We start from the raw sequence: 72,089 nt of genomic DNA, 5'->3' as shown, positions 1-72,089 counted from the left end.
AGTTGGCCCAAAAAGATCTAAATGGATCAATTGTAAAACTCTACTAGTTGATACATCATTAATGGATTTAAAAGAAACTCGCTTTTGTTTTCCTTTAGCACAAGCATCACATATTTTATCATTATCAAATTTAAGCTTAGGCAACCCTCTTACTAGGTCTCATTGAATTAACCGTTGCAAAACACTCATACTAGCATGTCCTAGTCTCCTATGCCATAACCAACTATCATGCTCATCCTTAGCAACTAGGCATAAATTAGTCATATCAAAAGAATCTAAATGCACCATGTATATGTTTCCTATTCTATGACCAACAAGCATAATCCGATTAGATGCAATGTCAATGACTTTACAACCATTAATTTCAAATAAGACATTGAATCCTTTATCGAATAATTGACTAATACTCAATAGATTATGCTTTCATCCATTCACATATAAAACATTTTTAATTTGTATGGAAGAGGTATTACCTATTGTACCAATACCTTCAATGTGACCTTTTGAATTGTCTCCAAATGTCACTTCTCCTCCATTTTTGGCGTTAAGCTCGATGAACCGGCTTTTGTCTCCGGTCATGTGTCTTGAGCATCCACAATCAAGGTACCATGAATTTGAATTTGTTTCCCGTGCCTTGTAGCAATGCTCCTTTCCCTACAAACATAGATTAATTTTTGATTTTTGGTACCCAAATTCTTTTGGGTCCATATTCATTAGTTTCCAAAATCCTAGTCCCCTTAGGTATCCATTTGTGTAGGATATCCTTATCTTTAGTAGTAATGAGCTCCTTAGGAACCCATATACTTCTAACGATTTTTCCATTAGAGGTTCTTTGGGGACCTCTATGATTGTAGTTTTTAAAACTTTTTCTAACAAAGTTGGATTTTGAATTTTCTCCACTTTCAAAACGTTTTGTTCCAACTTTATCAAAAGAAGCTTTAAGATCATCAATTTTCTTTTGATGATCATCATTGACCTTTGAAAGTAAATTTTGCAAATCTAAATTTTTCTTTTCAAACTCTTCGAGTTTGATTTGCAAATCTTTGATTTTACTTTCAAGATCGTTGTTGGTTTTGGATATGAGTTTATTTTCATTTTTCAATTTTGAAACATCATTTTTATATTTTAAAAACAATTTCTCATAATCCGAAGCTAACCCATTATATTCCTCTAATAGCTCATTATAGGATAAATCATCAAAATCAGATGATTTAGAGGTTACCTTAGAATCTTCCCCGAATGCCATCAAGCACAAGTTTGCTACTTCTTGTTCCTCTTCATCGGACCCTTCTTCATCGCTCCATGTAGCCACATGAGCCTTGTGCTTATTCTTTGATTGACCCTTCCTTTTAAATTGTGGGCAATCATATTTGACATGCCCTGACTTTTTGCATTTATAGCAAATAATCGGGTCCTTTTCTTTTGGTTCATTTTTGAGGCCTTCATTTCGTTTGAATTTTCTTCCTCGGTAAGGTCTCATCATTTTTCTGAACTGTTTGGCAAACAATGCCATTTCCTCGTCATCGTCATCTTCATCCAAATCACTCTCATTTTTTGTGGATTTGAGAGAAACTCCAATGTTTTTCTTCTTCTCCTTCTCCTTTGGTGTCTTTTCAATCTTATCAAGGTCCACCTCATCTTCAAGCATCATTTCATGAGTGAGGAGTGAACCGATTAGCTCTTCAAGAGTTAAGGATGTTAGATCCTTAGACTCGATGATTGCTGTCTTCTTTGATTGCCACGATTTGGGAGGGAGTAGACTAACTTCCTTACAAGCTTTTCATTTGAAATGATCTCTCCATATGATTTCAGACCATTGACAATCGTTGAAAATCTATCTGTCATAGCTTTGATATCTTCATTTGGTTTCATCCTGAAATTTTCATAGCTATGCGTTAGAATACTAATTTTAGATTTCTTTACCTCATCGGTACCTTCATGAGTGACTTGAATTTTGTCCCATATTTCTTTGGCGGTTGTACAAGATGAAACTCTTTCGTATTCATCTGGTCCAAGAGCACAAAATATGATATGGATGGCTTTGGAGTTGAGCTTGAACATTTTTGTCTCTCCTTCACTCCATAATCTTGGATGAGTGAGAGGCTTGAAGTATCCTTCTTCTACGACATTCCATGCTCCCATGTCACTTGCTTGAATGAAGTACATTATTATATTCTTCCAATAGGCATAGTTAGCCCCATTGAAGAAATGAGGCTTGTTGACGGGCATCGAATCGAGATCGGAGTCGAAGTTTGAAGCGGAGGCCATTGATGACTTTGATTATCGATATAACTCTTCCCGAATCGACTCAAGAGGCGATTAAACCTTCAAATGAGTTAGGCTCTGATGCCAATTGTTGAGTTAATCGATTGACGGAATCAGCCAAGAGGGGGGTGAATTGGCAATAAAAATTTTGGTGGAAGCTTTTGTAGAAAATTGAAACAAATTGCACAGCGATTTAGAGTGGTTCGACTTTATCAACCAAAGTCTACGTCCACTACCTTAGCTATCCACACTAAGGATTTTCCAACAAATTCACTAATTTGTTCTTTCTTTTGAGGCCAAAGAGATAACCTTACAACTCCCTCAAGAATATATCCCAATTCTTGAGAACACTCTTTTCTCAAAGAGAAATACAAATTTGCAAACTTACAAGAAAAACCTCACAAGGAAAATATGTTTGCACAATTCTAGAACAAAGAAAGAACACTCAAGAATAAATACAATTGAGCACAATAAGTGTTATTGAAAGCAAAATGAATATTGAATGAAAAATAGGCTTGAAATGCTCAAACTTGAGGTTTGATGCTTTCTCTTTAATTCTCTCTTGATTCTAGTTGCTTAATGTTTCTTGTTCTTGATCAATGGCTTCTAAGCTTGCTTAAATACACCTTGAATCACTTCTGAACGTTGGGGATGATTAGAGAAGATAATATAGTCATTTTAGTGTGAAACCAATTAATAAAACATCTTGGAGCGTGGGGGGAATCGGTACCCCCTATGGGGAATCGATTCCCTAAGTGTAAAATTCAAATATTTCTATCGTTATACAAGGGGGGAATCTGTACCCCCTGGGGGGGGAATCGGTTCCCTCCGAGCATATTAGAATTCTCGGAGCCAAACCATTCAGGGGGAATCGGTACCCCATTGGGGGGAATCAGTTACCTCTGAGCAATCTGGAATTTTTGGCTTTGAAATGGTTCAAAATACTTTTTAAAATTATTTTGAAATTGTTTTAAGATTAAAACTTAATTTTGAAATTATTTTAAGATTAAAACTTAATTTTACACTTGAGTAAGGATTAAAAATGATTTTTGAAAGATTTGGAGTAATGTTTTGATATTCGAATAATTATATCGAATATACTTAGAAAATTATTTGGAAAATCTTAAAATTCATTTAACTTAATTTTTTATATCGAAATATCAAAATGTTTTCAACATATTGAACCAATTCGCCAGAAGATCATGAGACACCAATAGGAATAGAATAAAAGATGCACCCGGGAAGATTCAAGTTGAGCAAAACAAGATTGAAGACAACAAGATAAATTGATCCTTGGTTCAATAACCCTTAAACACTTATTTGGGTATGTTTATCGCTTTCTTTCATAACCGTGAGCCCTAGTATACATTACGTGCCTAAAAAGTCTTCTAATCATACATGGATTTCTAAGTGGAGAGACTATCTTCAAATTTCATTCCGCCCCTCAGGGTTAATTTTATTTGCAAAAAAATAGTTTTCTAAAATCTTTAATGCATGATAGAGAAAAATAATGAAAGGAGGGTTTAAGAAGTATAATTTTAGATTACATCTTGAAACTAAAGGAGAATTCGAGTAGAAAACCTGAAAAGGCGGCTCGAATATGAAGGTTGTCAACCACTATACAGAAGGACAATCTTATAAATCTTTTGATAAAGCATTGCACAGTCCAAAGGCGCTCACGAGGGCTGAGAACCAGTGAACATTTCCAGAAGAGAAGCATGACAGCTGCTTCAACGAATCAATGAACACCATAATCAAGAACGCAAGAAGCCAACCTGAAACACATTACCTCCCTAAATTAACCTGAGCTTTTTATCAGCATTAATCTTTACACTTTTCAAATGTATATAATTTTTGAATGATTAAAAGAAATTTTGATTTATTTGATATTCAATGAACTCTTGTTTTACAATTTGTTTTGATTGTGAGCCAGAAGAAAATGAAAACATTTTTTAATTTTATTCAACATATCCAAAAAAAAATGGAAAGATAAACATTTTCAAACAAGACAATCTCAAGTGAAAAGGTCCTTGAAGTTGATAAGGCTCATTCTGCCTCTAGCGAAGAAAAGAGCAAACGATGCCAGAACAATGAAGCACTTCTTGAAAAAGTAGTCTGAGAGATCATAAGGACGGAACTTCTAACACTTCATGGTGACATTGTAAGTATCAGACGATCGCCTTAGTTGAAGGTGACACATATCCTAGCTCATAAAAAAGACGAAAGTTAATCATGTTAGGGGAATTGATCACTTCTTAAGTGTTTATCTGATGGTGGCATCATGAAGAGAAGCCCTCAAGCTATTCATTAACATAACTGGTTAGTGATACAAGAGCAAGACCCTTCAAGATGAAGACTTTGGCACAAAGAGAGCCATGAGAACCCACATTGGGGCATTACCTAAACAAGATATATTTAAGATCACAAGATTCAAACCAAGTAGACATGATGAATGACCCCCATCGCCCGGAGTGCCAAGGAAAGAATGAAAACAAAAAGAGCTCACCTTGAATTGAACCATTCACGATGCAGGTGAAAAAGGACTCTTGAGAAACAATTCTGATTGAAAAATCGACGTGTAAGGTGCTCAGTCATCTACCTGATCGTAATGAGAATTCAAGGGATGAAGCTTTTCTTCTAGAATCATGTTAAAGAAGCAAGACAAAAGATAGAAGATGACAGGGACATGATTGTTCCAGAGGATTAGTTTGATCATGCTGATGTTAGGGGCAAACTCCATACAAGAGTGAAGGAAGACTGAGATCTCCATTTTGAAGCCAAAAGATGATTACTGATAGATACTTCTGCACATAAGAAAGTCATGCATTATATGTTGCATTCATATTTCATGCATCAAAACATATTTGTTTTACAGATTTTCCAAGAAAATAAGAGAACAAAAAGACAAAATTCAAGCCTTGAGAGAAGGGAATTATATTTTGATTGGCAGAACCTAAAGAATTGAGGAGCCCAATCCAATAAGAATCATTACTTTGATGTGGTACATGTTACCCAAACAAAACGATATTTTCAAAATATTTTTTTAGGAAACTAAGCCTGATTTTTAGGGGTTTTTGGATAACGATTTTCAATGAATTTTTATAAGAAACAAAGCTTGATTTTCGGGGGTTTCTTGATTTATTAAGTCCTTCGGGCCATCCATAAGACCTTTAGTGCATGATGTTTTCAAATGAAACTAAGCCTTTGGGGGTTTCTTGATTTGTAAGTCCTTCAGGCCATCCATAAGACCTTCAGTACAGGATGTTTTCAAATGAGATTTTAGAAACTAAGCCTTCGGGGGTTTCTTGATTTGTAAGTCCTTCGGGCCATCCATAAGACCTTTAGTGCAAGATGTTTTCAAATGAAACTAAGCCTTCGGGGTTTCTTGATTTGTAAGCCCTTCAGGCCATCCATAAGACCTTCAGTGTAGGATGTTTTCAAATGAGATTTTAGAAACTAAGCCTTCGGAGGTTTCTTGATTTGTAAGTCCTTCGGGCCATCCATAAGACCTTCAGTGCAGGATATTTTCAAATGAAACTAAGCCTTCGGGGGTTTCTTGATTTGTAAGTCTTTCGGGCCATCCATAAGACCTTCAGTGTAGGATGTTTTCAAATGAGATTTTAGAAACTAAGCCTTTGGGGGTTTCTTGATTTGTAAGTCCTTCGGGTCATCCATAAGACCTTCAGTGCTGGATGTTTTCAAATGAGATTTTAGAAACTAAGCCTTCAGGGGTTTCTTGATTTGTAAGTCCTTCAGGCCATCCATAAGACCTTCAGTGCAGGATGTTTTCAAATGAGTGTTTAAAAACTAAGCCTGATTTTCAAGGATTTCTTGACGATTATGCAACAAAAAAAAGCAAATTTTGTCTCACTTGAGACAATTTTTACTCAAAACAAGTTTTGTCTCTTTTGAGACAATTTTTCTCAAAACAATTTTTGTCTCGTTTGAGACATTTTTACTTGAAACACCAACCTTTGAGATTGTTTCCCTTAAAACGAGTTCTGTCTCGCTTGAGACAGTTTCTTTTGGGAAAAATCTTTGAATATATTTTGAAACAAATTTTGTCTCCCTTAGGACAGTTTCTCTTGAAACATAAAATCTTTGAGATCGTTTCCCTTGAAACTAGTTTTGTCTCTCTTGAGACAGTTTTCCTTGAAACACCGATCTTTGAGATCGTTTCCCTTGAACTGAATTTTGTCTCCCTGTAAAAAATTCCTCTTGAAACACAAAACCTTTGATTGTGTTTTCCTTTGAAACAAGAAATTTTATTTCACTTGAGATGGTTTTTCTTAAAACCAACTTCGTCGCTTGAGACAGTTTTCCCTCGAAATAAAATTTATCTCACTCGAGAGAGTTTTTTTTCTTAAAACAAGTTTCTTATTCATTTTCATCTAGATGTTGAATATTTTACAGGAATTCCAAAGTTAGCGGAGGTTTCATTTCACTATTCCAGGTTGAAGAAGAAGATTTCAGCGAAGAATCAATTCAAGTCTTCATTTTTGAAAGATATGAGTTTCAGTGAAATTCGAGGACCTTTGGGTCAATACCGTCGGGTACTTCAAACACAATTATTATTGACACATGATAATCTTTTGTAGGTTTGAAAATCTTCAAGGAGAAGATAAACCAATCAGCATTTCTAGTAGAGAGTTCATAATGAGAATAAATCATCCAATGAGGGAGAAAAAGTTCATAATGAGAAGAACTCATCCAATGAGGGAGAAGAAGTTCATAATGAGAAGAACTTGTTAAACTTTGGCTCAACAATTCCAGTGGAGAGTTCATAATGAGAATAACTCATCCAATGAGGGAGAATAAGTTCATAATGAGAATAACTTGTTCAACCTTGGCTCAGCATTTCCAGTGGAGAGTTCATAATGAGAAGAACTCATCCAATGAGGGAGAAGAAGTTCATAATGAGAAGAACTTGTTCAACCTTGGCTTAGCATTTCCAGTGGAGAGTTCATAATGAGAAGAATTCATCCAATGAGGGAGAAGAAGTTCATAATGAGAAGAACTTGTTCAACCTTGGCTCAACATTTCCAGTGGAGAGTTCATAATAAGAAGAACTCATCCAATGAGGGAGAATAAGTTCATAATGAAAATAACTTGTTCAACCTTGGCTCAGTATTTCCATTGGAGAGTTCATAACGAGAAGAACTCATCCGTGAAGGAGAAAAAGTTCATAATGAGAAGAACTTGTTCCTTCTGGCTCGATTCATCGCATATGGAGTTGAATCAACAATACCGTACTTGAGGGATCAACATTTCCAAAAGAAACCACAACTTAAAGATAAGAGATTGAGTCAAAAATGGCGCTCTATTATCTTTGCTTCATTCCTGTTTCACAACAATGAGCAAAGAGGGGCAGCTGTGAGCACCATTTATTTCATTTAATATACCTATACCTACTGCCATGCTCAATTCATGTCGTGCCAGCTGCCAACGCCCATCCTCCACGAGCAACCCATACGATCACCCATGCCCTGTTCCAACACAGCTCCCACAAGCAATTATTTTCATTATTTTCTACATATGTAATGGGTTATAAAAACCCCAAATCAGTGTAATATAGAATATTTTTTTGGAGCAATCAAAGCAGAACCAAGAATTCGAAGGTATCCAAATTTTATTTAGTTTACTTGTTCAATCCTTGTAATGCAATAAAGGAAATAGACTCTGGTTTTCTTTGTTTTTTTATGTTAATTTTCTATTTTAAAACAAAATAATAAAACATCATGAGCTTATCTGGCTGCCGATTGGGTTCATCGGAGTAGCAAGGTCGTCGGGGAAATGATAGGTTAGGAAGAGTTGAGTTGGGATCGTCAAACCATCGCGTATGGTGGTCAATCTTCAGCTTGGCTCTCGTACGAGGGTTGATGTTGACAGTTCGCGTTGTTGAGGGGCTACCTGTGGCTGTGTCAGAATCGAATGGCCCCCATGTAGTGTGGCCGAGGCGACAAAGCTCCGGTTCGCTGCTGAGCAAGCTTCCATGGAGGTTATGAGCAAAGAGGAGACGAAGCAAAGTAGGAAGTCACAACAGAAACAAAATAAGGGGAGGGGATTACTAAACTTTTATAATTTTTGGTTTAATTAAACATTAGGTCCCCATATTCTAAGGCTTTTTGGTTAGTTAACGTATATTAATGGGTAAATCACGTATAAATCCTCAGCTTCAGCATATTTATACTATGGTCATTCTTTTTTATTTTATTCTGATTATGCATGTTGGTGTTGTTTTATTTTAATTTAATCACTGTTAATTTCTGATTTAGCTACTATTATTTTAATTTTTGCATTTTGGTCACTTTTTATTTCTTATCTAATTACTAACTTTATTTCCTTGTATTTTGTCATTATTAGTTTATATTTAGGCAATTAGGTCTCTATTTATGTTTATTTTATTTTATATTTTTAATGTTTTTATTATCTTTTGTTTTAATTATTTCAATTAAGTTTGTTTTTAATTATTTTGATTCATAGTTTTTAATTCTAAATTTAGTTTTTTTAGATTAATATTCAAATAAAATTAAAAATTAGGACGACACTATAGTTTAATTAGGAGACAATTGTTCAATAATATTGACATAATTAAAAATTATTGATTTTTAGTATAACAATTGTTCAATTGTTCAATTGTCCAAATACTCGAATCAATTGTTCAATTAAAAATTAATTAATAATTAAAATGTTCTAAAATTTTAGTATAACAATTTAAGTAATAGTTAGATTTTTATTAGCCCCTAGCTTTGGAAATTATTGATTTAGGTCCCAAACTTTTTATTCTTTTAGAACTCGATACTTCAGATCTTGACCCTTTTAATTCTCAAACTTCGATTAGATTTTTAATATTGACATAATTAAATAGGTTAAATAGAGCCTCCAGTTTAGCTTAGATTTCTAACTAGTCTTTTAATTTATGGGATAATTCGAGTTGGCCCTCGCGTAAACGCTTGAGGGACCATCTCGGTTATTCGATTCAACAATTAATTAAAATCAAATAGGATTAATATTAGAGCCTACGTTCTTAGACTTTAGCCCCCTAGGTAGGGTTGTTCATTCGGTTAAAACCAAACCGAATTAACCATAATCAAATTAACCAAACTTTTTTTTTCTTTAACCGTTAACCAAACCGAACTTTTTTTCGAACATATTAATCGAACCGAATAAATTTCGGTTAATTTTCGAATTAACCGATTTTTTTTAAAATTTTCTAATTTATATAAAAATTAAACGTTTTTTATTTCAAAAAAAAAGTTTATAATTAATTTAAATAATATGTAATTATAAAATAAAAATTTCAGATAAATTTTCTAATTAATAAATATTGATTTAGGTTTAAAAGTTATTGGATCTTAAATTATTAATTGGGTTTTAAATAGTTTGGGCTTAGCCCATATGTTATATATAATATATTTAATATTTTTTTAATTAAAAAGCAGTTTACAATTAATTTAAATAATATATAATTATAAAATAAAATTTTTATATAATTTTTTAATTAATTAATATTGATTTAGGTTTAAAAGTTATTGGATCTTAAATTATTAATTGGGTTTTAAATGATTTGGGCTGAGCCCATATGTTATATATAATATATTTAAAATTTAAAATTTAATTTCGGTTAATTAACTGAATTCAAGCCGAATTAACCGTTAACTGAATTCTAAAATTTTTCTTAACTGTTAACCGACCGAACTAATTCGGTAATCGAACCGAATTAACAGAACTAATTCGATTCGGTCGGTTAACCGAATTAGTTCGGTTATTTGAACACCCCTACCCCTAGGTTCTTTAATTTTCATAATTTGATACTGTAGGTTAGAGAAAAACCTTAATTTATTTTTAGTATAATTGGGATTAAATAAATTTTGCTTGATTGTATTGTTTTTAAAACTTAAGGCATTGTTTACTTATTAAGGAGTTAATAGTATATCCTCCGCGATCGTGCTCAGGAGGTGACTACTGATAATTCCCTAAATAAATCGATATCCTTTTCGAAATTGCATCATGTTTTTCTAAAAACGAGGCAATGTACGGTTATTATACACAATAGTTGATCTCCCGCATTTACGCTCGGGGGCGAATGTTATCGATCTCAATAAACGAATACCCTTTTCAACTTTGCATCCGTAATGATTTTCAAGTTAAATAAAGATCGAACTTAAAATTTTCAATTTAAAATATAGAGTAACCAACTAGGTACCAATTTTTTGGGTGCTTGTGGGGGTGCTAATCCTTCCCCACGCGTAACTAACTCCCGAACCTGATTTTTGGATTTTCGCAGACCCCAAAACTCGATATTTTATTAACATAAAATGTTTTATTAAAATCACCCAATTTTTACGGTGTTCCAATCTCACCTTAAATGATTGGTGGCGAATCCTCACATTTCGAAACGATTTTCAAAGAGAAAATCCCCGAGTCGATAATCGATATGTCATCGCCCGGACGAAAAACGGTGTCGACATCTATTTTTGCAATATGGTCCACTGCACATTTTTAAAGCTTATTAAAAACTTAATGATAAAAACAAAACAGCCACCAAGGTTACCAATGTTGTTAATGCTCAAAATGTAACTCATTTCAAAATCACATTTAATTCTATTATAAATAGTTTTAAATTGTATATTTAAAATGACGTTTTTGCCCTCTATTTAGACTATAAATAATGAACAATTTCACACTTCCGAGATATCCCATAAGCAAATGACATTTGCATTGAGACATTCTTTGGAATTTTTCTGAGTGTTGTTTTGAGTAGAAAGAAGAGTAATATCATCAAAGTCTACTCCATCTTTTGAGTATACGAATTTTGAAAAGTCATGCTAACCATGGGAGTCATTGGTAAAGTGTAACGATTACACACATCAAAACGAATTAATTTTGAAGACAGTAGTTAATATTACGATACATTTATCATTCTATTTAGTTACTTTATTTAATATTTTTCAATAACGCTAATGCCTGACAATCAATTTTTCTAACCAATCATCTTTATACCTGGACTGCACGAAGTGCTTTGGTCCAGTAGTAAAAATCAGAGTCTATTTGTGCCCAATCAATTTCATCTTCGACCAAGTCATTGACTCTCCCATTTTCACGCCATGTTGGTGTCTTACCACCCACAATCTGCCACGTCTAGTCGGGGAGTAAAGACCACAAATAATTGGTGAAGATACTAATTTTTTATCCATATTATTATTATTAATATTATTATTATTATTATTATTATTTCTATTATCATTATTATTATTATTATTATTATTATTATTATTATTACTATTATTATTAAATATATTAAATACATATAAATATTATTAAAAATAAATAAATAATAATAAAAATATAATTACAGACCAGTTACAACTGGACCGGCCCAGTTACAAACCAACCAGAACCGGTCCAAATCCAACCAGAAACCCTAAATATTTGGGTTTCCAGTTAGGGTTTACTAACCCTAATCTAAGCCAGCCGCCTCATCACAACCGTTGGATCTGGTACGATCCAACGGTCCAGATGGTGCCAGAGGGAAACCCTAGGGTTTGATACCCTACGGCCACGCGGCGCCGCCCCAGCTTCTACGCGGCTGCCGACAGTTTTCTCGCCGCCTCCGCCGCTGCCACGTCCAGAAGGAAGACTCCAGAAGATCAACGCCAGCCGTCCATGCAAGGCTACGGGGTGAGTCACCACTGGTAGTCCGGTGACTCACCGAGGCCCCCTCTTCGGACCGGTCTGAGACGAACACCGGTGGTGGCTATAAAAGCCACCACCCCATCTGCGAAAAAACCAAGGACAGAGACAGAACCAAAAAAGAAAAAAAAATAGAAGGAAAATAGAGAGAGATATAAAACTACCAACGATCCCAACAGAGCAAAAACAAAAAAACAGAAGGAAAAAGAGAGGAGAGAAGCTTACCAAGGAAGCCTTTACCGTCGCCGGAAACACTGAACATCGCCGGAGAACCGAAAATACCGAAGGTATATTTATAGATCTGCTCCGATTGGGAGCCATTTAAAGAAAAAGAACATCGGAACCGTCCTTAGGACGGTCCGATCTATCCAATAGTATAAAAATAAATTTTCCGGCCACCGGATGTGGTGGCCGGCGGGGACACTCGCGGCGGCAGACGGCTGCCGGATTCCCTCCGGTGAGGGAATCTAGAGAGAGGCCAGAGAGAATTCTCTCTCTCTCTCTCTTTCTGCTTAAAGAAAAAAAAAGAAGAAATGAAATGGCTGGCCCTTCGGGCCAGCCGGTTTGGACCATTTATAGTCCTTCCCGAACGACGTCGTTTCGGGAAGGACTATGCGCGTAATTATGAAATAGTTAAATCCCTTCCATAGTCCTCCCAACTTGTAAATGTTTTATTTTGATCACTAAACTGAATTTATAATAATTTTAATTTAGTCTTTGAATTTTAATTTTATTCATTTTAGTCCCTTTTATTAAAATAATATTTAGGATAAATGACAGATTTAATCCCTTAATTTTAATAATAATTTTTTAATCCCTAGTTTATATTTTTAATTTATTTGAATCTAATATCCGAATTTTAGATAATTTTATTTTAATCACTAAATAAATAAAATAAAAAAATAACCTATTTAATCCCTATAGTTTTGATTAATTATGAATTAGGTTTTTAATTTTATTTTTACTGAAATTTAGTCATTTATTTTATATGTTTTAATTTATTTTATTGTTTTTAAATATATTGTTTTAATAGAATTTTTCTTTTATTATCTTGTTAAATATTTTGATATATATTCATAAATATATATAATAAATAGTAACTTTTAAATATTTATTTTTAATATCGAAGAAAAAGACAGTCTTAATACAACTGGATGTCCTATTCTGATATTTTAAAATTAAAAATTAAATAATATTATTTAAATTAATATTTATCAATATCAAAGAAAAGAACTGTCTTAAGACACCTAGAAGTTCTTTTCGGATATTTTTAAATAAATATAATTTTGAAAATAATAGGATTATAAATTAAATATATTTTTGAAATTTTAAATTTTAATAATAGAGACAATTTATAATTAAAAAGTACCAATTTTGGGCGTTGTAGGGGTGCTAATCCTTCCCTAAACGTAACCGACCACGAATCCCTTTTTATTATTAAAAAGAACGAATTTTTGGTTATAAACGCAGATCAGTTTAATTTTTTTAATTGATGTTTTCTTAAAACTCTTTTAAAAAATATTTTTTTTAGGTATTCGACCTACCTGAGCCAAAAGGCCGATGGCGACTCCCAAATTATTTTCAAAACCATTTATTCACATCACTTTTCCCGCTAAAATTAATATTTCGTGCCCGGACGAAAACCGGTTACGACAGCTTGGCGACTCCGCTGGGGACTCTGGTCAAACTTTTAAAAATCAATTATAAATTGTCTCAATTAATTAAAAATTAAAAGTTAATATATTTAATTTTTAATTCTTTCTTTTCAAATTTTTATTTATTTATTATTATAATATTTATATGTTATTTGCAAATATTTTATTTCAGTATTTATTTTTATGTCAAAGGTTTGAGCATTTCTCCTCACACACAACACTTGCATTGCATAACATAAAGCTCTATAATTGAGTTGTCCCTTTTAAGTGGGAGTGAAAGCGACGTCTTCGTGAGAATTTATTCTCCGTGTCAGACCTAGCAAGTAACTTCCGGGGTTCATATGCTCTATGTCTTCGTGAGAATTTATTCTCCGTGTCAGATATAGAGAAATGTATCCCCTCGAATTGAACTCGATCCACTTTAGTCTGTAATGGACTAGGATTGAGGGTTAGCAACCCAAGGGGGCACTAACAAGGACAATTCGGGTACCTTTTACTCCTAGATCTGAAACCTTGCATATAAAAAAAAAACCTTAGAAACTCTTCCAATCCGAAGTCATGCCGAAATTTTGTCCAAAAATAGGTGTACACACAGGAGAAATGAATTTTGTCTTTTCTGTTAATTTATTTATTGTTTAAATTACATGTTTATTTAAATTATTTAAATTCAGAAAAGCATGTTTAAATAAAGAATATTTATGTAAATGTTATTATTAAATTTCTTTATTATGTAAACTAATTTATTTTCTTTTTGTGTGTTCTTTATTTTTCTGTTTGCATTGCATCATACAGGATAAAAGACATTGATCCTTGTGTTAATTGTCTCATTGGAAAGCCTTCATTTATGGATAAAAAGTGTTCAAGTCAAGTAATTCTAAACTCAGAAGTAAGACAGTGGGCTGAAGATTTACAAAGACAAGAAGGAGACAGTCTGCAGGATGATTATGTATCTGACTTGGCCAGTTATGCTCCAGTTTCATTAAAAAGAAATGATATGCAAGATTTGCGAAGCATTTGGGAAAGTTGGGATTCAAACAAAAAATTGCAGTTTTATCTGACTTACGGAGACATTCCATATCTGCTCTATGTAGAAGTTGATGATGAATTACTCAGAGCCCTAATTCAATTCTGGAATCCAGGGTACAATTGCTTCACTTTCAATAAGGAGGACTTGGTCCCTACTATTGAAGAATATACAACTTTGTTACATCTTGAAGGTGCTTTGGAGAATCGAATATATTCAAAGTCAATTAAAACTCAACCCTTTCGAGTTAAATTAGCAAAGATTGCTGGAGTACGAGAAGAATGGGTAGCATCCCGTACCAAACAAAAAGGCGAAAGCGAAGGCATTGCTTGGACCAACATCAGAGAGCTTATTCAGAGTCATCCAGACGCTAAAGTACGATTCGATCTATTTGCTCTGGGTATATATGGTATGGTCATCTTCCCAAAAGTTTTGGGATATATTGAAGCTGCAGTGGTAGATTTGTTTGAACAGCTACCGAAGAAGATTAATCCTGTTTCTACCATCCTAGCAGAGACCTTCAGATCGTTAAATGCTTGCAGAAGGTTAGGAGGTGGACGATTCTCAGGTTGTACCCAGTTGTTATATGTTTGGATCCGTAGTCATTTCTGGAGGACGGAAAAGGTTTCATACCGACGCTTCAATACGGATTACTCACCATTAAAAGAATTTCTAGAGCAGGAATGGCCTAAAGAAATTAAGAAAGATATGTGGATTAATGCTTTTCGAAATCTGCAAAGCAATGACGTTGTTTGGCGAGCCCCGTGGCAAATACAAAGGAATTCTTTTACAGGTGTGGTGATTACAACTGGATAATGCTGCTCGGATTATGGGGAGGAATTGGATATGCACCATTGCTGGTTATAAGACAGTATGAAGGTCGTCAATTTGTACCTGTCACTGCTGGACTACAGTCATCTGAGTTCGCATTTCACAGCAAAAATTATAAAAGAAACATCATGGAAGCCGTTACAGCTTGGAAAACAACTTTTTGCATCCGAGCTAAAGCAGCAAAAGAAATGTTAACTCCTGATTATGAAGAATGGAGATCTGTCAGGAAAAACGAAAATATTCCTCTACCAGATCAAAATGAGGATATTTCTATGGAAGATCGCATCAAGGTGGTTCCATCAGAGATTGAAATCCTGAGAGCTGAGTTTGAAGCAGAAAGAGAAGGCTGGTCGAAAGAATTAGAGCAAATGAGACAAGATAAAGCTATGTTGGGGGTTGATATTGACTTTCATTCGTCACAATGTGCAATGTTGAGAAAAGATAAAGAAAAAGGTGAGGATGAGTACAGAGCCTTACAGAAAAATTACCAGGAGTTATATAAATCCCGGAAAGCATCAGGATCAAGCCAAGCAACAATACAGATGAATAAAGAGTTGAACATCGAGAAAAGACGAGTTGAAGATCTGAAAGGAAAGAATAGCCGTCTACTCAAAAGCCTGGAAAAAGGAAAGCAAAAAATGGAAGATTTTGAGGTCGACAGACGAGAGCGAATTATAAAACACAAGGCTGAGCATCGCGAGATCATGAATGAAATGCAAAGAGAAAGAGATCGAGCCAAAGATTTAGAAGAAATGAAGAATGACATCTTTAATAAGTTTGAAGGTGAGAAAAATAGCATGTTCAAGGGATTTGAATCTGAAATGAACCAGTTGATTGCTGAACTTGAAGTCAGAGGCCAAAAGATGGAAGAATCCAATATTGAAAAGGAAAAATGGGAATTAGAAAGAAAAAATTTCAACACCAGACTTGAGGTAGAACAAGAAGTGGCTAGCAATTGGATGCAGAGATGCAGAAACAAAGATGTTCAAATCCAGAAGCTTAATCAAAGAACGCAAGAAGCACGAACAAAACTGGAAGAGGATCTGGATCAGTCTAGAAACAAAAACTCAGAGTTTAATACTTACATTTTGCAACTTGAAGAATCATTGTTTCAAGAAAAGGTTCGTCTAGGACCTAATGATCTCAAGGAAAGTAATGAAGAAAATGCTTCAATGCGAAGACGCATTAGAGATCTTGAAAAAATTCTGCACAATTGCCAAGTCAGGATCACTGAGTTAGAGCAGACTCTTGGAGAAATGAATGAACAGTGGCAAAAGTCAACTGAGTTTTATGTTGAAAGAAGCGAAGAAAAAAGCAATATGGTGTTTGAGGCCATGGTTCAAATGAGCGAAGTTGCCAGATATGTTGGGGAACTAGCTGTTGAAGCCAAAATAATTGAGCATCAAGTTGATCCAGTTTCTAGATGTGGAAAGAAGGTGTCATGGTTAATGAAAGAAATTATAGAGCTTAATAGGAAAGCTATGCCCTATCTATAGTTATGAACTATTATAAAGAAACTTTTGTATGCCGATGAAAGTTGTTCTATGACAGTTAACTTTTTGGGATCAATGTTTTTTTCATACATGCATTTTGCATACATTCATCATTCATTTCATAATTTTCGCTATAAATTATTATTTTATTTATTAAGCTAAAATTCATTAATTAAAATTTGAAAAAATAATATTAAAAGATTTTTCAATCGCAGTTACTCTGGCCAAAAGAGAAATACTACATCACTACGGTACTAGACAAGCTACTAAGAGAATTATGGAGGATAAAATACAGCGTATTGAAGAACAGCATCATAAAGAACAAGAAGAAATGAGAATGAAGTTGGAAAAAATTGAAGCCAGCATTGCAAATTCACAAGACAGTATGATGAAGAAGATAGAGGACATGTTTAAAAGGCAGGCTATCAGTGGAAAAATGCATGAAAATCCTGTATCTTTTGACCAAGAACCCATATACCCTCTAGGTTTTCCACCAGAACCAATTTATCATTCTGGTACTATACCTATACAAATCAATGCTCGTACATCTGCATTACAAGAAGTCAAACCACATGAAGATCAACAAGTGGATCCTGCGTCTTCAAGCAAAAATCCGCTTATATCCGATGTGAAAATAGGGGATCTTAATACTGAGCATTTGATCCCAGATTTGAATGAGCTGAATGAGAAACAAAAAGTAAATGAAGAGCTGACCAGACAGATCAAGAGCTTAGAAGAACGAGTGAAATCTGTGGAAATAACTGAGTCATTCTATGGGTTTGACGCTAGTGAGTTGAGTTTGGTTCCAGACCTAATCCTTCCCATCAAGTTCAAAGCTCCTGAATTTGATAAATATGATGGTACTACATGCCCTTCATCCCACATTACTATGTTTTGTCGAAGAATGGCAGGGCATGTGAAGGACGAGAAATTATTAATTCACTGCTTCCAGGATAGTTTGACAGGACCGGCTTTAAAATGGTATACTCAATTGACCAAAGCCCACATTAGATCCTGGAAAGATTTGGCTAAAGCATTTTTAGAGCAGTACCGCCATGTGACAGACATGGTCCCTGATAGATGGACTCTCCAAAACTTGGAGAAAAAGAATAATGAAACATTCAGACAGTATGCCCAGAGATGGCGTGATACTGCGGCCCAAGTTCAACCACCTTTGTCAGAAAAAGAGGCCACAGTAATGTTTGTCCATACATTGAAGGCTCCTTATTTAAACCATCTAATGGGGAATGCAACCAGAAATTTTGCAGATTTGGTCATTTCTGGAGAATTAATTGAAAATGTCTTGAAAAGCGGCAAGATTGAATCAAATGATGGGTCTAGTTCCAAAAGACCTACGTACCGGAAAAAGGAGAATGAAGTCAACAATGCAAATTATTACAGCAAGGATTCATCGAAAAGTGTTACAATAACCCAGCCAAGGGTTAAGAAAGAGGAAACAAACACTAATCGAGCAGATTCCAGAGGATCTCGAAAGGAAAATGAAAGGTTATCTTTTACACCTTTACCAGTACCATATGCAGAGATCTATGATTCGCTGTTAAAAGCAGATGTTATAAGGCCCTATCCTTTGGTTCCCATGCAACCACCATTCCCTCCTTGGTATGATACAAAGGCACACTGTGTTTACCATGAAGGAATTACAGGACATTCTATTGAAAACTATCTAGCATTCAAAAGGGTGGTTCAAAATTTGATCAACACTGGGAAGCTGGAATTCAATACACCATCCGCATCAAGTCATCCATTGCCAAATCATGGAGATAAAAACGTGAATGCAATTCAGGAAGAGAACAGAAAGAAAGCAAAGACTGACATTTCTGAAATTAAATCTCCATTTGTTTGGATATTCCAACAGCTTTCTTTAGCCGGTATAATTCCACAACAATTCAGGCCAAAGCAGAATGAAGGCAAGAATTATTGTGAATATCATCAGGAGCAAGGGCATAAAATTCAAATATGTCATGAGTTTAGGGATTTGGTGCAAAAGTTGATGAACAACAGAGAAATAGAATTCTTTGAAGAAAAACCAGGAGAAAAAGAAGATGATGTTTGCTCATCAGAGGATTCTAAACCAAGTCAGAGAATAAATGATCCTGTGATCATCAATGTAAAATCATCTACGACGATTCCTGCACCAATAAAGCCAAAAGTAGTTATTACCACTCCTCTACCGTTTCCATACAAAGATACCCACAGGGTACCTTGGAATTATACTACCAATGTTTCAATGGTAGGAGGATCTGTTTCTCTAGAAAAAACAGAAGAGAAAACACAAAGTCTAAGTACAACATCGGCATCTGAAGCAGTGAGCGAGGTCGGTTTCTTTACAAGAAGTGGGAGATGTTACTCTCCCGAAACATCCAATGCTTCAGAACAAGTGAAAGCAAAAGGAAAAGCCATGGCAATACCTCAGAAGGTATTTGAGGATGAATCCCTTCCAGCATTCAATGAACCTGTGACAGAAAAGCAAGCTCAAGAATTTTTGAAATTCTTGAAACATAGTGAGTATAGTGTGGTTGAACAACTACACAAACAACAGGCAAGAATTTCTATTCTTGATCTTTTGATGAATTCAGAAGCGCATAGGAATGCTTTGATAAAAATCCTCAATCAAACATTTATCCCCGAAGATATATCCCTCAATAAACTTGACAGAATTGTGGGACATATAGCCGCTGACAATTACATAACGTTCACAGATGATGAAATACCAGAGGGCGGAATGGGGACAGTAAAAGCTTTGAACATCACGACACATTGTCATGGTCATATGTTGCCAGGAGTATTGATTGACAATGGGTCTGCTCTCAACTTGATGCCCCTAGTTACACTTCAAAGAATGCCTCTGGATCAATCACACATGAAGAGTTATCAGAATGTGGTACGAGCATTTGATGGTACTCAAAAAGAAGTGCTTGGGAAAATGGAAATACCGTTGTTAATTGGCCCAGTCGTGTACAATATTGACTTTGTGGTTATGGACATCCACCCCACATATAATTGTCTATTAGGGAGGCCATGGATTCATTCAGCAGGAGCCGTTCCTTCTTCATTACATCAGAAATTGAAATTTGTTGTTGATGGACAACTAATATGCGTCAGTGCTGAAGAAGAAATCATTGCGTCTGTAACAAGCGATGTTCCATATATCGACACTAATGATGAGGCTCTTGAATGCTCTTTTCGAGCTCTTGAATTTGTAAATGCAACCTTTATTGCAGAAGGAAGCAAAATTCCATATCCCAGATTGTCTGATTGCACCAAGATGACGGTACAACAAACTTTAGGCATCGGAGCTAAAGCTGGGAGAGGTCTAGGAAAGAATCTTCAAGGGATTTCAGTTCCTATCAGTATAAAGATGAAAAAAGACCGTTTTGGGCTGGGGTTTAAGCCCAATCTTCAGCAAAAGAACAAAGATATGAAAAGAAGATGTGAAGACAGAAAGGCAAAATTGAAAGGGGGAGAAATCCTTTGGAAATACATATCTTTCCCACATTTGAAGACAACATTCAGATCAGGGGGAACAATTAATGTGGAACAGCAGCTTGTTGAAGCCTTTAAAGAAGAAAAGTTGACGAAAGATCAAGACATAGTTGAAGAAGCTATGAATGGATTATTTATCAACATGATCATGAATGACAACAAAACTGGCAAGTACTTGGATAGGATTCGCCCATGTTTTCCTGGAGAAACACTCACCAATTGGACCGCTGAAGATCTTCCTATAGTTTTTAATATTAATGCAGAGTAATATTCAGAACTAATCTTTATATTTAGCTCAAAAATATGAAAACTTTTTGTTATCTTGTAAAAGAAATTATGTTAAATATAAGAAATTTTCTTTAAAATTTTCAGATGGCAATCATTCTTTACATTTTCTTACATTTTTACATTTATTTATTTTCATAAATTTACTATATTCTTTCGGAAATGTTCCGACTTAAATTTGCAGGTGTCACCGTGTTAATAGCATGTTTATTCCTAGATTTAATCCAGTGATAAATTTAGAGCAGCCTATATGTCTGGAAGAAATCAATGGTTGTGAAGATGAACTGGAATGTGATATTCCTACTGAACTATTAAGATTGGTAGAAAAAGAAGACAAACAAATTCTACCCCACAAAGAAATGGTTGAGACTGTGAATTTGGGAACAGATGAAGACAGAAAAGAGGTGAAAATTGGTACCACTCTGACAATCCAGATAAAACAAGAATTGATAAATCTCCTTCAAGAGTTCAAAGATATATTTGCCTGGTCCTATCAAGATATGCCTGGTTTGAGCACAGATATAGTGATACATAAGCTTCCAATCAATCCAGAATATAAACCAGTCCAACAAAAGCTCAGACGAATGAGGCCAGAAATGTTGTTGCAAATCAAAGAAGAAGTGATGAAACAGATCAATGCAGGGTTTCTACAGGCAGCTAAATACCCAGAATGGGTAGCCAACATTGTTCCCGTACCTAAGAAAAATGGAAAAGTTCGAATGTGCGTGGATTACAGAGATCTCAACAAAGCTAGTCCGAAAGATAGTTTTCCATTACCCCACATAGACACATTGGTGGACAATACTGCAGGGCATGCATGGTTTTCATTTATGGATGGCTTTTCAGGATATAATCAGATAAAAATGAATCCTGAAGACATGGAGAAAACAACATTTATAACCATGTGGGGCACATTCTGTTATAAAGTAATGCCGTTTGGATTGAAAAATGCAGGGGCAACATATCAAAGAGCCATGGTAACTTTGTTTCATGACATGATGCACAAAGAGATTGAAGTATATGTAGATGACATGATTGCCAAATCCAGAACGGAAGAAGAACATATTCAAAATCTGAGGAATCTTTTCCAGAGATTGAGGAAGTATCAATTAAAGCTCAACCCCGCAAAATGCACTTTTGGGGTAACTTCCGGAAAACTTTTGGGATTTGTAGTCAGCAAAAAAGGAATCGAGATTGATCCCGATAAAGTAAAAGCAATTCAAGATCTTCCACCACCCAATACAAAAAAAGAAGTTCGAGGCTTTTTGGGAAGATTAAATTATATATCTCGGTTCATTTCTCAATTAACTGACAAATGTGATCCAGTGTTCAAATTACTTCGAAAGAACAATCCTGAAGTCTGGAATGAAGAATGTCAAGAAACTTTGGATATTATTAAGAAATATTTATCCAATGCCCCAATTTTAGTATCACCAATGCCTGATAGACCATTAATTCTCTACTTAACGGTCTTCGAAAATTCGATGGGATGTGTACTAGGACAGCATGATGAATCTGGAAGAAAAGAAAAAGCTATTTATTATCTGAGCAAGAAATTTACTGATTGTGAAATTCGATATCCACCAATACAAAAATTATGTTGTGCTTTGGTGTGGACTACTCGAAGACTCAGACAATATATGTTATACCATACTACTTGGTTAATATCAAAACTTGATCCTTTGAAATTCTTAATGGAATCACCAGCTTTGACAGGCAGAATGGCTAGATGGCAGATGTTATTATCTGAGTTTGATATTGTATATGTCAACCAAAAAGCGATAAAAGGAAGTGTCATAGCTGATTTCCTGGCCAGTCGTGTATCAAATGATTATCAGCCTTTGAACTTCAATTTTCCTGATGAAGATTTGTTATCCATATCCATGAATGAAGAATTCAAAACAAATGATGAATTTGCATGTTGGAAGCTTTACTTTGACGGAGCATCTAATGCTTTGGGACGAGGAATTGGGGCAGTGTTAATTTCTCCAGAAAATGTTTATTATCCCTTTACAAGCAGACTGGAGTTCTTTTGCACCAATAACATGGCAGAATATGAAGCTTGTGTAATGGGATTGAAAGCAGCTATAGAAAGAAAAATCAAATGTCTCAAGATATATGGAGATTCATCGTTAGTGGTGTATCAATTGCGAGGAGAATGGGAAACAAAAGACCCCAAATTGTTGGAATACCGAAATTTTACACTCGAATTAGTAAAAGAATTTGAGAGAGTTACCTTCAATTATCTCCCTCGAGAAGAAAATCAAATGGCAGATGCTTTGGCTACATTAGCTGCTATGTTTCAGGCAAAAGAAAGTTGATATGATGCCAATCAAAATGCAAGTGTATGAAATTCCTGCACATTGTTATAGTGTGGAAGAAGAGGTAGATGGTAAACCATGGTATCATGATATCCTGCAATATATCAAAAATCAAAGTTATCCACCAAATGCATCAGAAATTGATAAAAGAACCTGAGAAGAAGGCTGCTGGATATTTTCTTGATGGAGAGATTATGTATAGAAGAAGCAGTGATCAAATGCTGTTGAGATGTTTAAATACCAGTGAAGCTCGAAATGTCATTGAAGAATACACAGTGGAATATGTGGAACACATGCAAATGGTCTTTCCATGGCCAGAAAAATAATGAGATATGGATACTATTGGGCTACTATATACACAGATTGCATTGATTATGCAAAGAAATGTCATAAATGCCAGATATATGCAGACAAGATTCATGTACCCCCCATCTCCTTTACATGTAATGACAGCCCTGGCCATTTTCTATGTGGGGAATAGATGTCATTGGAGCAATCACACCAAAGGCATCGAATGGACATTGTTTCATCCTTGTGGCAATTGATTATTTTACCAAATGGGTTAAAGCTGCTTCATACACTAATATTAAGAGGTCCACAGTCTGCAAATTCATAAAGAAAGAGATAGTTTGTCGGTATGGCCTACCAGAAAGGATCATTACAGATAATTCTCTGAACCTGAACACAAAATGATGACCGAACTTTGTGCACAGTTTAAGATCAAACATGCAAATTCAGTGGCATATCGTCCAAAGATGAATGGGGCAGTTGAAGCAGCAAAATAAGAACATCAAGAGAATCATTACAAAGACTACTGAAAACTTACAAAGATTGCACGAGAAGTTACCTTTTGCTCTATATGCATACCGAACTACTGTTCGAACATCTACTGGGGCAACGCCTTTTTCTTTAGTCTACGGGATGGAAGCAGTCTTACCAATTGAAGTTGAGATTCCTCGCTCCGAATATTGAGAGAAATAAATTGGATGAATCTGAATGGATCCAAGCTAGATTTGATCAATTGAACCTTATTGAAGAGAAAAAGATTGAAAGCTATTTGCCATGGACAGATGTATCAAAAACGATAAGTCTCAATGATAAGAAAGTACATCCAAGAGAATTCCAAGAGGTGATCTAATACTAAAAAGATCTTGCCTATACATAAAGATTTCCGTGGGAAATGGATGCCTATTGGGAAGGGCCATACATTGTGAAAAAGGCCTTTTCCGGAGGAGCATGATCTTGGCAGAAGGATGGAAAAATTCTGAGAAATCCATAAACTCGGATTCTGTCAATAAATTATGCTTGAAGAAAAAAGAAAAAAGAAAAAAAAAAGAAAAAAAGAAAAAAAGAAAAAAAGAAAAAAGAAAAAAAAAAGGAAAAAAAAAGGAAAAAAAAAGAAAGAAAAAAAGGGAGGTCAAGGTGAAAACCCGTAAAGGGCATCTTGTAACCTAAGGAAGGATTTGAGTTGAAAACCTGAAAAGGCGGCTCAAATGCAGGTTGATATTAGGCATCTGTCAATTGAACTTTCTGAAAACTTTGACAGTTTGGGAGAAACTTCACATCTACAAGCATTCTGACAACGTTTGAGATCTTCCAGACAAAAGCTTACATCATTTCTCTAAATTGTCAACTTGATTAATTTAGAAATACTTATCTTATAATTTGTTGAGACATTTGAATTTTTATTCTTATGCTTGTCATAACTTTGAATACAATTATATCTATTTCAAGTTCAATTTATTTGAGATTCAATTTATTTTTGGAAATTCAATTTATTCTTTTCTATTGAATTAACATAATTTTGAAATAATTTAAAGATTTCTGAATATCACTTTATGTTAATACTTTTAAACACATGGAATACAAAGTAGGCAAATCATCACTAGCTTAAAGCCATGAACATCAAGATTGTTACAAGTGGTGCTACCGACAACAAGGTCGAATCCGCCAATCTACTCATCATTGCTCCAACCGATCACCATTCAGTTCTTGCACATCTGTTTCAAAGATATACCAAACAGTAGAAGATGATCTTTGCAGTACTGATTCCAGCAAAAGAAACAAGACATTGATATCACTAGGAAACATGTTTCTATACAGATCCTTGTATATGATTTTTAAGGAAACCTAGAAGCATTTCCACCTCATCAGGTTCAAGTGGAGTAACTTTATTCCTTCCAACCCATACTAGATTCCATTTTCAGCACTCATCAAGAACATACTTCTGGACACTCGAAGGTGGCTCATTGTCATAAGCTTCAAAAGCCTTACAGATCCTTTCTGTCAATTTGGCACTTCCTGTACATGTTTATAAACAGTTCAACTTTGTTCTTGGATCCCATGAAAGCCATCATTTCTTTGTCAATGGAAAAGCATCAGCACATGGATGAAGCATAATAAGAGAAACTTTGTTTTTAATTGGCAGAATTATATAGCCCTTTTCAGTGTAATAGCATGGAAATGCTTCGAATCTACAAATTCTGGCTTTACATCGAATAAGTACTGTGATATCCCAGTCCAAACATTGAATTCGGAACATGAATGTGTTCATAGCATCTTCTGGAAGTGTTCTTTGAGTTATCTGATCTGATTGGACAGAATCAAGCATCTTCTGGAAGTGTTCTTTGAGTTATCTGATCTGATTGGACAGAATCAAGCATCTTCTGGAAGTGTTCTTTGAGTTATCTGATCTGATTGGACAGAATCAAGCATCTTCTGGAAGTGTTCTTTGAGTTATCTGATCTGATTGGACAGAATCAAGCATCTTCTGGAAGTGTTCTTTGAGTTATCTGATCTGATTGGACAGAATCAAGCATTTAATTTGGAAGATGAATTTGCCAATAGCATCTTCTGGAAGTGTTCTTTGAGTTATCTGATCTGGTTTGGCAGAACCAATCATTGAATTCGGAACATGAATGTGTTCATAGCATCTTCTGGAAGTGTTCTTTGAGTTATCTGATCTGATTCAGTAGGAACCCCAGAACTGATCGTTGGAATTGAAAGATGAACTGCATGATCATCTTCATTAAGAAGCTTATTTTCAAGTTTCTTCTGCTTCTTCCTTTTCAAAAATCATAGCCCAAGTTTGCCTTTGCTTGTAATTGGGATCATTATATAATAACTTCATATCTTTTACTAGAAGAAGTACATCAGCAGCCTTAGTCATACTATGGAGTTTATTCTCCTCATCAGAATCAGAATTCAAGATTTCTCGGTATTAAAAGAACTATCGATATCTGTGAAATCATCTTGAAAGGTCACTTCATAATCAGATGAGTTGTTATCAGAATCAACATGTTGCCTGAATGCAAGCTTTTCAAGAGTTTATACTATTGAATTTTATTCTCAAGAGGTTCTGGGACATTATATCTACATCTACATTTGTCAAAGATGATAGATTCTTTGATTCGAAGAAGACAAATATATTGGGTTTTTACAAATTGAAGAAATACTCAATTCACCAGTCTGAAATCAAACAACTTAATATTCATGCATCATATTTAGGCATTTGCAAAAATAAGATGCATTTTCATTCATTTTTATTCTTGTTGAATTTCTAACAGGAATTTCAAAGATTTTAGCAAAGATTCAAATCTATCATTTGATGAGTTAGCTTTTCCAGAGAAAGTTCATAATGAGAAGAACTCATCTGAAGAAGGAAGAAGAAGTTCATAATGAGAAGAATTTGTTCAACCTTTTACCTGAATTCATCATTTGATGGGTTAGCTTTTCCAGAGAAAGTTCATAATGAGAAGAACTCATCTGAAGAAGGAAGAAGAAGTTCATAATGAGAAGAATTTGTTCAACCTTTTACCTGAATTCATCATTTGATGGATTATCTTTTCCAGAGAAAGTTCATAATGAGAAGAACTCATCTGAAGAAGGAAGAAGAAGTTCATAATGAGAAGAATTTGTTCAACCTTTTACCTGAATTCATCATTTGATGGGTTAGCTTTTCCAGAGAAGTTCATAATGAGAAGAACTCATCTGAAGAAGGAAGAAGAAGTTCATAATGAGAAGAATTTGTTCAACCTTTTACCTGAATTCATCATTTTGGATCATCTTTTCCAGAGAAGTTCATAATGAGAAGAATTCATCTGAAGAAGGAAGAAGAAGTTCATAATGAGAAGAATTTGTTCAACCTTTTACCTGAATTCATCATTTGATGGATCATCTTTTCCAGAGAAAGTTCATAATAAGAAGAACTCATCTGAAGAAGGAAGAAGAAGTTCATAATGAGAAGAATTTGTTCAACCTTTTACCTAAATTCATCAATTGATGGATTATCTTTTCCAGAGAAGTTCATAATGAGAAGAACTCATCTGAAGAAGAAGAAGTTTCATAATGAGAAGAACTTGTTCAACTTTTGGCATTCTATCACAGAAGGAGATAGATTAACATCAGCCTTTCTAGAGAAAGTTCATAATGAGAAGAACTCATCAAGAGCTTATTCAACCTTTTGAATGACTCTATCACAGAAAGGAGGTCATCATTATCCCCAGCAGAAAGTTCATAATAAGAAGAACTTATTGGAGAGAGAGAAGAATTATTCAATATCTCCATTATTTCAATGGATAAAAAATTTTATTATCTTTTCATCTTTGCCCTATTCTTGTTAACACAAGAATGAGCAAAGAGGGGCAGCTGAAGATACTAATTTTTTATCCATATTATATTATTAAAATTATTATTATTATTATTATTATTACTATTATCATTATTATTATTATTATTATATTATTATTATTATATTATTATTATATTATATTAAATATATTAAATACATATAAATATTATTAAAAATAAATAAATAATAAAAAAAATATAATTACAGACCAGTTACAACTGGACCCCCAGTTACAAACCAACCAGAACCGGTCCAAATCCAACCAGAAACCCTAAATATTTGGGTTTCCAGTTAGGGTTTACTAACCCTAATCTAAGCCAGCCGCATCACAACCGTTGGATCTGGTACGATCCAACGGTCCAGATGGTGCCAGAGGGAAACCCTAGGGTTTGATACCCTAGGGCCACGCAGCGCCGCCCCAGCTTCTACGCGGCTGCCGACAGTTTTCTCGCCGCCTCCGCCGCTGCCACGTCCAGAAGGAAGACTCCAGAAGATCAACGCCAGCCGTCCATGCAAGGCTACGGGGTGAGTCACCACTGGTAGTCCGGTGACTCACCGAGGCCCCCTCTTCGGACCGGTCTGAGACGAACACCGATGGTGGCTATAAAAGCCACCACCCCATCTGCGAAAAAACCAAGGCAGAGACAGAACCAAAAAAGAAAAAAACTAGAAGGAAAATAGAGATATAAAACTACCAACGATCCCAACAGAGCAAAAACAAAAAACAGAAGGAAAAAGAGGAGAAAAGCTTACCAAGGAAGCCTTGACCGTCGCCGGAAACACTGAACATCGCCGGAGAACCGAAAATACCGAAGGTATATTTATAGATCTGCTCCGATTGGGAGCCATTTAAAGAAAAAGAACATCGGAACCGTCCTTAGGACGGTCCGATCTATCCAATAGTATAAAAATAAATTTTCCGGCCACCGGATGTGGTGGCTGGCGGGGACACTCGCGGCGGCAGACGGCTGCCGGATTCCCTCCGGTGAGGGAATCTAGAGAGAGGCCAGAGAGAATTCTCTCTCTCTCTCTCTCTTTCTGCTTAAAGAAAAAAAAAAGAAGAAATGAAATGGCTGGCCCTTCGGGCCAGCCAGTTTGGACCATTTATAGTCCTTCCCGAACGACGTCGTTTCGGGAAGGACTATGCGCGTAATTATGAAATAGTTAAATCCCTTCCATAGTCCTCCCAACTTGTAAATGTTTTATTTTGATCACTAAACTGAATTTATAATAATTTTAATTTAGTCTTTGAATTTTAATTTTATTCATTTTAGTCCCTTTTATTAAAATAATATATTTAGGATAAATGACAGATTTAATCCCTTAATTTTAATAATAATTTTTAATCCCTAGTTTATATTTTTAATTTATTGAATCTAATATCCGAATTTTAGATAATTTTATTTTAATCACTAAAAATAAAATAAAAAAAAACCCTATTTAATCCCTATAGTTTGATTAATTATGAATTAGGTTTTTAATTTTATTTTTACTGAAATTTAGTCATTTATTTTATATTTTTAATTTATTTTTGTTTTTAAATATATTGTTTTAATAGAATTTTTCTTTTATTATCTTAAATATTTGATATATATTCATAAATATATAATAAATAGTAACTTTTAAATATTTTTTTTAATATCGAAGAAAAAGACAGTCTTAATACACTGGATGTCCTATTCTGATATTTTAAAATTAAAAATTAAATAATATTATTTAAATTAATATTTATCAATATCAAAGAAAAGAACTGTCTTAAGACACCTAGAAGTTCTTTTCGGATATTTTTAAATAAATATAATTTTGAAAATAATAGGATTATAAATTAAATATATTTTTGAATTTTTAAATTTTAATAATAGAGACAATTTATAATTAAAAAGTACCAATTTTGGGCGTTGTAGGGGTGCTAATCCTTCCCTAAACGTAACCGACCACGAATCCCTTTTTATTATTAAAAAGAACGAATTTTTGGTTATAAACGCAGATCAGTTTAATTTTTTTTAATTGATGTTTTCTTAAAACTCTTTTAAAAAATATTTTTTTTAGGTATTCGACCTACCTGACCCAAAAGGCTGATGGCGACTCCCAAATTATTTTCAAAACCATTTATTCACATCACTTTTCCCGCTAAAATTAATATTTCGTGCCCGGACGAAAACCGGTTACGACAATTGGAGAAACTATATCATTGACCAATTAATTATTGTCTTTTTCACTTAGACTATCGATCTTTTAATTTTATCAATTAAGTCACCTAACTATTTAAATACATTCGATCAAACCATTTGCCTTTATTTTTTAACCGATGAGGTGATGTAGTAGTTAAAAAATTTGATATAGTTACATATTTGGTCCTTAATATTTATATATTATATCAATTTGATCATAATATTAATTCAATTTAATAAATTTAATCTTTCAATTAAATAGTGGCATGTGTCACCACGGGATTTAAAGCTATTTTCTAATTTTATTTTTTATTCATATTCTGACTGGGTAAAATCAGACGGTGACAAATGTCAGATGCTGATTGGGTAAAAAATGAAGGAGGTAAGGTTGCATGGTGAAACAAACTTGGGACCCATGTAACAACTATGCGCGCTTTATACCGCTAGGATAAACCCAGTTGTTAGGAATGAGTTGCAAAATATGTTATAAAAATAAACCAAATGGGATTTGAACCCATAACTCGAAACAAAATTTAATTTACCTTAACTATAATCACAACTCTCATAATTTGTTGATTATAACTTCCTTACGTATATATCCTTTATTTATTACATCCTTCTATATATATCCTTCTAATATATAATTTATAATTGATTACATTTCATATATAATTTAAATGATTATTAATATAATATTTAAAACAAAAATAATTTTAAAATATATTTTAATTTATTTTAATTTAAAATATAGTTAAAAATAAAATATATTTAATAATTTAAAGTAAAAATATAATATATATAATCATTAAAAATATAAATTTATAAAAGAAAAATTAATAAATTTAATTTTAAAATAAAAAACTTAAATATTTTTTTTAAATATTATATTAATAATCATTTACATTATTATGAACTGTATTCAATTATAAACTACATATTAGAAGGATATATATAGAAGGACGTAATAAATAAAGGATATATACGTAAGGATGTTGTAATCAACAGATTATGAGATTTTGTATTATGGTTAAGGTAAATTAAATTCCCTTTTAAGTCGTGGGTTCAAATCCTCGTTTGATTAATTTTGTTTATTTTTTAGTGCTACTAACTGGAATAGAATATATATCATACGTAACTCATTCCCAACAATTGGGTTTATCCTAGTGGTAGAGGCGCACATAGTTTTTACATGAGGTGACATGTGTCATCGTCTAATTGAGTAAAAAATAAAATAAATAAAATAAAAATTATCTCCAATTACGTAGAGACACGTGTCATTATCTAATTAATAGATTAAATTTATTAATTTGAATTAAAATTATACTCAAATTGATAAAATATATAAATATTATAGATTAAATGTATAATTATACTAATTTTTAACTGTCATGACACCTCCTTTTGAATGTAAATTACTTAATTGAATGCATTTAAATAATTAGGTGACCTAACTGAAAAATTTGAAAGATCAATGGTCAAAGTGATAAGGAACAATAATTAGGTGGTAAATGGAATAGTTTATCACAATAATTTAACGATACCAAATAATTTATTTCGCATTCGAGAGATTGATTACTAAAACAAAGTACGTGGCCCCAAAACAGCGCGGAGAGGAAAACAGTGATGGTGGTGGTAGGTATTTAAAAAAAAGTTGGAAATTAAAATATTTTGTAGGTAAATTAGATATAAAATTATTATCTAAACGCTCATTGATGTTTTAGTTGTAGTTTAGGGGTAAAATTAAATATTAATTTTTTATTAGTGTTATCACGTCATCAATTTAACGGAAATGATGGTGAAGTAATCATTTTGTTAAAAATTGATAATGTTAATGACTAATTTGTATTTTTTGAAAGTTCAAAGGAGAAAACGAAAATTTAGACCCAACCTATTCATTACGACTAGATCTAACGGATTATATTAAAATTTCCAAAATATTTTTGATAATTTAAAATTCATAATAACATCTTTAAAACGTAGTAAATAACAATTAAATCCAAACGAGTAAAAATAAAATCGTAAGTAACGGAGTAAAATAAAATATGTCTTAATCTGTATCACAATAGGTCTAATATCAGTTGGCAAAGCAGTAAACATCATAAAAATAAGTATTTCAAAATGAAGGCACATGTCACCGTAATAGCAGTTCGGAAGATAGAAACATTACAACAAAATGTTCTGTAAGAATGTGACGATCCTCCAAGTGCCTGGTTCAGAGTGCCTATCTAAAAGTATCTGAAAGGGAAAATCAATTTGAAAAAGGGTGAGCAAGGGAGCTCAGTGTGTCCCAATAATGCACGTAAACATAATAAGTAAAAAAATCAAAAGAGTTTCAGTAAGGTATCGTAAAAGTCATAGTAAGCTGAAATTTAAAACTTGTAATTAACCTCCTCCCTACAACAAAATACAGATCCCCCAGAACTGCATCCATAAGGGCGTACCTTATACCTATTGGGTGTAGGGAGCTAACCAAAAGGAACACCTTGGGACTGAGAGCCTACCTAAGACAGTTCTCGGGGCCTCGGAGCCTACCTAAGACATTTCTCGGGGCCTCGGAGCCTACCCAAGGGTTGCCTTAGGTCAGTAAAGAATTATAAACTTGATCAAAGTTGAACCTCCATACTCCAGTATCCTACCCAAAATAGTATCTCAATAAAACAGTTCACACAGTAAACATTAATTTCCATGAATTCGTAATCAGCATAATCATATTTCCAGTGTAAACAAGTAATCATCTAACATATATTAAACCAATCATAGTTCCTAAACAATAATCCAATAAATCAGTAATCAAAAATTTCGAAAAATCACATTTTAAATCGGGGAAAACAATTATATGGCACATAAGGAACATACCTCGTAAAATGGAGTCGGTCAGGGAGTCTACTGAGCCCTTGCTTCACCACGCTCTGCAGTAGTGCTTGAACCTAATTCATAATAAAACTGGGTTACTATCGGAGTAACATTTTTAATCTATGTAATCATAAGGTTTACGGGTCATACGAGTGACTACTTGCTCACGAGGTCGAACTGATCGAGAGGAGCTGGGTCGAGCTGTCGAGCGATCGGCAGAGTCTCATATACCTTCAAATAGCAATATCATATCAGTATCTAACCTTAATTTAATTATTCGTAAATAAAACACTTAAGTACATATGCATGCTCGGGTTTGACGGTCAATTCGGAGGCTTTCAGATTCGAATTTGGCAAAACGGACTTTGGACTCGTACTCATCACGTCGAAAAACATAAAATATGACTTTTTGGAAATTTTGACTTTTTGGTCAAAGTCAACAAGTTGACTATGTCCGAGTTAACTCAACGAGTTGACTTAGTGAGTTGACCCAACTTGTTGACTCAACTTTACTCGATTCGGTTCAACTGGACCAGTTCAAGAATGCACCTGGACGGGTGGATGAATCCCACGTGCACTACCGACGCGTAGCGGCGGGTGCGACGGCGACGAGGGATGTTTTGGGCATCCGATTAACCCCGGTTCAACTACAAACTCCGCTTTAGCCAAAATTAATCCCAATTCACAGCAAAAATATGCCAAAGTTACTGGAAAATTAGTTTGAAGCTTACCCCCAACGACAGTAGGCTATGGCGCATCGACGAGAAGTGAAACCGACCGAGTTTCGGTCGCACGATGTCGGGGAAGCCAACAAAGGTAGTGGTGAGCGGGCAATGACGACTAGATTAGCCGAAAATCAACGAAACAATGGCGTGATTTTGGGGGTTTTCGTGATTCGATGTCGGAGCGATACGATGGTCACGGTGGGAGTGGCGGCACACTCCAAAGGTTGTCGAACGGTGGTGGATTTGGCGGTGGAAGGGTGACGGCTAGGGATTGTCTTGGTTCTAATTTGAGGATTTTTTAGTGTTCTCTCGAACTAACCAATAACATATATATATACTTATAAAAAATCAGTAATAGTATCCTAGCCTAAACAACTAGGGCATGGGCAACCTTATCCCCGGGTAGGGTGTAACCCCCCGTAGAACCAACTCCCTTCTTTATTTTTTTTCTCTGTCGATAGAAAATGAGGAAATTCGGAGTTAAGTTCCTGAATTTCCTGCAGCTTCTAAAATAGGCTGCAAGTTTCAAAAACTTGCAATTTGGTCCGAAATCTTAACTAAATTGATTTTAAATTTTAATTTTTTATTTGTTATTATCTAGGGTTGTGACATACTCAAACTTTAATAATCATTCGTGCAGTTTACCCTTGATGATGGTCGGTGATTAGCAGTGACGAAAGTTGGTCGGAATTTGAATTGACATGATGACTTTCAAAAGAATGTGAATAATGAAGAATATTAATAGTGGAGAAAGAGAGAAGTGTAAGAGATGGAGTTACAAATGCTCAATTATTGTGATATTAAAATAATATTTTTATTAACTCTCTAACCAAAAAGCATATTTAATGTTCTAGATGATGGAATTGTAGTTTTAGAGACATTACTTACCAAAAAGATGATACGATTCCGAATGGGGGAAGATTTCAAGGTAGTTTTGTTTGTCCGATCGTTAATTAAATTTTGTAAATAGAAATGAAAAGGTTTGAATTGGTAAATGGATGGATGCGTAGATAATGGTTGGTGTGAGGATGTGAATGAATGGATAAAATCAGTGTAAGAAAACTATGTTTAAAATTATTAAAAATTGAAGAAAGAACTAATATTATGGAGGGAATGTTAACTCGATCTTTATATCGATCCAAAACAGAATTGAGTTTGAAACTGTGATCTTCTAACTGTAGGGAATTAGAAACCAACAATATAGAAACAAAGGGGTTTATGCCACTTATCATTGATAAATTACAAAAGTTCAATTCAAAACAAAGGAGTTGAACACTCACATAACTTAATTTGTATTCTAAAAGAGAGGTCTTACAAGATGAAAATGAGATGCTATTATAGGATTTACAAGGTTGGAAACAAAGGGACTAAAAAGAATTCTAGAGGATTCTTTGTTAATGATGATACATGTATGTGTATGCAGTGGCGGATCCATTGAGGGTGGGCACGTGCCCATCTTAAAATATAAATTTTCTTCGATTAGTTATCTATTTTATTAATGGTGTCTACTTTGAAATTTTATTTGTGTCTATCCTGAAATTTGATTTTTCTTCAATTAATCATCTGTTTTACTGATGGTGTCTATCCTGAAATTTTATTTGCATTAACTCCGTTAAAATTTTTTTTTATCATCTCCGTTAAAAAAATTTGTATCGTTAACATATATGTGCCTACCCTAAAAAAATATTTCTTAATCTGTCACTGTGTGTAACTTCAATGAACCAGAAATTATCTATATTCCTTGCCTTGGTGACCGTCGATGCATTGTTTGGGAAAGGGGTGAATGAATATTGGAAATGAATTTATCCCTGGTTGCCCAATGCATCTTCATAACGTGCATCTAGTGTACTTAGTCTCCCAATGCTCCTTTACATGTTGCTAATGTATGTTCTTTGAATCACTTGAATGCAAATGTATTTTGAATATCCAAGTCGAATGCATATTTGAAAGCCCAATTTAAATATGGGCTTAGACTTGTAGGCTCAATTTTTAGGTCATTAATAATATATTTTGACAATTCAACTGTTGTTTTTATGGTTAATAACAATAAAAGTAGAAGTCGAAGTAAACACATCGACATTAATTATCGCTCAGTGGGGAGGTTCATCTCCAATTCAATTTCCTTCGGTGTATGATAATAGCCCGACCAACCCTGTTTGTTGTGGGGATTTTATGCACCCTGACACGCTTGGAATGAAATACTAGTCTGTGGTGTCTTTTCTATGGCAGATGCTGAATCAATCATGTGCTGCCCGATTACTCTCATTGCTTCGGATGTCTTCATTCGGGGGAAGCATTCCTTTGGTATTTATTCAGCGAAGTCTAACTATCTTTGCTTGTTGCGGATGACCTATCCGCCTACTTCCACTTTGGGCCTATGGCTATTTCCCTCTAGGCTTCCCACTTTATCGAAAGTCATGCTTTTCGGTTAGAGGCTCGTGCATGAAGCTTTGCCGGTGGAGAGCCGCTTGTCCTTGGCAGGTATAGGTGATGGACACTGTCGAATATGTATTCTCTTAGAGGAAACGGTTCTTCATGCTATGCGTGATTGTCCGAAGGTTTCTTCTCTATTACTCGATCCTAGCTTTGCCACCTCGCTATTATCTTTGCCTCGTGTGTCGCTATTATCCTTGCACAATGGGCATCTTCAAACCGACAATCTACTTGTTTTGATTATGAATGTTTTGATTTTCTTTCTACTGCTATTCTTATTGACACTATTCGGGTTAATATATTATCGTATTTCCTTAAAAAATCTCTCTTTTAATAGTGGAGGGACAAACTTTTTTTTGTGTAATGCATTTAACCATCAATTGAAGATTCATTAAAAATGATTTTCGAGGCATTCATTAGCAAAAGATCCCAATTATATATGCCAAGTTTTGGCAATAGATAGTACTCTTATATTGATAATAAAATATGAATCTCAAAATGTTTACAACCATCACGAACTGAAGTAGTAACTCCATAATTGTTGCGATCAGCACATAGTGGAAATCACATGAAGAACCAAAATCTCGACATTAACCCATCTGAGTTCCCATTTCACGACGTTGTGACAGACGAGGGAGAAACACTAAAGGGTTCTTGTTCTTCACAGGTGAGCACATCATGGGGACCGGCTTCTTCCCGGCCGACTCCCATAAGGTCAAGGTAATAAAAGTAATGGGAGATGATGTTGTTCATTGAGTCGCTATCACCTTGACCACAAACCTGATCCCCATAAAGAACATTCATGGTGGTTCCAAAGCCTGGAACCCTTTTGGCCAAAGTGTCGTTCTTCGTCGGTTTCCAGTTACCGAGGAAAACGTCGTGTGCCGAAGGCTGGTGTTTCTTAACCGGTGTCATCCACCTCCAGATTGATGTCTGGAATGCCAATGTTGCGTTGTTCTCCAAATATTTCGGGTGGTTCAACAATTCCACTTTCAAAGCCTCTCCGGTTTTTCCGTAGTTGTAGTTCTTGTGGTCGAAAACATATTTTCAATAGAAAATATAAAAAAATATCTAAAAAAATATATGAATGTGAAATTTTTAGAAGGGGAGATCGCCCCCACCCAGCCCCTCTAGGTCTATCCCTGATCACATACCAGTAGATAGGCAAGGCACCACGGCCATGATATGAAACTCCTGGGGTGCAAGGATAAGTATATTTGTAGTAATCGTCACAATAGATTTAGCTGGGGCTCATTTCCTTGTTGTAGCATAGACCCCAAGCCAGTGATCCCCCAGTTTCCACTCCATAGCCACCTCAAATAATTACCAACCAGATCTAGATTCAGTGGCGTATTTAAAAATATTTTTACGTGTGATAACATTTTACTACATGAAGTTTTGCTGCCTACGTGACCAAGAAAAGCAGCAACTTCCTTCACATTCTGAAGCTTCTCCCCGGTAGTACCAACGCCAAGAGGCTGATACTGAGCAGCAGCAGTGATGAAAGAGTGGTAATCCCAGAAGCCAACCGCATGAGCCACCGGCGTGTTACGCTTTGCGAAAAGGTTCTCGAATTGGTAAGTCTGGAAATAATCAAAAATGGTGTGGTTGCAACAGTACTTAGACCACCCTTTACATTCCCACCCTTTGTCACACAATTTCTTGCCCTTAACCATCTTCACCAACGGCTTCACAGACTCCTGGCAGTTCCCCGGTGCCAGCATCATCGCCGTCGTCAAAAAAAGTACTAGCAGCAGCCATTTGGACTCCATTGCGAGAGGGGGAAATATGGTTGGTGTGGGAATAGGTTTTGGTTTTGATGGAAGGGAGAATGAGCCATGGGGTTTATATCAATAAAATGATGTGTTGGAGTGAAAAGTGTTGAGAGTTCATAATGTTGGACTGTCGGCGCACCCTATGGCGCAGCGGAAACAAAACTGGACAGTCTCACCAGCGATCCAAGTACGAAAAACTGAAATCAGGAGGAATGGATGCGAATACTTACAACGGGTTCCTTGAAAAACAACAAGGACAACAGTGATTACTGGTGGTGTAGATTGGTTCGAATCGTAAGACTCCACAAAATCACGTCTCGGCCTCTACTCATTTTACCCGATTGAGAGCAATAATTTTCTTCCCCAAAGCCATTTTGAGAGAAAAACGGCTGAGGGTTTTGTGTGTTCTAAAAAGGCTGCTAGACCTAACACACCCTTTTATAGCCAAGTTACCCTAATCATATTAGGGTTTTTATTATTTCAAATTAATTAAATCTATATTCAATTAATTGAAATTTAATAATCCTTTTATATCCAAGTTACCCTAATCATATTAGAGATTTTATTATTTCAAATTAATTAAATCTATATTTAATTAATTGAAATTAAATATTCAGGATTATTAAAATATATATTTAATTAACTCTAGATATATTTTAGTAACGTACAATAAATTGTACTTCTTTGCTTGTTTCAATCCTAGGGTGTGACCCGTAGGTTATTGTAACGTTAGCAATAATTATTAGAACAATTCTAATATTACATACAATGAGTGACATCTAGCAATATATCATTGTCACCTAAGTTACAAGAAAATATGATTCGACATATCATCTTGGTGATTAACTCTTTTATGTATTACATCCTTATGTCCTTTATATCTAGAATAGGCACAAGTCTTGGAATAGTCACACTTGTATAGCACATCTATTGTTTCTTGATATCTAGAGTAGACTTTAATTAACAAATAGCTTATGATATCTCATATCAACTTATTCGAGCACGGCCATGCGTTTCTAGTCTTACTCAATCAAGTGGCCCGTGATATATTTCCTATTATGTAGGAAGGACAAATCCTATCTTAATCATACACACCCACTACATATATTGAGATATATTCAATAACAGTCTTTATAAAGCAACCAGTTACGGAGCTTGTTTAGCTGCATCAAAACATACACCAATATATGTTGGGATAGTATTGATCTCAAGTCTGAGGATCATACATATAGTCATCACCATGAGCAATATTATGACTGTCACATAATAATCCAAGACATATGCTCATGGTGGGTCAATCCAATACATTGTTCTCTAACAATATAATCATGTATCAATTCTGACATCTCTATGTCGATGACAACTCGTTGTCATCAATCAATAACATGTTAGTGTTAAGCGTATTGTTATTGTCCATGCCCATAATAATACTTGACTAGGGATCTTTTAATAATAACAATTATGTCATTATATGGACTTTATTATCTTCCAGTTTGTGTTAAATACATATATATAACTGAAAATAATAGTGGCAATGCCTTTATTCAATAAAATCGATAAATAAAAGTATTATTACAATCTTCATATGATTGATCTTTGGGCATACTCTAACACATAACTCATTAGGGGAAGGGAGATTTTCAGAGTTGATGAAGGCTACTACTCATGTTCCATTTTGCTTGGCTTTTATGCTTCGTAGAGTGCAAGCAATGCAAAGCTTGAGCCAATGTTTATGTTACATTTTACTCTGCCCACTCAGCTACTTGGGTGGGGATTCATAATTCATTGCACTGATTTGCAAAGGAGTTAAGGACCATCATGGAATTCAGAGTATGCTGCATAGAGATTGGGTAAACTAAATTCGTATATGTTAGTTTTGGAATTCATAATTTAGTTTATGCTTTTGTTTCGGTTAATATTGATTTGGTTTGCTTTCGATCCAACTAAAATTTGTGTCAATTTCGGTTCAATTCATGTTATTTTAGGTTTCAGATCAATTTTGGGCCATCTTGTTCGGGTATATATCGGATAAATCGATTCGGATAATTGGGTACTGGTCAAATTTGCGAGGTCTACTCTAACTAAATAGTTAAAGGGAGCCTCAATGAACCCATCAAATGGCCTCAGTAGTTAAAGGAGTGTATTTTCCCTTGATGTCCTAGGTTTGAGTAACTGTGTCTACAGGATGTGTGCATTGTCAATAGTTAAAAAATTATGAACATATATTACCCTCGTAATCACCACATACTATTAAAAAATCTCAAATTTCACTATTCATATAAACTATTTGATTTTAAAATTATATAAAATTATTGAAAGATATAAATATTTTTACAATATAATTTATTATTTCTATTTTTTTTCAAATGAATTGGTATGTAGTTAATTCGTAACATCATCCTAATCAAACACTTTATTGGTAGAAAATTTAATTTATTAAATAAATATTTTGCATATTTCGATCATCCTTAATTTTATAGGATACAATTTTGTAAATTAACGGTAATTACAATCAAGTGGTAGTTTTGACTTATTAATCACCATAATTAGTGGGAGATATAAATAAGGTTTGAGAGAATTTTCTGTAACAATCTTTCACTATCCTCTTCTTCCTCTTTAGAAAAATATACATGACTTTAGAATGGTTCTTTAATTGATACAATTCTTCAACCAATTTCATCATCACTATAGTTGTGATATATTGGAAATTCTCTTGTCATACATATTCTTTATCAATCAAATGATATAGTTAGAGGTTAGTTAATTTATTTTTTGAATTTTCCAAATTTTTTTCCTGAGGGCTTATTGTTGCTAGATGGTGCCTATAAATCGGAGGACATATAATTCTATCGACTCGGTTTGAAATTGAACCTGAAGCAGAGATGTTATATTAAATCACCAAAGTAATCTCATAATTCACACTATTAGAAAAATATGATTTACTCAAAAATTTTAAAATAAATTATAAAACATATGAAAAACATGAGAAGTTACAAAAACATAGCTCTTTTATTTTGAAAATTAAAATACGTAAATAAAATTTTACAACAAACTGGAATAAAAATTGGCACTTCTACGTGCCTACTCACGTCCTCATCATTGTATTCTAGTATTCCCACTGAGAATCCTCTGATGAATGTCATTGTCCCATCGCGATCCACCAAACTTATAACATACATATGCAAAAAATTTGAAGATTGAGCTAACAAAACTCAGTGAGTATACATAATATATAATGATAAGTCGAGACACATGCGTCATCAACACAATACCATTAAATAATTGAACTTAAATGAAATGATATCTTTTGACTTTATAAAATCAAAAAAATAACATTGAATAGATGCTAACCAAATGGTTGATTCGACATCAAGTTGATAAAACATCATAAGGAATTGGACTAAAGCCTATTAATATTTAAGGAAACTAGAGTTCACAATACCTAGGTTCAAAGAGACAACCTACTTACATAAACCTTCTGTAGTCATTGTGGGGGTTTTATCCCTAGTTATAAATAGTGATGAAAAGAGAGATAGGTTAAGCAATTCTTTTAATGACTATTTTGTGTTCGATAGTCAAAAAATATAAGTCACATTTGTGAGAGTGAATCAGAACCGCTTCAAAAAGACTAATGAGACATAGTTCTCTAAGCTCTTGCATAAATAGGAGATGTCCACGGCTATATGAACATAACCATGAGAACTAAAAACATTGTTAGGGAGGTAATTGTGTAAGGTATATCATCGTTTCTACAAACGTTAGAATAGTTCAATGATAGTACCTATTGGTCAGCTGGTAAAGTAAATATACTTTCACAAGAGAATGTTCATGGGTTGATGCAAACATATACCATGTAATTATTGATCGTAGATTCTACTACCACATTGAGTCAATCTTTTAACTAAATAATCAATTTCATTAATGTAGGTATTGCTGGAAATATATACTTTTGAAAATTTTGAGGCATATTGTCAATGGGTAAAGGTGAAGATTTGAATCATAAAATTATAATTTTATATTCTACTCCATGATAACTTTACAATAGTATATCATATGCTTAAATGAATGAGCGATGAATGAGAAATTAATGCTCAAACCAAGTTAATTGAGAATTTTGTTGAGGAAATAGAAAGCTTATATCTCACATTGCTGGGATACTAAGTGTGAGATATATTTATATACATGAACCAACTTGGGTGTAGTAGAATGTGTAAGACAAGACTCCGTCTTGCATACAGGTGCATGGGGTGTAAATCGGTGTGAATTCAAACCTGCTGGGGTTGGAGGCGCACCCACATGACATGGACGTCATGAAATGTCCAAACCAATCGAGATATCCGGGGGCATATTTTAGCTCAAATAATGGCGGTAAAAGACAAATTTTAGGGGCTAAGGTTTTATTATTTTAAGATAAAATGGGCTTGTGATTTTTTGGGCTTATTTTTTGTAACGGGTATTATTTATTGGATTCTAATATATGTAAATAGACCTATATGTAATATAAATAGGTTTTTATGATTTTTTAGAGTTGAATAAAATGAGGCTACATTTATTTATAACATGAGTAATATATGTATATGTATATGGATATGGATATGGATATGGATATGGATATGGATATGGATATGGATATGGATATGGATATAGAATATATGGTTAATAATATGTATATAACGCCATCACCCATATAAAATGGACGATGACAATATTCAAACATATGATGAAATATTGGGCATTTTGCAAAGCATAATCAACGATCGAGAAGGAAAATTCATTGGAAAATTATGGAATGGTTTGTTCAAGTTAGTTGGAACACAACTCAACTTCTCGTCGAGTTACAATCCTTATACAGATAACCAGACTGAGCATTTTAATTGCCTATTGGAGGAGTATTTGAGGCACTTCATTCATGGCAATAAGAAAAACTGGCATCCATTGTTGAATGTTGCATAGCTATGTTCCAATTCATAAAAGAGTTTTTGCACTAATAAAATCCCCTCTAAACTTGTTACAGGTCAACAATCGAAACTTTCTCATACAACAGATGAGACTTCTCCAAGGGAGGTTCCTTCGTGTCTCTAATTTTGTAGGGGGAGTGGAAGCATACTACTAAGATTGCGAATGCATACTTAGAGAAAGCTACAAAATATAAGAAGTGTGCAGACCGTAATAGAAAGGATTCTTGAATTTCAAGTTGGGGATTTGGTACTTATCAAGCTGATGCCATAACAACTTAGATTCTTACGAAAGAGGGATCATTTCTTGGTGCACAAGTATGAAGGTCTGATCTCAAGAGTGGAAAAAGTGGAAAATACTTCTTACAAGATTGACCCTCCAACTTGGACTAAAGGTCACCCAATCTTCCATGTGAACAATTTAAATTCATTTCATTTTGACCCTAGTGACGTCAATTGGAGTCAGAAAACCAGGGAGTTGATCTGTACGCAACCACCTTCACAGAGTTATGTTAATGAGATTCATGTCGATAGAGTGATTATGGTGGGAAAAAAGCCGAGACGAGAATACCTAGTTAAATGGGGAGGCCTAGATCAGAGATTTAAATAGCGTTCACGATCACGTTTTTGGTCGCACTGCATTTATCACAATTGTAGACATAATGAATGCCATCTCAATCACTATGGGTGTCGTGGTTGTGAATGTTTTTAAATTTCGCACAACTTATCCCAAAACATAATAAAAATAATAATAATTGTAATTATAAGAAATCATTTTTAGAATGTTTTCTAAACGAAAATGACATATATATATAATATAGTTTAACCAAATAGAAGACTTTAAAAACCCAATGATAGGATAAGATAATTAATTAACGGTGAATTTGTGAATATATTATTATTTAAAAGAAATAAGACTATCAACGTAGGAAAACTCTAAGAAATTAAAATGGATAAAAATAAATTTTTCTATAACTATGAGTTAAGAAATTCTTTTCCATTTTATCAAAAGAGTTATCATTCACTGGAAAACTTAAGAATAATATATATATATTAACAATATATATCTCAAATGTAAGTAAGAAGATCAACACATACCTAATGCAATAATTAAAGCAAGAAAACAATCTTCGTTAAAGCAAGAACATAAAAGTACGATGTACAATAATTAAAACAACACATACCTCATGCAACCTAACTCTGTTGAGATGTACATTACTTAAAACAACACATACCTAATGCAACCTAACTATGTTAAGATGTTTAGCAATCTTCATTATGAATGTCTCTCTTTTAATCTAAAACCAATCAAACAAGGTAAATTAAAATCCAAAAAAATGTTAACTAATGAAATGGAATAGAAAAATAGATTCTTTGGGTAGGAAAAACATACCTTAGAAATGGGGTAGTAGCAATTTCACCAATTAAGGGAATATCGAGGAAGTTCAGATCCTTCACCTTCACTTTGAGAGTGATTGTCACTTGATCTCTGTGGTCTTTGTCCAAAAATATATATAAAAATTTAACATTTTCACCTTGATTTTAAAATAATTGAGATTGAGGATATACTTGAGGAGGAACATGCACGTGAGGTGGAGGTGGGTGATACATTGGTGGCGGAGGATACATTTTAGGCTAATATGGCACACCATAATTAGAAAATTATGGATAATAACCATGTGAAGGTTGAAAATATAAAGATTGTCCCGATGAATAAAAATCACGAGTGCTAGTAGATGAATCCTATACCCAGGTTTACTAGAATTCGATCTCTTGCTGGAAGAAGAACCTTCAGAAATATGTTTTTTGGTGTCTTTCTCTTTTTCTTCTGATCGAGCTCTTGGTTCACTTCTTTCTCTACTAGATGCAACAACCATATTTCCTATGAGTTCTGACCTATCACATAAATGTCACTATCAGTATAAACATATTCTTCTCCATACTGATCAGAAGATCTAAATTCAACTCCATCAACACTCTATCTATTATCGTTGTCAATTGGACTTAAACCACCACCATCAGGCTCATCACCACTTTGGCTTGGCCTTGCACTAGAACTTGAATATGATAAATTTTGCTGTTGAGATTGATCATCAACATTCATTTCATCATCTAAGGTATCCATAGGCAACACACTGGCATTTTCACAATCTAATAATGGATTCTCTTTCCCTTGAAGCCATTCTGATAATGGATCAACATATTCAAAGATATGATCAAGGCTGATAGGATTGTAACTAACGTTTATATAATCAATGTTCATTATTTTTTGATGCCTCATTTTAAGCCTTATATTATAATAGGTAAATACTAGTTTCTCAAGTTTTTTGTACTTCAATCGATTTCTTGATTTGGTGTGAATATAGTTGAATGTGCTCTAGTTTCGTTCACAATTTGATGCAGAAGTCATTTGACTAAGCACTTTAATTGCTAATCATTGTAATTCAAGAGTACATGTACCATACATCATCTGCCACTCAGCTGCATAATATTATTTAAATTTCTAACTAACATCAAAATGTACAAAGATAATTAAACAATATAAAGTAAATAATTTAATTAACTATTTACCCATATTCATTTGATTCCAAGCTCTTTGGGCCTATGGAGTACCAATTGTCTCGTGTTTATTTCGAAATAGTAACAACTGCATAAATAAAAGTTTGAGTAAAAACGAGAAAAATAGTTCAATTTTCAAATTATTTAACTAAGTTACAAATAATAGCACATGAATCTAACTTGATTAACCATTCTGATTAGATTATCAATAGAAGGTTTTAATCATAATATTATTTAAATTGAGGATTGATGAAATAACCTAATCATAATTTATAAGAATATTCTCAAATGATAATAATATAAATTATAAAACTTAAAATAAAAAAATAAAAAATAACTCTTAATTATATGATATATTTTATCTTACCAACTAAATGCAAGTCAAAATGCATAAAATTCTATATATTGTCAATAATTCTTTCATACTCGATGGAATATTGACAATTTTCTTTAATTGCTCGTTAAGCTCTATCAACGACCTCATAAATAAAGGCCATCGTTGGTTTTTCATCACTGTCCACAAGCATCAACACTTTGACTAGTTCGTAAACTTTTATGATATTAACGGCTTTTTTCCAAAAATCTTTTCCCAAAACAATTTTTTTAGCTTCATAAGCAGGACCTAATTTTTCTTGTCCCCATTTTTATTCTCTAAATTCTTATATCTTAATAAGAAAAAAAAAATCATTAACATAATTTAACTTATTTGAAAATTGGAACTAATAAAATCATTAAATATTGTTAAATTTGAGTAACTATATTAACTAATTATAAAATAATGACCTTTGAGTTAAACATCTTTCTCAGACCTTGTTTTTGCCTTGTTATCTCCTCAAGTTTTATGAAATGAGTAGCTAATCGAGTAAGAGCAGGGTGAAGAATTTGTTTACCGTGAGTATACTTCTTCATCAAGTCAACGGTCCAAATGTGATTATATATGAAGAAAGTCACTTTCTTCGCTTCCTCTAACATTTTTGCTACACTAGACTTTTTTCCAATATCATCAAGACATAAATCTAAGTAGTGAGTTGCATATGAGGTCCAATAAAGATGGTTTATTTTTAACATTAATCTTTTCCCAACGGCTTTCATTGCTGCCTCATTGTCAGTCACTATTTGGATAATATATTCTTCCCCAATTTCTTCAACAAATCTATCTAACAAATTGTAGTAGAATTCAACTTCTCTACTACGAACACTTGAGACATCCATAGAATTCCAAAATATGGTTCATTTACTACAATAAACAAGGAAGTTGATGATGTGAATTTGATTTAAGCTATTGATCCAACCATCACACATCAAAGTTGCACCCAATTGTTTCCAATGCGTCTTCAGTCCATTTACCCATTCATGAACTTGTTCATACTTTTATGTCAAATACACATCTAAAATCTCATAAGGTGTTGGAAGCTTTACACCTTGTCCAACTTCCATTGATACTTGAATTAAGTTATACAACTAAGATGAGCTTGCTAATTGGAAAGGAAGTCGATCGTATATTAAAACTTTCGAAACTGCTTCACCCATCTTTTTATGCAACGTCTTTAAAATAGACTAGCTAACCTTTGGTTGTCTTGAGCTTTTGCTCTTAACCAATTTAGGTATAGTTCCCCTTAAAGTAAATTCAGTCTCATTTGGGTTGTATCTTTCTCCATAATAGCTTCCAGATGATCCAAGAGTAGAAGATCGTCATTCTTCATAAACGTTACCCCAACCACCCGTACTTCATCTAAATTATTCTCTTCTATGCCACTCGTGTTGTGATTGAATACTTTCTCGAGTGGCTTGTCTCATAGTAGAAACATCATCTACGAATTCATCGACCTCTTCCTTTAATTTTGATAAGAATTCATTTGTTCTCCTTTTTTGGTCCATTTTCTTTTCTTTGGCTTCTTAAAGTAATTTCATAATGCTTTTTTTTCTAATGATACCTGTAATCAAATAAATATAATTCACACTATTAGTAATTTATGATATTTATTGTTAATATTTAAAAATAATTATAAAGAACATGTGTCAAAAAATAATTATAAAGTATTTTTTCCTAAAGAAATTATAAAGTATCACTATCACATACTAGTGACATTAAGGCATGGTGTAACTTCATTGGTTTTATGAGCAATTTGCTTTTCAACTATGTTATTCCTTCTTTCATAACTTTTCCACAAAGTTTACATACGACATTTCCTTTTGTATTTGGAAGTAGATCTCCAAAGTGCCAACCTATATCTCTACTCGGTGCACCTTCTAATCTTTTAGTCAAAAACTTTTCAGTACGTGGTGGCATGGTTCAATTTCAATAAAAAATGAAATCCATATATACATAAAGTTAAACAAAAATCTATTGTATTTTTAAACTTGAATTATTATTTAATTACACTAGTTTATCATGATAATAAAAATGTAATGAAATACAAAAAATGAAGGTTGAAATGTTGAATGAAATTTGAATAAATTTAAAGAACAAAAGTTACTAAATTAAATATAATTAAAATAAAAATGTAAAATTTAAATGGAAGAAATTTAAATTACTAAAATTAAGACTAAATTAAATAAAAAAAATAAAGTTTACATTTTAAACTAAGGATTAAATTATAAATTCTAAAAGGTGGGAGGGATGTCAAATTAATATATCCTTTAAAATATATTTTAAAAAATATTAAAAAAATAAAACCTATCTCCAATTTAAAGTAGAACACAGCCCAGAGCCCACAAAACTCTTAAATTATGATTTAAAATTAAAATTATTTCTCCGTCGGTGAATAAGTTGAGCAGTAACGACGGTCGACGAGCTTCCATTTGAGAAGGTAAAATAAAAAGATTAAAAAAAATATCCTTACTTCTTAGATCTAATTTTGTAGAAGAGCAAACGACAGAAGCTTTCTCAAGTCTCAACTCACCCCCAACCCCCACATGGCAAAAGCTTTCTCAAGTCTCAACTCCCCCTCCCCCGAACCTTTCATCTTTAAAAGAAAACTTCAAGTTTCATCTTATACAAAATTAGATCTAAGAAATAAGGATATTTTTTTAATCTTTTTATTTTACCTTCTCAAATGGAAGCTCGTCGGCCATCGTTACTGCTCAACTTATTCACCGATGGAGAAGCTCGATAGACGCATGTAAGATTTGCTTCAAAATAACTTTGCCTTCTCGATTTGATCTTTGGTGAGTCTTGCTTGATATGCTCTGTTTTTTTAGAGTTTAAGAGAGATTTTTTTTTTAAAAATGCATTTTTGAAATTTTGTTGTTGGAAGTGTCATTTAAATTGAGTTTCAAATTTGGATTGGTCTTACTTTTATATTGTAGTACTGATTTTAGCGTATTTCTTTTTTTTTTACTTTTTTCAATTATTTCTTGTTGTTCTTTTAACTTTTGCAGATGAATATATTCATTTCATTTTTTCGCGGTGAGATTCATCTTTTTCAATTTTTTTATTTTTGTTTTATAGTAACAGTAAATAACGATAATAACGTCCTCTTATTGGCGCTATACACCATTACCCATTAGATTGCGGGCGCAACAGACTACTATTGGCGCTATACACCATTACCCATTAGATTGCGGGCGCAACAGACTACTATTGGCGTGAATCCACTATCCACCGCTAATTTCATCAATAATCCCCAGTTTAAGCATTTTAACATCTACAGGTAGCATTTATGTTATTTTGTTTTCATATATATATATAGGGGTGGACAGTCGACAGAGTTTGGAACGATCCACAAGTAAAGGTACGTGTCTTGTGAAACAGTCAAAGGTTGCCCCTATAGCCTAGTCGATAGTGTGGTTGAGTCTTCTGTAACTCGATGTTATTTCCATTAATAATACATTTTTTTTCCTTCTGGAGAGTCTGAGCTCGACCGTGTGCATTCGCTATACCCCACAGTTTTAATCCACAACCTGAAAGACCTTGTTGTGGCAGAGATCTAACTAGATGTGTGCTTGTGTTTGATCAGATATTCAAGAATAAGGTTGACTTGGTGAGGAAGTGTCCCTTTAAAGTGTTGCACATGTTAGCAACAGAACCAACTAGACTAAGTCCATGACACATCACGTCTACATGGGCAAAACACACCCTTTATTATATCCTCATGGGCGTTGTTAGCAATAGAGAAGTGTGGAAACTTTTGAGTTTTGTGAAAGTCGTGTTTTTTTCGCTCAACATCGTGAACCAACCTTGGTAAAGGAATCCTCACACTTTAAAATACAAATCTAGAAAGTTTGTTGTGATTCCAATCATTAGAAGTCGTTTCATGCACCACACGTGCTACCATTATGCGTGTGGAGGTTATTTATTGCAAACAGGTTTATGGGGTTAAACTGGTCTTACCTGAACCAGAACCAAACCACTGACCTAAACCAGACCCAAATCGATTTGACCGGACCTGACTTGACCCAACTGTTAACCATTGCTCGTTGACTTTGATCATTGACCATTGATTGTTGACTTTGACTATTGTTCGTTGAATTTTTTTAAGACCTCTACCCTAACATTTTTTGACATTATAAGTCCCTTTTTGCAGTCCGTTTCACCAAATTGTAACTCAATAGCCTTTGTTTATCAGTTATATTAATTATATAGGCTTTACTATTGCAATTACTTTTTGAAAATTGTCTTAAATGTGATTGTTTTTTATGAAGGTGACTCAATCTCTCTCAAACGCTCGCCAGTAAACTTGGATTACTATTTTCTAATCATTTTAGTTGTGTTGTTTTTGTTCTCATCTCATTTTGTTTACTGAGAGACAGTCGGCTAATGATATCTAGCATTATAGAAGTGGACGGATATATTTTTAAGGAAACTATGTAAAAGGCCTCAACGATTTTGTCAATTCAATTTTATGACTACATATGAATAAACAATTTCTTATCTTATTTTCTTCTCTATTTTGTTCAATCCAGTAATAATATGATTTTTTTCCTGTTTATTTTTTGGATCATCATTCATTTAACAACTTGTGGTCCACCTTGGGTGAGAGAGATGTAGAATAAGACTATAGTGGAGAGAGTGTTATATCTTAGGTTAACTTAGAGAAGATTGGGATTGAAGTAGAGAAAGAATTGAATAGAAAATAATAGATTTCATTCATAGAAAATGCAGGTCGTTTTCATCATGGGTACAATGTTTTATTTGTTTACAAAATGTACTGAGAATCTATCTAATGCTAGTTAGTAGTCCTTGCTAACAAACTCCAATGTCTCCTGCAGATAATGGGATCTTCCGTGGGGTTGATCCACTGACTCTCAAGCAGACTGGTAAGGCATTATAGCTTCCCCATGCTTTTCACGTGTTGGGCAGGTAAGATTTCCCAATTCTTCAGTTCCAATTCCTAACCCTCAATCCCCAATTCATAAATCCTTCATGTCCAAATACTCATCTCCTTCTCTGACTATGACAATACCCTCCCCTTGAAAAAATCCTTGTCCCCGAGGATCAAAAGATGGAAACTACCCTCTCAAGACCATATAGTCTTCCCAAGTGTCATGAGTAGCATCCAGATTCGACCAGCAGGTGAGAAGTTGGGTCACCGATTGATTGTTTCGATTTAAAAATCTATTTGCTATGATTTTTTACGGTGCTACTCTAAATTGACAATCTTCCTCTACTGCAGGTGGTTCAGTTGAAGGAACCAATGACTCCCCAATGAGTTTCTTTAACAGACAAACATGAAATATGAGATGTAATTTAGAGGTCACTGGTAACTCCAATCGATAGGCTACCTGCCCTATCTTCACCAAAATTTTATATGGACCATAGTATCTTGCTGCTACCTTTAGATATTTTCGCAAAGCCAGGACCTGTAAGGCTAAAGTTTCAGGTACATTTCATCGCCTACCTCAAAGCTTCTCTTTGTTCTATGTTTATCAGCCTGTTGCTTCATTCTATTACTTGATTGTTCCAACTGTTCTTTAACTATTTATTTGACTTCTTCACTACTGTTAAGTATTTCACTAACACTTTGCACCTACGTGTCTGTGTGCCAACCCATATTAAGTGGTTTGTATCCATAAAATGCTTAAAATGGTGTGAGTTTAACGGTTGTGTGATAATTGGTATTGTGCTACCAATCAGCATGGCACAACCACCTAGCGCACTATTTAGGTTATAGGAAACATAGTCCTCTAAGATACTGCTCGAAACACTGGTTTACTCTTTTTGTTTGGCTATCTGTCTCTGGATGCTATGCTATACTAAATAAAGTCTGTGTACCCAACTACTTCATCAGTTCCTTCTAAAAGGTATTGGTGAAGGTCTTGTCTCTATCAGAAATGGCCATTTTAGGTTGGTCATGTGCCTTGTAGACATTATCAAAATACAACTTAGCCACCTATGCAGCTGAATAGAGGTGAGATAATGTCATAAAGTGAATGCATTTAGTAAATTTATCCACTACCATCAAAATGCAATTTCTCTTAAATGAAGTAGAAAGGCCTTCAATAAAATCCATAGTGACCACTTCCCAATCTTGGTTAGGAATTTGCAATGTTTGTAACAAACCAGGTTTTGTCACATGTTCTATTTTAGTCTGTTGGCACACATCACATTGTCTGACATATGTAGTGATCATGGCTTTAAGTTTTGGCCAATAGAAATATGATTTAAGCCTATAATATGTAGCTTGATCCCCTGAATGACCACCATGTGGTGAGTCATGTAAAATCTGAAGAAGTTGTAATCTTAGGCTACCATTAGCCCCAATATTCACTATATTATTGTATCTTAAGATACCTTTAGAGTATTTCCACTTAGCATCAACAGTGGAACTAACATATAAAATTGAAATACATTCAACAACTAGCTCATTTTATAGTTTTCTTCGACTTCCTGCACCCAACCAGGAATCAGAGTAGTAACTCCCATAGCCTGTCACTGCCCTTGGTTTTCCCATTGCCGAGATAGAGCATCTGCCACCACATTAGATTTTCCTTTCATGTATTGTATTGTATAATCCAAGCCAAGTAATTCAGTCATCCCTTTATTTTGTATTGTTGTAGTCAATTTCTGCTATAGTAAATATTTCAAGGGCTCATGATATGTTTTAATAACAAAGGGGCCTCCTTCCAAATAATGCATCAACTTAGATATTGCTAATAAAATAGATATCATCTGATATCTGCATCGGTTCGGTGTTGTCCATTTGACATGCTAATTGGAATGCCTTGGTGTTTCAGGAGAAATATTAGATGGGTTGGGTACCGAAATAGACAGCAGAAAAAACCAACTGGATTTTGTTCAGGTAATTTTTATTCACAATCTGCAATTAGAAATATTAAATATTTGATCTTATTTTTCAAAAACTTGAGCTGAATATGCAGCCCTTTAACTGTGTTACTTGTCTATTCTTTTAATGCCAAGAGAAAAATGGCTATTATTATGAATAAGGCTGGCGCTAAGGGCCAAATAATGATAATAATATTTTTGCTAGTTCTGTTCATTCTGGTCTTCTTCGCTTAAAAAGCCAAGTTTTATGATGTTCAAACACGAACACGAACAATATCCAACATTCTTGGTAATAACCCTCTTGGTTAGTGTCTTCTCTATTGTTGAATAAATGATGACTTGAAAATGCTGAACAGAGCAAATTTTGTGCTCTTCTGGATTTTTAAACACTTCGTAAAAGATATAGTCTTACATCATTACCTTATTCTTTACTTTTTAGTTATTTGCAAATGTGATTGTCTATGATCTTAAAGGCCTTTCTTTCGTTTTCTTTAGTAAATATACAAGAGGGGATAGCTGAATTAACAGATTAAATTAAATTGACTTGATAAAAAAAATTCGGTTTATTTAGTTTTGACTGATTAATTCGATTTGGTTATCGATTTTAAAAATTTAAACTAAATAAATCAATTAATTTTCTTAATAAGTCTTAAAAATAATAGGGAAAAAACAATTATTTTACATAAAATCAATTTACATGTTATTTACGGTTTCTCCCATTGTACCAACTGCTAGGTTTCAAGATCATATAAGCTGCAACCTTGAGAGTATCATGCCCATACCAATGCAATTTGAAAAACAAACGCGCACCTACGTTTCCACAGCTATCAGTTTCGCTGATCAGTTTCCACATGGACGTTACTTAAGAGCCATTCCCGTTGATCCAAAGAAAAGAAACTATCACGCCATTCCAAAGGAATTATAGACGACCATAGTTGCTTACTTTCGGGGCAGTCATGAAATGCATGCAAAACAGATTTCGACTCTCCACATAAGGAGCAATGTGGTAAGCGATCTTTTAGTACGCTCCAAGTCGGTCATAAGCTTTCCATTGAGTATTGTCCAAAGAAAGACATGAATGTGTTGTGGTAGCTGCAGTTTCCAAACCACTTCCCAGTTTGTATCGCCATCAAGGTTGCATAGGCGAAGGAAACACTAGACATTTGGTCAGAGGTGTTCAGTTCCGCCATATACAGCTATCATCAACGACAGTCAGCAGACATGATGCCTAAAATATGGTAAAGCTCAATGCAGTTAACCCTAAAATTAGGTCACTAAACTTTTAAAATATGCCTAATAGAGGGAAAAATATAGTAATGGTCACTAAACTTTTCTAAAGCTTTCATTTAGATCCCCAACTTTTAAAACTTGCAATACAGTCGCCCAACATTTAGTCCGTTTGCAATATGGTCCCCCAACATTTAGTTTATTTGCAATATGGTCCCCCAACATTTAGTCCGTTTGCAATATAGTCCCCCAACATTTTGTCTGTTTGCAATATGGTCCCCGAAATAACTATTGGTGGACCATATTGCAAACAAACTAAATATTGGGAGACTTTATTGTAAGATTTAAAAGTTGGGGGACCTAAATGAAAGATTTAGAAAAGTTCAGTGACCATTACTATACTTTACCTATATTATAATTGTTTCAATTTTCCTCAACTTTTGAAATGAATACAATTCAAACCATTTTTATATTAATTTCAATTTCATATTTTATAATTATTTTGATTTGATCCATGTGTGTTGTTTAATTTATTTAAATTTTAATTTATAATTTCATATTTGTTCAATTTAATCCTTAAAATTATATTTGTATATGAAATTGACCCATACTTATTTATATTTTTGTAATTTACTTCACACCTTATAAAATATAAATCACATAATAAACTTCATTTCAAATTCTATAAATTAGAAAATTATATCATATTCTCGAAACCCTATAAACTTTTGTTTACCAACTTTTTAAATGGATACAATCCATTCCATTTTTATATTAATTCAACTTCACATTTTATAATTATTTTGATTTGATCCCAGTGTGTTGTAATATTGTTTAATTTATTTAATTTTTTGTTTATAATTTCATGTTGTTCAATTTAGTCCTTAAAATTATATTTTTATCAAAATTGACCCATAATTATTTATATTTTTGTAATTTACTATAAATCATATATAATTACAAATTAAAATTCGACATTCATAAAAGACAAAAAGTAAATAACCCAAAAATGACCCGACCTGAAGTCAATTCATATCTGATAAGATTCGATCTAAATTTTATCTTTCAATGATGTGACCCGATCTGAACTAGATCTGACCTGAAGTCCATTCGAACTTTAATTAACCTTGTATTTAGCTGATTCGAACCTGAACCGTTTTGACATGAATTGACATCGATCCGAACTGAAATTAACGCGGCCCGTACCCGAACTATTTTTGATTTCAAATCAACCTAAAAATAACCTGAAATGATTTGACTCGGACCCAACCTAATCCGAGTCGAACCATTAAATTAACCTGACACAACTTATATCCGATTTAACCTGACCTGATAATATACAACTGAAACCTAAACGATTACCTAATTTCACATCCCTAACTTAGGCCAACCGAAAATAAATTAACTTGGCTTGCTATTGTGGATAAAATGAATAATCAGCTGGAAAATGTTGAAAAAGAAAAGGGAGTTGCAGACGGGTCTCTATCAGGTGACAAGGAGCAAAAGAAGGTGGAAGGTTCTCTTCTTGAATCTTCTTAGATACACCTCAAAGTAAAAGCAAATAGAAGGAAGAAAAATGGGTCACTTCAGGAATTTCAAAATAGAGTCCTAATAGAAGCAGATAGGAAAAGAAGAGATCGTGCTCAAAGAAGACTGAAGAAAAAAGGGCTCGGATTGTTTAGCAATTGAAGGGAGTTCGCTATCGGACTCAGATTTACAAATTAGAAGGAATATATGCACAAAAGATGCAAAGAAGGCTTTGGAACTGGGGAAGGTCTTGGACATTCAAATCATAGGGGATGAGCGGAGGTAATCAAATAGTTGCTGCTTCTGGAAGAAAAAGATCAGTTATAGAGGGAGCTTGGTGGTCAGGTTTTTGAGTTTTCCTTTTAAAGAAAGTTCGTACTCCATATTTGCCAGTATTGGAGTGCTGGAGAAATTCATATAAGAATAGCGTTTTTGAAGCATTTTTTCATACAGTTGATCAAAGAACCATCTCATGCTAAAACAACTATTTTTTGTATTTTTGTTGATATGCGTAGCTCTGAATATCCTACTGATACGATCTTTCAATGCCACTGGATTTTTTTAAATACTAAGAAGTTCTGCAGTAGAGTTTTATAGGAAAGAGAAGACGTGATAACAGGACATGGGGGCTTGTTGCAGTTCGGAGGTGGGGTCTTGAATAATTTCAGGTCATAGCTGGTTCTTAATTGATAATCGAGATAGGATCTAAATGGTGATCCATAAATGTTGTGCGGTGGTCGATGGTGGTACCTTTTAGATGACAAGCTTTTAAGAAGAATTCTTGTTGGGATTAGAGTGTCTTATCATGTGATTCATCACTTATAATGGTTATAGTGTTACTTGTAAAGGTGCCTTCTCATGGTTTGTGGATCATCTCGAGATCAGGTAGGAGAGGAAGAGGACGAAGTTAAAGGCTTGCCTTCATATGTTTCTGTTGAAATTCATAGCAGCCGGCTGTTGTTTTTTCTTGTCAAAATTGGGCAATTATTTTTGTTGAATTAAGCAAGGGATAATTACAACATTTAGTCCATAGACATTAGGATATTTATAAGATTAGTCCTCAAGTTTCAACTATAAATACCCTATCCCATTTAGCTTCAAAATCATCCCAAATCATTCTAGCTTTCTCCCAATATTAAAGAATTTAGAGAGTTTCTTGAGAGTTGTTTTCTCCTTTTTATTAAGAGAGAATTGTCATTGTTTTCTCCTTGGTAGATCGAGAGAAGTTGTAATTCCTATTTTCTCATAGTGAAATTCTTCTATCTTTGCCCGTGGTTTTTACTATATATTATTTAGGGGTTTCCACGTAAAATTTGTGTATTCTTTACCTTCAATTTTATTTTCTCAAATTATCAGTTGCGATTTTACTCTATCCGATAGTCGTCTTATGCAACAATTGGTATCAAGCGCTAGATTAGAGTGTGTAATATCTACTTACTATCTTAGTGGTTGCCCCCAAAAGGTAGATTCTCCAACATAAGAAAGTAAGAAGGTATTACCCATTCTTTGAAGGTTCAAGAGAACTATTTACGATAGTGAAATAGTGGAGAGTTATCTGTAATTGAAGTTATGGAAACGAAATTTGATATTGAAAAGTTCAATGGGAGAAATTTCTCATTGTGGAAATTGAAGATGAATGTCATCCTGAGGAAAGATAGTTGTCTAGCAGTTATTAGTGAAAGGCCGGTAGATTTCACAGATGACAACAAATGGATCAAAATTGACAGGAATGCTATGACAAACTTTCATCTAGCATTAGCAGATGAAGTATTGTCAAACATCAAGGAGAAGAAGACAACTAAGGATATATGTGATCATCTCACCAAACTGTACGAGGCTAAATTGTTGCACAATAAAATTTTCCTTAAGAGAAAATTGTACACTCTCCAGATGCCAGAATCTACTTCAGTGATGTAGCACTTAAACACATTGAGCACTTTATTTTCTCAGCTTAAATCCTTAAGATGTACAATAGGAGAACAAGAACGTGTTGAACTTCTACTTCAAAGTCTACCCAATTCATATGATCAACTCATCATCAACTTGACAAACAATAATGTCACCAGTCTAGTCTTCGATGACGTTGCAGCTGCTGTTCTACAAGAAGAAAATCGACGCAAGAACAAGGAAGACAGACAAGTAAATCTGCAACAAGTAGAAGCGTTGACAACGATGAGAGGGAAATCAACAGAAGGTGGCCAAAGCAGCAGTAACAAACATGGTAGATCGAAGTCGAGAAGCAAGAAGAATTTAAAGTGCTACAACTGTGGAAAGAATGATCACTTGAAGAAGGATTATTGGAGTCTAAATAAAAACTCCAATCCAGAAGGCAATACCGCAAACACTTCAGATGATGAAGATGCTCTATGATGTGAAGCGTCAACCACCGTGGAAGGTAGAAAGAGATTTGTAGATATATGGCTCATTGATTCAGGAGCAACATATCACATGACCTCAAGAAGAGAATAGTTCCATCATTATGAACCTGTCTCAGGAGGAACTGTGTATAGTTGCAATGATCATACCTTAGAGATCGTTGGCGTGGGAACCATCAAATTGAAGATGTACGATGAAGCAATTAAAGTTCTTCGAGATGTGTGGCACGTGAAAGGCCTGAAGAAAAATTTATTATCCTACGGATTGTTGGATAATAATGCTAGCAAGATTGAAACACAGAAAGGAATCATAAAAGTATTCCGTAGAGCGCTTGTGGTGATGAAAGGCAAAAAGATAGCAACAAACTTGTACATATTGAAGGGAGATACTTTTCTAGAAGCAGAAGCCTCTGTTGCCTCATGTAGTTCAGATTCTGCAATGCTATGACATCATAAACTTGGACACATGTCAGAACAAGGAATCAAAGTCCTTGTGGAGCAAAAGCTACTTTCAGGCTTAACAAATGTATCAATTCCTTTGTGTGAGCATTGCATAACAAGTAAGCAGCACCGGTTGAAATTCAACACATCAAATTATAGAGGCAAAAGTGTTCTAGAATTGGTTCACTCTGACGTATGGCAAGCACCAGTTACATCCCTAGGAGGAGAAAAATACTTTTTCTCATTTATTGATGACTACTCCAGGAAATGCTGGTTGTACCCTATTAAGAAGAAGTCAGATGTGTTTCTCACTTTCAAAAACTTCAAAGTGCAGATGGAACTTGATTCTAGAAATAAGATCAAGTGTTTCAGAACAGATAACGGAGGAGAATACACAAGTGAAGAATTTTATGACTTTTACAGGAAAGAAGGCATCAAAAGATAGTTCACAGTGGCGAACACTCCTCAACAAAATGGAGTGGTAGAGCGGATGAACGAAACCTTGTTAGAAAGAACAAGAGCAATATTGAGGGATGCATGCCTAGAAAAATCATTTTGGGTAGAAGCAGTCAATACCGCCTGTTATTTGGTGAATCGAGCTTCATCAACTACAATAGAGCTGAAGACACCAATAGAGATGTGGACTGGTAAACCAGCTGATTATTCAAACCTCCATGTATTTGGAAGTATTGTGTACGTGATGTACAACTCCCAAGAAATTTCAAAATTGGATCCAAAATCCAGGAAATGCAAATTCTTGGGGTATGCTGATGGTGTAAAGGTGTATCGCTTGTGGGATCCCACTGCCCGCAAAGTGATCATCAGTAGGGATGTTCTCTTTGTAGAAGATAAACTACAAAGAAAAGAATACGATGATAGCACTGAAAAGTTAGAGACTACTCAGATACATGTGGAAAAGGAGTTTGAACAAGGAGATTATTCTGAAGCAGAACCAGCACATGATGAACAAGAACCAGAGAATTCTGAAGCACCAACAACTCGTCAATCAGATCGTGTGAGAAGACATCCCAATTGGCACTCAGATTATGTTATAGAAGGAAATATTAATTACTGCCTTTTAATAGAGGACGGCGAGCCATCAACATACCAGGAGACAATGAATAGCTCAGATGTTTCACTGTGGATGATGGCGATGCAAGAAGAAATTGAACCCCTTCATAAAAATAATACATGGGACCTTGTGCCACTACCATAAGGAAGGAAGTCATTTGATAAAAAATGGGTCTTCAAAATCAAGCGAAATGGTGATGATCAAGTTGAGAGGTATCGTGCAAGACTGGTGGTCAAAGGATATGCTCAAAAAGAAGGTATTGATTTCAATGAAATCTTTTCTCCTGTGGGTTGACTAACAACAGTTCGAGTAGTTTTTCCAATGTGTGCTGCATTTAATTTACATCTAGAGCAGCTAGATGTTAAAACAACGTTTTTCATGGAAATCTTGAAGAAGAGATTTATATGCTCCAGCTTGAAGATTTTGAAGAAGAAGAAAATAAGAACTTAGTTTGCAGGTTAAACAAATCTCTGTACAGTCTAAAGTAGGCGGCGAGGTTTTAGTATAAGAGATTTGATTCCTTCATTATGTACCTTGGATACAACATACTTAATGCAGACCCTTGTGCTTATTTCAAGAGGTTTGGTGATAACGATTTTGTTATATTACTGTTGTATGTGGATGACATGTTGGTTGCAGGACCCAACAAAGATCATATTGAAGAATTGAAGGCACAACTGGCTAGGGAATTTGAAATGAAGGACTTGGGATCAACAAACAAGAATCTAGGGATGAAAATTCACCGAGATAGAAGTAATAGGAAGATTTGGCTTTCACAAAAGAATTACTTGAAGAAGATCTTGTCACGATTCAACATGCAAGATTGTAAGCCAATTTATACCCCTCTTCCTATTAACTTCAAATTATCCTCCAGCATGAGTCCTAGCAGTGAAGAAGAGAGGATAGAGATATCTCGAGTGCCGTATGCATTGGTAGTGGGAAGTTTAATGTTCGATATGATATGCACAAGACCAGACATTGCACAAGCAGTGGGAGTGGTTAGTCGGTACATGGCGAATCCAGACAAAGAGCATTGAAATATAGTAAAGAGGATCCTGAGATACATTAAAGGGGCCTCAAATGTTGCAGAGGATCAAACTTACTTATCAATTGGTATGTCGATTCTGACTATGCAGAGGATTTGGATAAAAGTAAATCTATTACAGGATATGTGTTCAAAGTTGCTGGTAGAGCTGTAAGTTGGTTTCAAAATTGTAGTCAGTTGTGGCTACATCCACAACAGAGGTAGAATATGTAGCAGCTACACAAGCCAGTAAAGAAACAATTTGGTTGAAGATGCTATTGGAGGAGCTTGAGCACAATCAAGAGTATGTCTCACTGTTTTGTGACAGCCAAAGCGCCTTGCATTTAGCAAGGAATCCAACATTTCATTCAAGGAGAAAGCACATACGAGTTCAATACCATTTTATATGTGAAAAGGTGGGAGAAGGGACAGTAGATATGCAGAAGATCCATACCAAATACAACATAGCATATTTCATGACGAATGCGATCAATGTTGATAAATTTAACTAGTGTTGATCCTCTTGTGTCCTGTCAGAAGCGTAAGCAACATGAAGGTACAAGGTAGAAAGAATGGTATGAAGATATGATTGTTCCAATCAAATCTTCAAGTGGGAGATTGTTGAAAGTCATAGTAGTCGGTGGCTGTTTTTGGTCAAAATTGGGCAATTATTTTTGTTGAATTAAGCAAGGGATAATTACAATATTTAGTCCATGGACTTTAGGGTATTTACAAGATTAGTCCTCAAGCTTCAACTATAAATACCCTATCACATTTAGCTTCAAAACCATCCCAAATCTTTTTAGCTTTCTCCCCATATTATAGAATTTAGAGAGTTTCTTGAGAGTTGTTTTCTCCTTTTTATCAAGAGAGAATTGTCATTGTTTTCTCCTTGGTAGATCGAGAGAAGTTGTAATTCCTATTTTCTAATAGTGAAATTCTTCTACCTTTGCCCGTGGTTTTTACCCTATATTATTTAGGGGTTTTCTACGTAAAATTTGTGTCTTCTTTACCTTTAATTTTATTTTCTCAAATTATCAGTTACGATTTTGCTCTATCCGATAGCCGTCTTCCGTAATAGTTTTAGGCTATGTGAAGAGCTTCTTTAGTCATGATAGGTGGCCTTGTTTTGGTTTGTTTACTATTACTTTGCCTTTGAGGAGCTTGATTGGCCAGCTTGGCCGATGGATATTGTTCAGTTCTGTTTTGTCCGTAAGATCGAAAATTCAAGACGGACCATCTAAAAAAGTTGGGTTGTCTAGGGACTGTGAGTTATTGGTGTTTAGGAAATTTTATAAGGTCGGTTAATTGAGAGTTTATTGGTCTTCTAGTTCTTTTTGTATTGTTTTTAGTTGTCTAGTTGTGTGTACTCTTTTACTCCACACAGAAATAAAGAGGTTTTTAATGAGCCACGCTAGTAAACTTATTTGATTTAAATCTTTCTAATAATTTTTTTTGTCGAGCAAAAAATAAGATAGGAGGGGCTGCAGCCCCAGCCTGACAAATTTATTTTTTACATTCAATTTATATATATAATTTAAATATTTATGAGATAAGTATGAATTGACCCTTTTTCTTTTAGAAAAGTTATATTTTGTTCTTCCTGATCAAGATCATGGCTCTATCTCTGTCTATTACATCGGACGACGTCGTTTCAGTTCATTTGAAGCTCGTAATCTTAGATTCATCTTTTCAAGTATTAGCCATCAAATATTTTGCCTTCTTCACCTTCAAAATAATAATTTGTATGCCTTTAAAAAAAATGAAAGTAGTTGTCTCGCATGAACATACCCTTTATTGTTCATATTTATTTACATCTTTGTTTTGAAAAATCATATCAACGTTTTAATTTATGTATATATGCTTCTTCTTTCTGAAATATAAGTTTATCAAATTGAAAGGTTGAAGCGAATGAACTTTTTTTTTTATTAATCTAAGGTAGGTTTAAAGCGGAATTTGTTTAAAGATAATTATGAACCATTTGATATTAAACTTTCATATCTTTAATATTTTTGATGCTTGAACTTATACTTAAAGAGACTTCAAAAAATAACGATAATTTTTTATCACCGAAATCCGTATGATTTCTACCCATTAAAGCTCTTACTCAGTTGATACTTTTTATGCTTACGTGGAGCATGAGATGATAAAATGACCTGGTAAGATAAATTAAATTTTAATTTTTATATTTTTTACATGTCACGATTTAATCTATTGCAAAAAGTATATAATCTTTAACTAAATATCCAATTTTATAAAATTAAAACTCTTCTAATTTATCAAATCTTAAAATAAAAAAGAAATCGTATATATTTGTGTAACATTATTCAATATAATATAATTATATAGGTATATTAAAAGAGTGGATGCAAATTCCCACCAACGCTTATCAATCTCATTATGAGATGCATTTCCTCAGCGTCGTTGCAAATTCAGTAGAATGGATCTCTCATTTCTCCTTTTCATCCTGAACTAGGTATTCGCCAAGGCGACCCCCTCTCATCATACATATTTGTCCTTGTCATGGAGAAGCTTGGACACAACATTCTTCAGAAAGTTGCTCCAGGCTCTTGGAAGCCTTTTCAACGTGCTCGAAATGCTTTGCCCCTGTCTCATCTTTTTTTTTTTTTTGCAGATGATCTCATACTCTATAGCAAAGCTGACCTTGATCAAGCTCGCATCGTTGTTTCGACCTTGTCCGAGTTTGGGCATTTTTCTGGTCATCGAGTCAGCTCCAGGAAGACTCGTATCTATTTTTCTCCCAATACTAGTGAAGAGCAACAACTCGCAATCTGTGCTTTTCTTGGCTATCACCAAGTTGACAATATGGGAAAATATTTGGGAGTACCGATTTTTCACGGTTGTACCCATCATGCCCATAATGACTTTATCTTAGACAAAATGCGGGCACGATTAAATGGTTGGGCCGCTCGCACCCTTTCCATGGTAGGACGCATTACCCTTGCCAATCGATGTAACGGCAATCCCTATTTACTTCATGCAGACAACCCGTCTTCCCAGTGGAGTTTATTCGAAAATTGATAACATTATCCGTCTTTTCATTTGGGGGTATGCTCCTTCCAATAGGAGAATCTCTCTCGTCAACTGAGAATCTCTCCTTCCATAGAACTTACGACCACAACACCGCTTTTATTTGGAAACTTGGTTACGCACTGATTACTCGCCCTAATGCCTTTTGGGTCCAAGCTATTAGACAGAAATACCGTATGACGGATCATTGTCCAAGCTCGATATCTATGTCATGTTGCTCCCCTCTTTGTAGAGCTTTGACTCAAACTTGGAACATCTTTCGTTCGAATATCTTATGGCTGCCTGGAAATGGAAATACTGTGCACTTATGGGATGATTGTTGGATCCCTACTATGGGACCTTTGTGTCATTACTTGTCTCCTTCCCAAGTAAATACACCCACTGGTTTTGCTGACCTCATCGACCAAGATGGGAACTGGAACAGTGACAAGCTTGCTCAACTTTTGAACCTGCCATTGTTGACCGTATTATGGGAATTATGCCTTCGAATCCTTTAGCTAGTGAGGACTGTTGTGTATGGAAATGGATTCCGAATCACCAATTTAGCGTTGACTCAGCTTATTGCAAACAGGTTGAAGGTACTTTGGGTACCGTTGATACGAAATGGAAAGCTATCTGGACCACTCCACTCCCTCAGCGCATCTGTTTGTTTCTATGGCTTATCCTTAAAGAGCGTATCTTGACAAATAAAGAAATATACCGCCGTGGCTCTCCATAAGCTCAACCTACCCTCTCTGCTGCCTCTCTGAAGAATCAATCCTCCAGGTTTTACGAGACTGTCTGGCAGTTTCTAACATCTGGAAGTCACTCGTTCCACCTAGCCCCTCGGCTTCCTTCTTTGCTGTGTCTTTACCTGATTGGATCTTGTCCAGCTTGGTATGCAAGGAAAACCCTCCAGGTATTCCTATTTCATGGACTGCTTTCTTTCCCACGTTCGCATGCAAAATATGGAAAAGGCGAAATTCTTTTGTTTTCAACGATACTAGCTCGGGTATGCATGAGATCCTCAAAGCTAGCATTTCATGGTCAAAACATTTTATGGACTAAAAAAGTTCTACTAAAATGAACAGTGCCAGGAAACCAGCATTGCTTATGTGGAAGCCTCCCTCCCATGTTGAGATTTGTCTTAATATAGATGCTTCGGTCGATGGTCACACCGGGTTTGGCTCAGTTGGTGGCGTGTTCCGTACGAATGAAGGAGTCTGGCTTAGCGGTTTTCATAAGAACCACTCCCCTGATGGCTGAACTTTGGGGCATTCTTACCAACCTGCTTTATGCTTGGAATTATGGGTGTGAAGCTTTACAAATCCAATCCGACCGCTTCCAAGCGATTCAGCTGCTCTTGGATGCGAATGCCTGCCACTCGACGCTTCCGTTGGTTCAAGCCATTAACTTTTTACGCTTTCGCAGCTGGTACACAGATTTCGTTTGGGTTCCTCGAGAAGAAAACATGGTTGCTGACGTAATGGCCAAACTCGACCAACCAAGAGATTTCTTGATGCATTCATTTGACAATGCTCCTGATTCAATTCTGCCGATTGCTAATCGAGATGTTCGGGGACCTCCTTGTGTGAAGTTTGTTTATAATTAGTTAAGCTTATGCCTCCTCTTCAATTCAAAAAAACAAAAGAATAAAAGAGTTCATTAATATTTCACCCAAACTTATAATTAAACTAATCACATAAAAATAAGAAAAAAAATAAAGTAATTAAAGGAAAAAGGAGACTCAAACTTGGGAAAAAAGGACAAAGGAAAAAGCAGAATATATAATTAAAGGGTTTAATTGCTAAATTAAATCAAGATTTTGTTAACATTCCACCTAAGTTTTTATTTAAACTAAACACACAAAAACTAGAAAAATAAGTATTCATCACTAAATCAAATTATAAAATTGTTATACTTCCAATCAAATTAGTATTTAACTTGAACTATTATTAAAATTAAGATCAAACTAAAATTATATTTTCATATTATTTGAAAATAAAAAATAATTAAATAATTATCTATTTACTTTTATAAAAATGATATTAAATCATTTTAAAAATTAATTTATAATATCTATTTAAAATAGAATATAATCACATGGTTTATTTTTATATTTTCATGACCTGAGTAAGAACGATCATATCAAGAAATAAGACTATAAAGATAACAAAACTCCATTTATTTTGTTAAAAAAACCATAATTTATAATTTCTTATATCATAAAAAATATTTTGGTAAACTAAACTATTAAGCACCAAATTGTAATTATATTTTTGAGATTTTTCACTTAACCCACTATGCTAGGGTTGCTCTGTCGTCTGGCACGTTGTTCTTTTGCTTTTTTGTGGCACGTTCACTAAGTTGTGATATCAATTTTCTTATTTGTTTCTTCGTTTCGGTTATTATTGGGATTGGGTGTTTCGTTGTTTGGTTGATCTAATTATGGAAGAGATTGAGCACGAGTTGGAAGGACTTAATTTAGGGAAGGAGGAGGATGCTGTCTTAATAATTGAACAACCTAACATTTCCACTATGATTTCTCTTGACAATTGTTTGTTTGGGTGTTTTCTCACGGCTGTTATAATTAATGTTCGAGTGATGAAGATTACTTTGGCGAGTATTGGCATCCCATTGGGGGCATCTCAATTGCCGACTTGGGGGATGGTCGGTTCTTATTTAGAATATATCATGTTGTTGACTATTGAATATACCAGCAGTGAGTGGTGCACGTGCCAAGAGTTGTTACTAATATGTTGCGCTTCTATATTCATCATTCCCTCTGCTTTTTCTTTGTTTTCAATCAAATGAAAATTCACTCTTTCGCGAAAACTTTCAAACGCACCTCTAGCTAAGGGTTTGTTAAAGCCATCTGCAATCTGATGACATGCTGGCACATATTGAACATGTAATTGTTTAGCAGCAAACTTTTTCCGAACAAAATGCACATCGAGATCAACATGCTTTGACTGTGCATGATAAACTGGGTTTGCACTCATTGCAATGGCACCCGAATTGTCACACAAGATAGTAGGTGGTGTAACCTGAACTTCACCCAAATCCACAAGCAAGGCATTGATCCATGTTACCTCTGCAGCAACATCAGCAAGACTTTTATACTCAGCTTCCATGGTTGATCATGAAACAGTCTTCTACTTCCTTGACAACCAAGACACTAGACAATTGCCAATAAAGACATAATGACCAAACATTGATCGTCTGTCATCTATATCACCACCCCAGTCTGCATATGAAAATACAGTAACATTAAGATCAGAACCAACAAACGAGAAAGTCAAACCATAATTCAATGTGCCTGCCAAATACCTAAGAATTCTCTTAACTTCCATAAGATAAGACTCACGAGGAGCTTGCATGTACTGAGCAACCTTGCTTACACTGAGAGCTATATCAGGTCGAGTATGGCAGACAACAATAGTGATCCAACAATGATGTGAAACTCATGTGCATCAACTAAAGGATTGCTTGCATCCTTAAACAGCTTATTAGATACAACCATAGTTGAAGTAGTTGGATTGGCTTGAGTCATTTTTTCTTTGCCAACAAATCCAACACGAATTTCTTTTGACTCAACACAAGAGAGTCAACACATCGTTTAACCTCAATGCCCAAAAAATAGGACAATTCACCAAGATCCTTAAGTGAGAATTGCTTGTTGAGTTCACAATTGAGTGATTCTCCTATCAAGATGATATCATCAACATATACAAGAATGAATGTATGAACACCAGCCTGAGCAGCAACAAACAAAGAACAATCATCTTTGGATTCTCGAAACCCTAATGCCAGCAAACTACCTCGAAGTTTATTGTGCAAATTGCATGGTGAGAAGTTGTTAAGGTGGTTAGTTTGTTTAGTAGCTGCTTAAGCAAGCAATCTACATGAGCTTTTGATGCAGGGGGATCCGAGACAGATGATGATGAGCTATCATATTGCACCTTGATGGCGCTGAGATACTATGAGTTGGCAGATTAGCCCAAAGGCGGGAGTTGATTGTGATATGTTCCTTATTGGGGCCGTTTTGAGTGCGTTTCAGTCTTTTGGCCATAACATTGGCTACGAGTGTTGGAATCGCGCATAAGACCCCAATTCGGAAAGACCCCAATTCGCAAAGCCCCCTTTCGATGCGCACGCTGTCCACATTGAGCATAACTCCATGTGACCTTTTTTTCGACCTCAAATTCTATCGTTTTCCCCTCCGAATCACCAGTTTTATTTATTTTTTACTATTTATGGTTTAGGAAGTTATTTTAAATCCGATTTGGCCCGATTTTTTTGCAGATTACTTAATTTATTTCGAATTTCAATTTAGAGTGATTTCTGAGATTTTGCTATTTTTGGTAAAATTTGGATAAAGACGATTTTGGCTATAACAGTTCGGCTTGTGGACTGATTTTCACATTGTTTGATTTTATAATATTCCGTTAAACCCTAGAGACTTTTTTTTTCTCTGGCTTCGGGCGAATTTTCTCTTGTGAATCATCTGTTGGAACTAACCTGCAGCATAATCGCTATCCTGTCCGGCGTCAGCTTTGTATGGTTTACAGTGCTGTATATATAGAGCACTAATATTTCCTTGTTGTACATAGTTTTTCATCAATGAAATAAGAATTTTCTTCAAGATTCTCTTTCAAGAATTCTTAACATTGACCTAAATCGTATTGTTTCGAATGGTCTTGGTATTTCAATTCCCATCTATTGGTCTTGCATCGGTTATCTCCAGGTGAGGATCCTTTGGTGGTAGACCTTAGTACGGTTGGCTTATGGGTTTTAGTTAATGACTTGTCGGTAGGGTTTATATATGAACAAGTGGCAAAGTAGTTTGAAAATTCTATTGGCTCGTTTATTGATTATGATGCTACTACTTCCCATTGGGTTATAGAGGGAGTATCAGGGTGTGGATTGGTGTTGATATTCGAAAACCATTGAAGCGGAAGAAAAAAATTGTTTTACCGAATGGATTAATCTTATGTTATTTTTCAATATGAGAAAGTCAAGCTATTTTGTTTTTTCTGTGGAAAATTAGGGCATGGGGAAAACTATTGTTCAATAAGCATTATTCAAGAGAATAGTGATCTTCTTTTATGGTGGGATGTTTCTCTCTGAGCTCCTCCAAAGAGGAGGGGTTTGGCGTCTAGCCCATGGTTGCACGAGGATATTATTTGTGGTGGAAACTCTTATGCTCAAGAGGAGAGTCATGGTACGACTTCAAGGGTTCTTAGAGGATCGACTAAAGCTTGGGTTGAGAAAACTTTTGCAATTCTAGTGGCTGAAATTAACATGAGAGACGGTTTTGATGTGACCATGTTATCAGTTGATGAGGAGGACCCTATGTAAAAATAGGAGAGTGTGAAGTGACTAAGAATTACCCAGTTAGACTCAGTTGTTTCTGATGAAAATATAACTGAAAACCTTAAGATATTGATAGGCCTAAGAGCACAGGTCAGCTGGACACAATGAAACTCTTAAGTTGGAACGTCCGAAGCTTGGGGATGCCTTGAACAATTTGTCATCTCCGGCATATGCTGAGGGTTGTTAACCCCTTTTTGGTTTTGAAGTTAATCTAGGGGGACACGAGGTGGTTGTGTCTTGCCTGGCGTTCAGGGTATAATGTTTCTTTACGATCTGTTTCAAGCTTGCACATAGATGTCATAATTTCTAATATTTCTAAGGGAGTTACGTGGCGTTTTACGGGGTTTTATGGGGCCCAGAGGAGGACAGTAGGTTGGAGTCTTGGAACCTTCTGCATTAACTGAATGGTGCTAGGGACATTCCCTGGTTAGTGATTGGTATTTTAATGAAATTATGTTCTCTTACGAGAAAGAAAAAGGGTTTGTTTGTAATGAAAGACAGATGAGTGTGTTTAGAGCGGCTATTGATGATTATGGTTTATCAGATGTTTGATGCGCGGGTTCTTGGTTCACATAGGAACGAGGAATGACAGCTGAGAATAATATTCGTGAGTGCCTTGATAGAGGTTTAGCATGCACTGTATGGTGACAATTATTGTCGCATCATATCCTATGGCACATTATGCATGCTTTCTCGGATCACTTCCCTTTATTTCTTGACACAACTACTTCAGTTAATGAGGTTAGGAGTTGGCACTTTAAATTTCCAGCATACTGGCTATTAGAAAAGTCTTTTGAAAGTGAAGTATAACGATGTTACAGTCGGAGGAGATGTGCGAGGAGATGAGTGGGGAAGAGAAGAAGAAATTGGGGAAATAATTGGGGAAAACAGAGAGTTAGGGTTAGGGATTGAGGCTCGAGAGGGAATTGAAGAAGGGAATTTAGGGATTGAAGGAAGAGAGAGGGATATGAGGCGTTTACCTGAGGGAAAGGAGTTATCTGATATTGGTTCAGGCATATTGGACCAGCCCAAGTCTTCAGACGGGAGAAGTGAAGCAGTCCAGTTAGGTGGCCCAACAAACCTGCAAGGAGAGAAGATATAATCTGTTATAGGTTGTTATTAGTACAGACAACTGGCCTATTTTATAATGACATTTGTAGCCCTGTAACTAAATAATACTGCTGTAGAATCACTCTGCTTTCTATGTTATGAATGACAAGTATTTTCTTCTCTGAATTCTCTCTAAATTTCTCTCTATTTCTCTTATCTATTCTTCGATTTCTCTTCTAATCATCTCAAACCACAACAAATTGGTATCGAGAGCCTCGGTTTCTGGCAAGATTGGTGGAATGCCCAAGAAAAATCAGAATATGGCAGAAGATTTAGCTGGGTTGCAGAAACAGATGGAGGAATTGACAGCACTGGTGAAACAAGGGCAAGATGAGTCTAATCCACCTAAATGGTGGGAGAATCAGGAAGAGAGGATTTCTACACTGGAGTCTAGATTGGCTACAAATCATGGATATGTGGAGGAAATCTTGAAGATTCTAACTGGTAGAAAGGAGGACCAAAATCAGTCTGAAGACCAGGTACAGACCCCTGATTCATCTAATATGAGTAACAAACAACCTGTTAAGGTGACAGTAATCAATGATAAGACTAGGTTTACTTATAAACCGGATGAACCTGGTATTCTTAAGTCTAAACCAAACGTCTTGCCTGCTCACATAGCTAGTTTCAAAAATGATAACCAAATGGGGGAGAACAGTGCTGCTAGAACTCAGTTAATGGCTGTTGAAGTGGATAAAAGAGGTATAGGGGGGTCCTCTAGCATGTCAGGGATTATGCTGCATAGACCAAAAATTGAACTACCTTTTTTTGATGGAAGTAATCCAAGAGGTTGGTTACAGAAATGTCTAAAATATTTTTCATTATGTAGTATTGCTGATGAACAGAAAGTGGAAGTAGCTACAATGTACTTGACGGGTAAAGCAGAGATTTGGTTTGATGGGTATATTATGCAAAAACATCATGTGACTTGGCATGAGTTTGAGGCAGATTTATGTCATAGGTTCTGTGATAAAGCTTTTGTTGATATAGTGGAGGAGTTTACAAAACTAGTGCAAAAAGGGTCTGTAGAGGAGTATCATGACAGATTTGAAGAACTACAGCCTCACATGCTCTTGCAGAATCCTACTTTAGGTGAGGAATTTTTTGTCTCTTTGTTCATTAGTGGACTAAGGGATGACATTAAACACAGAGTTAAAGCTTTAGACCCTAAAACATTGTCTGAGGCAAGCAGGCAAGCTAAATTATATGAGCTATCTATGGAATTTGAGAGCAAGAGGTTCAAACCTTTTGTTAGAAATCCAGTTTATTCAGTTCCTCTATCTGGTTCTAAGCCTAGCCAGATAACATTACCACAAAAGAATACAACCACTCCAACACAAAAACAGAACCTGATAGACTACATGAGACAGAACAGTTTATGTTTTAAGTGTGGTGAAAAGTTTGTTCCAGGCCATCAGTGCAAAGCAAAACAGTTGAATATGATGATTGAGGATGAAAATGTCCTACCTTCAGAAATTTTAGCTAATGATCCAGAACAGCAAAATTTACAAGAGGAAGAGAGCCTAGAAATATCTATGAATGCCATTACTGGATGCATTGGTCATAATACACTGAGGATTCAAGGAACAATTCAAGGGAGACCACTGAATATACTAATTGATAGCGGGAGTACCCACAGTTTTTTAACCCCTCAATGGGCTGAGGCTGGTATACAGATAAACACTCTTCATCCTCTGGCTATTACAATAGCTAATGGGCAGCAACTCTATAGCTCAGCAAGGTGTAATGAAGTGGAGTGGAAGATGCAAGGGCACTCTTTTATACATGATTTCAGACTACTTCAGTTGGGGGGCAGTGATATGGTGTTAGGGGTGGATTGGATGAAATTGTTTAGTACAATCTTGATGGACTTTAATAACATGACAATGAGCTTTGTGCATAAGGGGAAGCAAATTACTATACAAGGTCAACAGCAGTCAAATTTTTTGCAGCAAATTTCAGGAGCTACCTTATTGAAGATGACAGCTTCTGATTATCCTATTTTGGGACATGTAGTGTTTTTCAATATGTGTGAAGATTCCAAGATTACTCCTACAGCTATTCAGCCTCTTTTGGATCAGTATCACTCTATTTTTGTTGAACCTAAAGGACTGCCTCCTACAAGGAACCATGACCATGCTATTCCTCTTAAACCTGAAGCTACCCCTATCAATTTAAGACCCTACAGATTTCCCTATAATCAGAAAGCTGAGATAGAGAAGCAGATTGCTAATATGCTTTCCTCCTCTGTTATTCAACCAAGCAAAAGTCCTTTTGCTTCTCCATGTCTTTTAATAAAGAAGAAAGATGGCACTTGGAGGTTTTGTGTGGATTACAGGAAACTAAACAGTATGACAGTGAAGGATAAATTTCCTATTCCTGTTGTAGAGGATCTACTGGATGAATTACATGGAGCAGTCTATTTTTCTAAGATTGACTTAAGGTCTGGTTATTGGCAGATCAGAATTAAGCCTGAGGATATCTACAAGACAGCTTTCAGAACTCATCAG

The 72,089-nt window shown here is 34.8% G+C and overlaps 2 protein-coding genes, 1 long non-coding RNA gene and 1 pseudogene across 3 annotated transcripts in view; 3 read left to right on the top strand and 1 right to left on the bottom strand.

Moving 5' to 3' along the window:
* Window positions 1–36,493: 36,493 nt before the first annotated feature.
* LOC120155754 lies at window positions 36,494–53,376 on the bottom strand (annotated as a pseudogene).
* LOC120155755 lies at window positions 50,462–52,515 on the top strand. The gene is made up of 3 exons (XR_005518997.1): window positions 50,462–50,687; window positions 50,788–50,994; window positions 52,349–52,515. It is a non-coding gene; the product is annotated as an uncharacterized LOC120155755 (long non-coding RNA).
* A 1,676-nt stretch (window positions 53,377–55,052) lies between the features above and the next one.
* Window positions 55,053–63,832, top strand: LOC120155745. Its single transcript, XM_039167224.1, has 5 exons — window positions 55,053–55,140; window positions 62,540–62,650; window positions 62,699–63,043; window positions 63,151–63,578; window positions 63,686–63,832. Exons 1-5 carry the CDS (start codon window positions 55,053–55,055, stop codon window positions 63,830–63,832), a joined length of 1,119 nt encoding a protein of 372 aa, XP_039023155.1.
* Window positions 63,833–69,839: 6,007 nt separating this feature from the next.
* The window catches only part of LOC120155744, a 4,929-nt gene continuing 2,679 nt past the window's right edge, over window positions 69,840–72,089 (top strand). Inside the window, exon 1 of the mRNA XM_039167223.1 lies at window positions 69,840–72,089. This exon is cut by the window's right edge and continues 18 nt beyond it. Within this exon, the coding sequence (XP_039023154.1) occupies window positions 69,840–72,089 (2,250 nt within the window).

Source organism: Hibiscus syriacus, unplaced genomic scaffold (genome assembly GCF_006381635.1).
Source record: "Hibiscus syriacus cultivar Baekdansim isolate YM2019G1 unplaced genomic scaffold, ASM638163v2 tig00111207_pilon, whole genome shotgun sequence".
Classification (NCBI taxonomy): Eukaryota; Viridiplantae; Streptophyta; class Magnoliopsida; order Malvales; family Malvaceae; genus Hibiscus; species Hibiscus syriacus.
Note: the sequence above shows the minus strand (reverse complement) of the source record. Positions and strands in the feature narration are given on the sequence as shown.

What these genes read in the sequence shown, in the direction of transcription:
- LOC120155745 (XM_039167224.1), top strand. Translation starts at nt 55,053, where the DNA reads ATGAATAATCAGCTGGAAAATGTTGAAAAAGAAAAGGGAGTTGCAGAC. An exon ending in GGAGCAAAAGAAGGTGGAAG is followed by an intron (nt 55,141 to 62,539) that starts GTTCTCTTCTTG and finishes ATCCTGAACTAG; the next exon opens with GTATTCGCCAAGGCGACCCC. An exon ending in TGAACCTGCCATTGTTGACC is followed by an intron (nt 63,579 to 63,685) that starts GTATTATGGGAA and finishes TATTGCAAACAG; the next exon opens with GTTGAAGGTACTTTGGGTAC.